This window comes from Aethalodelphis obliquidens, unplaced genomic scaffold (assembly GCF_003676395.1).
Source record: "Aethalodelphis obliquidens isolate GAN/ISIS:26980383/991018 unplaced genomic scaffold, ASM367639v1 scaffold113, whole genome shotgun sequence".
Classification (NCBI taxonomy): Eukaryota; Metazoa; Chordata; class Mammalia; order Artiodactyla; family Delphinidae; genus Aethalodelphis; species Aethalodelphis obliquidens.
The window spans coordinates 1,495,763-1,567,461 of NW_020838057.1; the positions used below are offsets into that span (position 1 = coordinate 1,495,763).

General features: G+C 43.8%; 4 protein-coding genes and 1 pseudogene across 4 annotated transcripts in view; 4 read left to right on the top strand and 1 right to left on the bottom strand.

Moving 5' to 3' along the window:
* Positions 1–11,968: 11,968 nt before the first annotated feature.
* LOC113615255 (zinc finger protein 548-like) lies at positions 11,969–21,169 on the top strand. Its single transcript, XM_027097482.1, is given in 5 exon segments — positions 11,969–12,239; positions 15,648–15,726; positions 17,302–17,428; positions 18,950–20,473; positions 20,476–21,169. Coding segments are annotated over 4 exon segments (1,773 nt in total). The 5' UTR covers positions 11,969–12,239; positions 15,648–15,714; the 3' UTR covers positions 20,586–21,169.
* An 8,860-nt stretch (positions 21,170–30,029) lies between these two features.
* Positions 30,030–33,367, bottom strand: LOC113615145 (zinc finger and SCAN domain-containing protein 5B-like; annotated as a pseudogene).
* A 4,047-nt stretch (positions 33,368–37,414) lies between these two features.
* On the top strand, positions 37,415–48,087 carry LOC113615253 (zinc finger protein 304-like). Its single transcript, XM_027097481.1, has 3 exons — positions 37,415–37,516; positions 42,516–42,642; positions 43,963–48,087. Exons 1-3 carry the CDS (start codon positions 37,502–37,504, stop codon positions 45,600–45,602), a joined length of 1,782 nt encoding a protein of 593 aa, XP_026953282.1. The 5' UTR covers positions 37,415–37,501; the 3' UTR covers positions 45,603–48,087.
* Positions 42,531–54,493, top strand: LOC113615146 (zinc finger protein 501-like). Its single transcript, XM_027097217.1, is given in 4 exon segments — positions 42,531–42,642; positions 49,495–49,599; positions 51,758–51,884; positions 53,220–54,493. Coding segments are annotated over 3 exon segments (1,410 nt in total). The 5' UTR covers positions 42,531–42,642; positions 49,495–49,590.
* Positions 54,494–68,514: 14,021 nt separating this feature from the next.
* LOC113615263 (zinc finger protein 501-like) overlaps positions 68,515–71,699 on the top strand; it is a 14,759-nt gene continuing 11,574 nt past the window's right edge. The window contains exons 1-2 of the mRNA XM_027097491.1: positions 68,515–68,750; positions 70,985–71,158. The gene's annotated coding sequence lies outside the window, so the exon portion shown is untranslated. The remainder of the gene's footprint in view (positions 68,751–70,984; positions 71,159–71,699) is intronic.

Below are 71,699 nucleotides of genomic sequence, written 5' to 3' on the forward strand. Positions count from 1 at the left end.
AAATAATTTTTTTAGTATACCAAACAATGCCAGCTTGAAGGGTGACATAGAGAGAGCAGATATCTTTGCCAGAATGCTAGAAAAAACAGGGCATCTGTGCCATCATATTTATACCCTCCTTAACAAGCACTCATTAAGTGCCTACTCCATTCCAAGCACTATTTTGGCTGCATGGGACCCATCAAGATCCAAAGAGACAAATATCCCTACCCTCATGAGTCTGACTTTCTGGTCAAAGGAGATGGACAGTAAAAATTAATGACAACATAGTCTATTGCATAATACTTTTATGTGTTATGAGTGTTAACTAAAATTTCGGAAACGAATACCTGATTGAAGTTAAGACACATTTATTTGGGGCTTGTTAGGACTGCAGCCTGGGAGACACAGTTTGAGAAGCACTAAAATTGTGGTTCCCTGGACTACAAAATGGAGGAAGGTTATAAAGGCAAAAAACAGAAGGTCACAGTTAGTTCCATAAATTTTTAATGAAGAATTATAATTGGAGCTGTCATGAGGTAAGGGTGCTTGTAAAGCAAGGATTGACTGGAGTTGGAAATGTCTGCGTAGTTACAAGGGGGACTCTTGCACCGCAAGGCTGTAGGTAGCAGATTTTTAAAATGTCTAATGTCTGCTATCAAACTGAACTTGGGTCTACTAGCCCGCTGTGCAGCAAAGCTAATCTACTAACACTGGGTTGTGGTGAAGGAAAGTACAGTGTTAATTGCAGGGTATCAAGCAAGGAGAACAAGCAGCTGTAGCTCAAAAGACCCAAACTTCCTGATAGATTTTAGGGACGGGCATTTAGAGGGTTGAGAGATGCAGCTCGTGGACCTTCTTCTGATTGGTTGGTGTTGAGGTAAGAGGGTGATGTTTCTGGAATATAACGGTTGTGGTCAGCATCCTCCACCTGGGTGGGGGTCTAAATTTCTGCAAAACAGCTCAAGTATATGTGTCAGGTTATGTGTGTGTGAAGGTACCATGTCACTCATTAGACATCAGAGAATTCATACTGGAGAAAGGTCTTATGAGTGTTTTGATGTAGGAAATTCTTTCGTTGCAGCTCCACACTCATGAGACATTGGACAAATACCACTAGAGAAAGGCCTTATTAGTGCAGCTAATGTGAGAAATTTTGTAGTAAAACGCCAGATTTGTTACACACCAGCAAGTTCATGTTGATACAAGGCCTTATAAGAACAGCGAATATGGGGGACTTCCCTGGTGGTGCAGTGGTTAAGAATTCGCCTGCCAATGCAGGGGACACGGGTTCTATCCCTGGTCCAGGAAGATCCCACATACATCGGAGCAACTGAGCCCGCGTGCCACAAGTACTGAAGCCCGTGCTCCTAGAGCTGGTGCTCCGCAACAAGAGAATCCACCTCAATGAGAAGACTGTGCACTACAAAGAAGAGTAGCCCCTGCTCGAAGCAACTAGAGAAAGCCCGCGTACAGCAACAAAGACTGAACGCAGCCAAAAAAAAAAAAAAAAAAAAAAAGAACAGCAAATATGGGAACTTCTTTACATATGATTCTGGCCTCATTAAACATTGTTGAATTTACACTGGAGAAATGCCTTCTGAGTGCAGTGAATGTTGGAAAGTCTATAGCCAAAATTCTCATTCATTTGGCTCCAAAAAATTCACACCAGAGAGAGAACTTATGAAGGAAGCAAATGGGGAAAGGACTTCAGCCAAAAGTCTGCTCTGAATGGCATTGTGAAGTACATATTATGTACTTTGGGGTTTTTTTTCCCTTCTTACTGTGTTAAAACACACATACATAAAACTTGCTATCTTATGTATTTCATTTTATTTATATTTTTTAAAGTGATTTTTTTACAATTTATTATTTTTTTATTTATTTTTGGCTGCATTGGGTCTTCTTTGCTGCACGTGGGCTTTCTCTAGTTGCAGTGAGCAGGGGCTATTCGTTGCACTGCACGGGCTTCTCACTGCGGTGACTTCTGTTGCGGAGCATGGGCTCTAGGCACACGGGCTTCAGTAGTTGTGACACACGGGCTTGATTGCTGTGTGGCATGTGGGATCTTCCCAGACCAGGGATCGAACCCGTGTCCCCTGCATTGGCAGGTGGATTCTTAACCACTGCGCCACCAGAGAAGTCCCCAGTTTGTGTCTTTTTGTGAATACCTTACTTCAGTTATAATAATCTCAAGATTAATCTATCATGTGTCATGTTTCAGAATTCCCTTCCTTTTTAAGGCTGAATAATACTCCATTGTATGCATATACCACATCCTCATGCATTCTTCCATTGATGGACACTTCCTTAGTTTCCATATTTTAGCTGTTGTAAAGAGTGCAGCTGTGAGAATGACTGCACAAATATCTCCTTGAGATTCTGCTTTCAATTCTTTTGGGTGTATAGCCAGAAGTGGAATTGCTGGATCATATGGTCATTCTATTTCTTTTAAATAAATTAATTTATTTAATCTATTTTTTGTTGCATTGGGTCTTTGTTTCTGCACACGGGCTTTGTCTAGTTGCGGCGAGCGGGGTTACTCTTTGTTGTGGTGGGCGGGTTTCTCATTGTGGTGGCTTCTCTTGTTTCAGAGCACGGGCTCTAGGCGCGTGGGCTTCAGTAGTTGCAGCACGTGGGCTCAGTAGTTGTGGCACGTGGGCTTAGTTGCTCCACGGCATGTGGGATCTTCCCGGACCAGGGCTCAAACCCATGTCCCTCACATTGGCAGGCAGATTGTTAACCACTGCACCACCAGGGAAGTTCCGGTCATTCTATTTTTAGTATTTTGAACTGTTTCCTTTATTGGCTGTACATTTTATGTTCCCATCAAAGGTCCACAGAGTTCTAGTATCTCCACATCCTCTTCAACATAATTTTATTTTCCATTTCATGTTTACTAGTAGCTATCCTAATGAATGTGTAGTGTCTCATTGTGATTTTATTTAGCATTTCCCTAATGATTAATGATCACATACTTCTTGGCCAATTGTGTATATTCTTTTTTTTAATTATTTATTTATTTATTTATTTATTTTTGGCTGTGTTTGGTCTTCGTTGTTACGTGGACTTTCTCTAGTTGCAGCGAGTGGGGGCTACTCTTCGTTGCGGTGCATGGGCTTCTTATTGCGGTGGCTTCTCTTGTTGTGGAGCACAGGCTGTAGGCACAGGCTTCAGTAGTTGTGGCACACAAGCTCAATAGTTGTGGCTCACAGGCTCTAGAACGCAGCCTCGGTAATTGTGGCTCACAGGCTTAGCTGCTCCACAGCATGTGGGATCTGCCCGGACCAGGGCTCAAACCCGTGTCCCTGCATTGGCAGGCGTGTTCTTAACAACTGAGCCGCCAGGGAAGTCCTGTATATTCTTTTTTTAAATGGCTATATTTTCCCCTTTTAAAATCAGATTATTTTCTGATTGTTGAGTTGTAGCAGTTCTTTGTGTATATCTAGATACTTATCAAATATATGATTTGCAAATGTTTTTCTTCCATTCAATAGGTTGTCGTTTCACTCTGTCGATTGTGTCCTTTGCACAGAAGTTTGTAATTTTATCGAGTTTTGCTTTTGTTTCCTATGCTTTTCCAATGCCAAGAAGTTATTTCCAAATCCAGGATCATGAAGCTTTTTCCCTTTGTCTTCACCTAAGAGTTTATGGGTTTATATCTTACTGTTAGGTCTTTGATCCATTTTGAGCTCATTTTTGGGTGTGGTGTAAGGTAAGGGTCCAATTTCATTCATTTGAATGCAGATATCCACTTTACTACAATTTGTTGATAAGACTTTTCTCCTCCCAGGACTTCCCTGGTGGTCCAGTGTCTAAGGTTCCACGCTCCCAATGCAGGGGGCCCAGGTTCAATCCCTGGTCAGGGAAATAGATCCCACATGCTGCAACCAAGAGTTCAAATGTCGCTACTAAAAGATCCCACATGCCTCAACGAAGATCCCACGTGATGCAACTGAGACCTGGCGCAGCCAAATAAATAAATAAATAATAAATATTAAAAAAAGACTTTCCTCCTCCCATTGAATTGTCTTAGCACACTTGTCGATTATTTGATCAAATATATTGGCTTCCAGTTCTGGGCACTCTGTTGTTTCATTGGTCTAAATGTTTGTCTTTATGACAGTACCACAGTGTTTTGATATATAGTTTTATGAAAATACTGTCTTGCTCCAGTTTTGAGTCCCTGGCTTGATGCTAGTCATTTCCCCTTTTGGAGCAGCTGATTAAGTCCACACCCAATCACTGTCTATATCAGGCACTCACACTCTGGACTGCTATACCCCATCCCTTATGTCCTAGAGCCAGGATACCAGGCAACTGGAGACAGCCTCTATGCCCCTGACACCATGAAATTATTCCAGCCACGTCATCCATGGGGAGCCTCAGAGACCTCGCTAGCCCCAGACCTCTTGCTATACATAGGGTGCTCCGTACAGCTCCAGGTTGCTTACTGTGTCCCTGTACAACCCGTTGTGTGCCCTGCCTGATGCTCTTGTCTCATTCTAAGCCCTAGGTAACACAGAATTCTGCCTTTTATCTACCCAAGTGTCACCAAGAACATATTTTTTCAAGGTTAGGAAGTCCAGCACCTTTTTTTTTTTTTTTTTTTTTTTTTTGGCTGAGTTGGGTCTTCTTCGTTGCTGTGCACAGGTTTTCTCTAGTTGCGGCAAGCAGGGGCCACTCCTTGCTGCAGTTCGCAGGCTTCTCGTTGTGGTGACCTCTCGTTGTGGAGCCTGGGCTCTAGGCACGTGGGCCTCAGCAGCTGTGGCACGCGGGCTCAGCAGCTGTGGCGCACAGGCCCAGTTGCTCCGCGGCGTGTGGGATCTTCCTGGACGAGGTCTCGAACCAGTGTCCCCTGCATTGGCAGGCGGACTCTTAAGCAATGCACCACCAAAGTCCCCTAGGGAGATTCTCTTAAGTACCACATATATTGGAAGCTTTCATGATACACCTTGCACTTCCAGACCTTCCTGGAGTCCTTGCCAGAAATAAGTTGTTGCCAGTATCTGTTACGTTAGCCTTCCCTCCTCTGCCACACGGCAGGGTGCCGCAGTGTGTATGAATCATCTGTACAGTGCTCAGCAGGCAGGAAGCTATGCTTTCTCCCTTCATCTGGAGGACTCACCCGTCTCTTGATTTTTGGGGTATCTCATTCCCTTCCCACTGATTGTTTTGGGTGGGATATTACCCAGTTCTGGAAAAGAGGACTCCAGCTGGCTTCTGCAGGCAGCTTGTGGATATTGCCCTTCTTAGTGAGTATATTTGATTGACTTGTAATGGTTGGGTTGATTTTTCCACCCTTAAAGTCACCCGACCCAGGACTCTCCAGCTCACACTGCTGGTGTTTGTGATGGTAAAGTTCTTATTGATTAAGGGACATAGAGTTCTATTTACTGTATGCTGTGGATTGACAACAGAATGAAACAGTGAACGGATTTTGTGGGCACCTCTAGTTTGTATTTGCTATTCAGGATGGAATAGCAAGAGGATAAAGAATAGCTGTCAGTCCATATTTGGTTCAGTTTGCATTGCTGCACGAGGCCTCCTGGGAATGTCTGAAGGACCTCACCAATTTCTTACCCTGGATATGAAGATTATTTGCCTCCCAGAATCAGCTTGAGGAGGGGCATTTGGCAGTAGCCTGAGTTGGGCCCCTTGTCCAAAGTAGATGTCCCATATTCCTCAGCATTGTTGGGGATAGCTAACAGGGCATGTGATTTCATGAGGGGGAAGTGTCAGGTTAAGGACCCTGCAGGCTGCTTGGCCAAACAAAATGGATGCCAAGGTAGCAACACGACGGAGTAGCTTAGCTAAACTCTCAACACCCTAAAAATGAGAGTCTCAGCAATCCACGGATGTCCACATGAAACCTAGTCACATGCAGGAGGTAAAGGGTGGGGATTATACTACCCTCCTAAATTAGAAAAAAATCCCAGAAAAGAATCAAGGGTTATTATTACTTTTTGTAACACAGTAACTCTTGGAGGTACACAGCCTCTCTCAGCTCTCAGAGATCATTCTTTTATTTGTTTGTTTATTTATGGCTGTGTTGGTTCTTCGTTGCTGCGTGTGGGCTTTCTCCAGTTGCGGCGAGTGGGAGCTACTCTTCGTTGCGGTGCGCGGGCTTCTAATTGTGGTGGCTTCTCCTGTTGCAGAGCATGGGATCTAGGTGCACTGGCTTCAGTAGTTGTGGCACGTGAGCTCAGGAGTTGTGGCACACGAGCTCAATAGTTGTAGCTCGTGGGTTCTAGAGCACAGGCTCAGCACCTGTGGTGCACGGGCTTAATTGCTCCATGGCATGTGGGATCTTCCTAGACCAGGGCTTGAACCCATGTCCTCTGTATTGTCAGGAGGATTCTCAACCACTGCACCACCAGGGAAGACCCAAGGGTTATCTTAAAGCAAAAGGACAGCTTATCGTTCACAAGGTTTGCAAACCAGAGATGTACAGCTTTCTGCTATAAATGAAACTACGTTTGGGAGGGGTGGTGAAGAGGGTGAGGAATTTTTAAAAGCAAAACCTACAAAAGCCACAGTTGGCAGACTTGTAAAGGGAATGGATGGTCCTTGCAGCTTGACCACAAGCCCTTGTGAAATGGAGCAGGACCCTGTATGGCCTTCCCATGAAGAGAACTCCCCACCCCTGTGTCCCCTGCCTCTTACTTGTTGGAAAGTTTTAGCCTTTTAGGCCTTCTTTCAGTTCCAAAGAACAAATTTAATCAGAGAAGTAAGAAAATGTAGAAACAAAGGAAAGCATTCAAGTGAGACAAAATGATGATAGTTTAGCCATGAAACAAAGTCAAGGACCTTTAGTTCCTTCTCAAAGCCTGTAGATAATATCTTGAGCCATATCCTTGAGTTGTTTTGCAGATACTAAAACCCCCACCAGGTGGAGGAAGTTCACTGCATGCTACCACCAGACAGGTTGGAGCCAGGTAATTGATAATTGAGATTTCTGAAACACCACCCTGTTACCTAACCATCAACCAATCAGGAATTGTTCATGAGCTGATCACACACCCTGTGACCCTCTCCTGTCATTAAAAACCCTTCCCTGAAAGCCCATCAGGGAGTTCAGATCTTCTGAGCATAAGGTACCCATTCTCCTTGCTTGGTGCCCTGCAATAAACCTGGTACTTTCCTTCACCACAACCCAGTGTCAGTAGATTGGCATTACTGTGCATGGGGCAAGTGGACCCAAGTTTGGTTCAGTAACATATGCAGCTTGACTTCAAGTTTTTGATGATTGGCTGTTATCAGAGCTTCTCCTCAGGGACTATTCTAGGTAGGACCCTTAGCAGAATCTGAAGTCCTTACAGTTTTTGGTCATGGTTTTTCTAAGAACACAGAGTACATGACTGAACACCAGGTCTGTCATGACTGCCTGACTCCATTTTATTTAATTTTTTCATAACACAAGGTACTCTTTATTGTGATATTCAATGGAAAACATCTATAAACCAGCTTACTGTAGTGATGACAGTTGCAACCATGCTAAGGCCCTTTTATTATGTTAAAAAAGGGTGGGTGTGGGAGTTCTGTTCACTCCTATGTAACAGAAAATGGGACCTGAATTCAGAGATTTTTAGGTGTATGTAGCTTTTATATATCTTCATGATTTATTGAGATTTGTTTTCATTTAAAAGAATGCCTTCTTTGCCATAAGTAAGTCTAAATGCAGCATATACAGAACAGTTAGGAATACAGGAAAATTTAGCCATAAGTGTAGACCAGTGTAGGACAAGCTACTCTCTTTTAGATGTGGTTCCAAAGGAAAGGCAGTGATGAAGACTTGGAATTTTACCATATATTCAGGAAAAGGGAGAAAAGAAAACTTTTTTTTCTTTTAAAAATATCCAGGGAGGGCTTCCCTTGTGGCACAGTGGTTAAGAATCCACCTGCCAATTCAGGGGACACGGGTTCAAGCCCTGGTCCGGGAAGATCCCACATGCCGCAGAGCAGCTAAGCCCATGCACCACAACTGCTAAGCCTGCACTCTAGAGCCCGCTAGCCACAACTACTGAGCCCGTGTACTACAACTACTGAAGTCCACGTGCCTAGAGCCTGTGCTCCAAACAAGAGAAGCCACTGCAATGAGAAGCCCGCGCACTGGAACAGTCGCCCCCGCTTACCACAACTAGAGAAAGCCTGTGTGCAGCAGTGAAGACCCAATGCAGCCAAAAATAAATAAAATAAATTTATAAAAAAAAATCCGGGGAATTCCTTGGCAGTCCAGTGGTTAGGACTCCGTGCTTCCACTGCAGGGGTCACAGGTTCGATCCCTGGTCAGGGAATTAAGATCCCGAGTGCCGCATGGTGCAGTCAATAAATAAATAAATAAAAATATCTATGCCATGGCGGAGTTCTGAACTATACTGAATCAACGGTGCAGATCAACTACCCTCGGATCCTAGTCCTGGAGTAGGTTCAAGATTGTGTGGGAGGGTTTCTGGCCCTTTCTACTGTTCTAGCTGTCAGACTTGGGACGAGTCCCTTAACCATTAAATATATTTTGTCCCCAAGAGTATTGGGAGAGGCCTCTGCTGGCCTTTCCAGATTGGCCCCTTGGCCCTCTCTGCTTGGATCAACAGCCCTTCTATGGAGGGGGCGGGCTGCCCTAGGCCAAGGAGAGAAGGGGGTCATCATTGCACTAGAAATATTTTAGAATCAAGAAGCGGACAGTGGAGCTGCCCAGCGGGGGTGGGGAGGAAGGCCCCTCCCTCCCGACTCCATTTTATTTTGGGTCCCTGTTAGACACACTGGGTCCGTTTTCTATGTCCTTTTCTTAGGGAATTTATCTTATTTTTACTTTTCCTTAGTGGAGGTTACTTAATTTCTACAATGCTTTTATGGCTAAAGAAGCACAGAATACCTAGGTGGACACATCCCTTATTTAGCAAGAAGAAAAAACACATGTTAGGGTTTGTCCTAGGGGTGTTTATAATATGTAATATTAATATTAAATATACAATATATTTGAGAGCCTGTGAAAACTGAATTGCAAGAGAGAGAAATGATTTGTTTGGCCTTGCCACAAAAGAATGCTAAATAGACAAATACAGAATTTTAGGAAATATGCAACATTCCTGCATACACAGAGCAGCCGGCAAACCTATTCCACATGTGTCACATTCACCTACAATTGTGCCTAAAACCCAGTAGGTGCTCACTGAACATTTCTTAGAACAGTAAATACACACTACAACATAGCTTCCGTATTCATTCTCACGTTTCTGGCAAGACTTTCAAAAGATTGTCTCAATCTATCACTCCAAGCAGTTAATGAGCCATGTTTTCAAGTATTAAAAAGAAGCACATTTTGGAGAGAAAAGCCACAGGCTCAGCTTCATTTTCTGGCTTTTCAGACTTCACTATCTCTTGCTTAAACTTGGCTAAGATCTTAACTTTTTTTTTTTTTACATGTCACACATATGCTTTTCTAGAACTATTTCTGCTGCTTTATTTTAATAACTACATAATCAATAATACCTTTCAGTAATTTCCATTTCACAAGTGTTTTTCTCAGATAATTTAAATTCCCTGTGAAGACACTGCTGCTGCAATTTGAGGTGAAGTGATAAATAACTTCTAGCAAGAAGAGGAGAGACTAGAATCCCACACATTTGTCTTGGGGGCAAGGTGCTCCCCTTGTACACGTGCTCTATTAAAAGATCACACAGTGTCCCGGCAGAAGATGGAATGTGATAGATCACTATTCTTTTTCAGGTAGGTTTCAGATTCTTAAAAGAATTGGAAAATATCTCAGATATGGAGTAATAAATATTGTTTGAAGAAACGTGTTGTTCACTAGGTTCAGACAGAATCACTGACTGTACAGCCAGAAAAGCTGTTTTTCTGGGAACCAGAGTCACAGTTTCACCCTTTCAAGCAATTCTGCATTTCCTGTCATTCTTCCTCCATTATCTCTACCATGGCTCTATCTGAAGTCTTTTCTTTCTTGTCCTGGACCAAATATGCTGAAGGTCATTAAACCGAATACAGAGCTTCAGTCTGTTACCGAAGCAAAATTGGGTCCACTTGCCCATAGGCAGGAAAGCCAATCTGCTGACATCGGGTTGTGGTAAAGGAAAGTGCAGTGTTCATTGCAGGGTGCCAAGCAAGGAATTCAGGGCAGCTAGTACTTAAAAGACCCGAACTCCCCAAAGGCTTCCAGGGAAAGGTTTTCAAAGATAGGATGAGGGAGGGGGTTGTAGGGTGTGTGATCAGCTCGTGGACATTCTTCTGATTGGTTGGTGGTGAGGTAATCTGGAGTCAACATCACCAACCTTCTGGTTCCAACCATTCTGGTGTTTATGTGCTTGCAGGCTGCATGTAGTTCATTTTTCCCACTTGGTGCAGGTTTCAGTATCTGTAAAAGAGCTCAAAGGTCATGGCTCAGAATATTATCTATAACCCTTGAAGAGGAACTAAAAGTCCTTGACTTTGTTTAACAAGTAAACAATTATTATTTTGTCTTGTTTGACTGTTTTACTTCCCTTCTGGATTTTCTCACTTCTGTGATTAAATTTACTCTCTGGAACTCAGGGAATGATTTTAGCTAACGAGAGGATCTCGGTCTTTGTTTTCTTTGGAGAAAGAATTCAACAAAGAGACTAAGATTGCAAGGCAGGCACAGAATTCATTAGAAGCACAGTACATGTGAGAAAGCACAAGGCGAGCTCACGGAGTGAGCTGCGTGCAATAGGGGCAGCTTAGGTTGTTAGTATGGGGTTAATCTTCCAGGGTTTGGGCCAGGGTGACTCCCCTTTTCCCTCCCCTACGATAGTGTCATCTGCAATTCCTTATTTGGGCTTCCACCAGGCTCCATTTTGAATCTTTCCCAAGAACACCTAAGCAAAACCTATTGGGGGTGGGTGTCAAAATTGCAATGCTAATGATATTATAATGATATTACAATGTAGCCAAAGTTACTAGAGGACGACTTGAGAACCCCCTCTGCGCATGTGTGGGGCTGGGAAATCTTGACCACAAGAATGTGGAGGCTGGGGTGGACCCTCTCATCTTTCATCCAATTAGGGCTCCTAGACCCAACAGTAGTTTATCAAAAGGGTCAGCATGAAACCAGTTGCAGCAGGTTACCCCGAAGCCTATCTATCTCCTACCTCAAAGCACACGCTGGCTCCATGGTTTTCACCGTCAAGAGTTCCTTGCTGAGATGTTGCAAAGTTTCTGTTTTAGATGCCATTCCAGGGAATTCCTTGGCTGTCCAGTGGTCAGGACACGGCGCTTCCACTGCCGTGGGCTGGGGTTCTGTCTCTGGTCGGGGAACTAAAATCCCACAAGAGCGCAGCACCGCCAAAAAAAAAAACCCCAGCCATTCCTCCATGCACCATGGCCGCATTAAGTGCAAAACAAGTAGGTGGTTTTGATTCTGCTTAATCCTTATGCATGAAGAGGCTGTCCTTGGGCCTGTCCCTGTCTTTCCTGCCTCCGGGAGGCCTAGGAGGCTACACTTTTTCTACAGACAACAGGCAGTCAGAGGACATGGGATGGGGGAGAGGAATCTGTTCTAGGAAAGTCTCATAGGGACCTGTTAGGTTTCAAGTTGTTGAAAAGCGACAGCATAGCTGACAGCCATGAGTGCACATAGAGTATCATTATAATATAGTGTGTCCCTTTGGATGTGTAGATTTGGGAACTTGCTCTGTTTCACAGTCTGAAATAACACGTCACTAAACTTTCTGTAAGTATTCCTGGACTGCTCTCCAGAAATCTGGGTGCGTCCCCTTTAAGATAAGGGGACGCCCCGCCCACCGTTGGAGACAGGAAACTCCGCTTCTCAGAGCCCCTGAAGGAGTCTCAAAGCCACTACCAGCCACTTAGGGAGTGAGTTCTGCTCAGATCTTAGACATAAGTGGTGGCAGAGGAAACTACATTACCCAGAAGCAGCTACGGTGCGAAGCGGCGGTGACTGAGCCAATGAAAGCTTAGGGGGGGGACGCATACGTGCGTGCTCATCGCCTGGGGGCGGGACTTCCGGCGTTGTCTCTGGTAGTGGTTGGGTGGTTGTCGGGCTGTTCACCGGTTCAGGGTGTCGGCGTCGCTTGGCGGGCACCGAGGTGACGGAGCGAAGAGCGGGAGGAGAGAAGTTGGCCCCGCTGCCCAGAGGCGGCTGTGAGGCCCCCTGCGCCCGTAGTTGACGACGGTGCCCTAGTTCCCGCCCCGCTCGCCGCCTCTCCCGGCTCCGTTCTTCCCACCTGCCGGTGACGGAGGCGGCCCTGATGAGGCCGGCTCAGGTGGGTGCTGCGTCTCCCGAGCCCCCACCCGGCCCGACCCCCGCCTCCGAGTCCCAAATCCGGAAGGAGGTGGGTCCGCTCAATTCCTTGCCGGTCAGCCCCAGAGTCCAGAACAGAGGGCGGCCTTGGGAGGGGTCCCTTTTCCACCAGTGGACTGGGGTGAGGGAGAGAGTACCCTCGGGGCCGCCGGTGCACGGATTGCAGGTGCTACGGAGTCGGAAGCATTGGGGAAACCTGGGGTCCCTTTTGTCGGGGACAGAGGGGGACGAGGTGTCTCACCTGAAACGGCAACCTGAGCACGTAGAATCCATGGAAGGTTGTGAAGGGATTGGGGATGGGAGAACCGTGTTCAGAGTTAGAAGTTAAAAATTGGGAGAATAGGATGCGAATGGAGGCAGGGAGATTGCTGAAGAGACCACCGCGATAGACCCCAGGAGAATTATGGCAGGGGCTGGGCCAGGAAGGTAGTGCGACACTGGGAGATGGGATGAGATTCTGGAGAAATCTCAAACTTGGAGTAAATGGGATTTCCTGCTGCATAAAATACGGTTGTAAGCAAAAGTAGGGAATGAAGTACCATCCAAATTTTTTTGCCTGAACATCTGAAAGTGGGGAGATGAGGAAGTCAGCGCGAGGAGCAGGTTCGGGGGGAAGATCATGAGTTGTATTTGGACATGTTGATCCTGACATGTATCAAGATGGAGATGTCACCAAATGGAGATACCATATGTGGAGGTGAACATAAAGTCTGGAAGTAGAGGAAGGGGACAGTGTTGGAAATATCAAAGGTATGGAGGGTGTGGACTGGACCAGGGCATGGCCTGGGGATCAGATTGAGGAGGGAGGCTTAAGATTGTTTTGTTTGTTTGTTTTTATTTTTGGCTGCATTGAGTCTTTGTTGCTTCACGCGGGCTTTCTCTAGTTGCGGTGAGCAGGGGCTACTCTTCCTTGTGGTGCGTGGGCTTCTAATTGCAGTGGCTTCTTTTCTTGCGGAGCATGGGCTCTAGGGTGCACGGGCTTCAGTAGTTGCATCACGTGGGCTCAGTAGTTGTGGCTTGCAGGCTCTAGAGCGCGGGCTCAGTAGTTGTGGCGTACGGGCCTAGTTGCTCCGCGGCATGTGGGATCTTCCTGGACAAGGGCTCAAAGCTGTGTCTCCTGCATTGGCAGACGGATTCTCAACCACTGCGTCACCAGGGAGGCTTAAGATTGTTACATGAGATGGGCCCTGTGGTGAGGGAGGGGCGAGAGTTTGAGGGGAGTACATGAGGGCTGGGTGCTGGCATCCCTGGTGCTCCCTTCAGAAAAGAGCAGACCTGACATAGGAGGGCTTCTGGCCTGTGTCTGTAGGAAGGGAGGCCTGGATGGGGTAAGGAACGTCCCTTCTGTGGAGCCTGCAGTGTGTGCTGGTGTGGGTTCTCCACTTGCAGGCTCTACTGATCCTCAGGGCCACTCCTGATGGAGCAAGGGGAAGGTGAGCCAGAGTGGTGCAGCCAGTGGGTCCTAGACGAGGGCACTGCCAGCTCACCTCCAACCCTCAGGGCAAGAGGGATGATCCACTGCTCCCTTTTGAGGATTATTTAATGGGTAGGCCTGGTTGCTGAATGAACTAATAGCTGACCTGCCTGCTCAGCCCCTTGCTACAACTTATTAACTTAAGAATGTATGAGGGCTTCCCTGGTGACGCAGTGGTTGAGAAGCTGCCTGCCGATGCAGGGGACACGGGTTCATGCCCCGGTCTGGGAAGATCCCACATGCCGCGGAGCGGCTAGGCCCGTGAGCCATGGCCGCTGAGCCTGCGCGTCCGCAGCGGGAGAGGCCACAACAGTGAGAGGCCCACGTACCGCAAAAAGAATGTATGAAAATTAATTTAAACACTAATTTATCAATATTCCTCTAAATACATACACGTAGGTAATTAGAAATAAGCCTGTTCACTCAGTTAAATTTATGCAAACAATTTGTAATTGGCTTGGCATTGATTTACCTCTAGGTATTTGCTTAACAATGCAAAGTTTTATATATGACATCCTCTGAGATCTTAAAAAAGCAGTAAAAATAAAGACCCCAGTTTTCAAAACTGTATCACTTCAGTTGCACTGAAAATATATACAAAACCGTTGTTCCTATGGTCAGTCATAGCTGACACATGGTATGTACTCCTTACGTTAGATAACAATATGACCCCTGTGAGGTTGGAAGCATTCTTAATCTTCATAAACTTTTTCTTTTCCCTGAGGCTCAGGGAGGTTTAACCCTTCTCCAGTGTCACTCAGCTAGTAAGAGACAATACTGTTTTGTGAGGAACTGAGCTTAGACTCTCAGGCTGAGATCTAATTACACCAGGGTAGGGCAGAAGTGGTGGTCCAGCTCTGCTGTAGGATCCTGCCACTGTTACCCATTTCACATGGCTTCCTTCCCCCAGGGTCCCATGGCAGTGGCAGAAATGCTTATGGACCCTGTACAGGTGAATGGAGGGGTCCCACCTCTCACCCATCCCAATTATCACCCTGATAGTTTTATCATCCTGATCTGTATGCCCTCAGGGAATGGTAGTGTCCCAGGACTTCTATCCCTTTTTTGTCTCTTGCCTCTGTAGACCCTGTGCTTTCACCAGGTCCAGGATCCTATATTTAGTCCCAGGTTATATAGAATAGTTCCATTTCTGACAATTGATGGGGTAAGATGTGGCAGACAGTCCTGACTACATTCAGGATTCTGAATGTTCAGACAGTTGCAGGTGATACTGAGGTGGGATGTTCAGAGAACTGCAGGTCTCTGTTATATCTGGTGGGAATGGGGAGCTGGGATAGGGGTTCACAGGTATCAGGCCTTGAATGATAGCCTGAGGTCCTGGTTCTCTCATCTCAGGTTGATGGGAGGTATGGAAGGTTTGAAGCAGAGGAGGAAGGTGCTATGACTCATGTTTTAACAGATTCCCTCTGGCTGTAGAATAAAAGACAGACAACGAGTGAAGGTAGGGAGACCTGAGGGGAATTTCTGCAGTCATCTAGGTGAATGTTGGTGGTGGCTACATCCGAGTGGTGGCTATGGAAGTAGGGAGTGGTTGTTTTCTGGATGTGTTTTGAACTAGAGCTGCCCGTGTTTTATTTATATTTTAAAATGTATCAGTATATTTTTAATTGAAGTATAGATGATTTACAGTATTGTACTGTCCATATTTTATCTAATGGAGAGTGAGGGACTCAAGAAAGTGGGCTGATAGGAAGAATTGGGGATGACTTCATGTTTCTGGACTTGTTAGGAAGGATGGATGCCTCATCAACTAAAATGGGCAAAGTCAGCTTTAGGAGGAATTTGCAGGTGGAATAAGGAGAGTCCGTTTTTGTCCACGTCACAAATGTTCCAGAGACACCCAAGGGGAGGTGTTCAGTGGGCACTTTTACACAGAGAGCTGGAGTTCAGAGGATGGATTCAGGATGGAGACAGCCACAACAGAGTGGCTGTGTGGACTACGATGAAGCCGAAGGTAAGATTTAGGCGGCATCATTTCTAGTTTATGGTGGTGATGCCACTAGAGGACAAGGAGTGAGAATGAAGGGCCTCAGGACTAAGTCTGTGGGTTGGGTACCTGGCTGGTGGTGATGCGCATCACAAAGACAGATGAGGTAGCACAGTGTTCTTGTCTGTGCATGACAGCGGGATGTAGGCGTGAGAGTCTTCTGAGGCCAGAGCGAACATGAGATGGATGTTGAGGGAGGAAATGGGATCAGCTAGGAGAGTCGCTAGACTTAGGGTGCAGTCACAGTGTGGGTGGGGAGGTCGGTGTACCTGGGCTTCACGTGAGGAGAGAAGTTGCTGACTGCTGATGGGACAGTTCGTGCAACACGGAAGAGGGAGAGGGCTAAGGGGACATGAGGTCTCACATAAAAAGGGTGGCTGGGAAGGAAGGAAAAAACAGGGCCAGGTGGTGAGGCCTTCTAAGAAGGGCTTTGGGCAAGCCCTGGCCCCAGGGGACTTTGGTGTTCAGGGACAGGACTGGGCTGAGATGAATGCTGGATGCATTTCCATTCACTGCCTGGATTCCATGTGCAGAGTGCCCTATAAGGAGGTGAAGGAAGTGCCTATGGTGTGGGCTGGGGCTGTCTGTGGAACTGTCACTGTGGAAGGGTTAGAGTCATGAGGAAGGTGCAGTCCAACGAGTGAGATGCAGGTAAGGAGGAGTGTGAATGGTTGGCCCTGGGCCCTGGCACTGGGCGCTTGAGGACAGGGACGAGTCTGAATGTGTCTGAGGGTCAACACCTGGGGAACCCCAGGGAAACTGTGTGGCAGGAGAGGGGTAGGGCCATGCATGCAGTTCCACACCTTAGGTGGTGGTTTTCTGCTCCCTCCCCCATGTGTTTTATGCTGTGTGCTGGACACAGTGATCAATGGTAATAAGGAGAGAGCAGGCACTGGTGCCACTGGGACCTGGTATATATTCCATGGTGGGACGTGTGGGAGGAGGATGAGCAGGGATGGATGTGTAGGGGGAGGGCTGAAGGTCCTGGAAAGGGAAGTGCATCAGTGATTGCACCCACAGGATTTTAACTAGTGGAGACGAGTGAGTCGTGATACAGAGAGGCCAAGGACATTAAAAGACAGTTTTATTACTTATATTTCCCAAGAGGAGGAGGTACACTATGTAACAGAACTACCTCTAGAAGCACCAGATTCGGTCAGGAGGCATGAGCACAAGCTAAGGGACACCAAAGGTCAGAGCCTTTATTAGACTTTTGAGGGAAATGCAGAGAGGATTGGATGAAAAGTTTATGGGTGACTAGTTTGTATAATTCTGTGTACCTGGGGTATGGGAACTGTCCCCAGCTGTCTGTTACCTGGCCCTGGGCTGCTTTAGGGCAGGGGAAATACTGACCTGGTTCGTGAGAGTTAGTTAAGGAGTTGGTTGAGAGTATGGGCTCTGGATTGCAAGGGAGATGTAAACAAATTTGGGCATTAGTTTAGCCCTGTAATTAATGGATGGCAAATAGATAAATACAGAATCCACAAAAATATAGTTGAAACAAGAAGTTGTCCATGAACCAAACTCTTCCAATTTTGGCAGGACCGTGTGGTCTTTGAGGACGTGGCTGTGTATTTCTCTCAGGAGGAGTGGGGCCTCCTTGATGAAGCTCAGAGACACTTGTACCATGCTGTGATGATGGAGAACTTTGCACTTGTGACCTCCCTAGGTAAGGTCCACAAGCTCAGCCAGTTCCCTGAGCTGTGCTCTGTTCTTTCCCTTTTCCCAGGGGGCAGCTCTGTACTCCCCACACTGAGACCACGGATACTGCTTCCTTTCCTGGTTTCCTGGCATACGTGTTGTTGGTGCCGGGGCTGGACTGTGTGTACAGTGTCATTTTTCTCCACAGGGAGCCCCATCTCTTCTACTCTGAGTCCTTCCAAGATAGGGCTCAGGGGTCAGAAATCTAGATTTTGTCTGAGACCCCTTCAGACTTGGCCTGTTCTTGGTTGGGTCCTCAGTCTAGATGCTTGGACTCTTGTTGTGCCAGGCCTTACCCCTCCCTCTTGCTGACTTTTCTTAGGGCCTTCTGTGCCAGGAATTTTAGCACCAACCTAATTACTAATTTGGGGAACCACTGATTGTTACTACAGTCTCCCCTGTGAAGTTCTTATAATTTTAGAATGCCAAAAGCCCTGTGTTGGATCTCTGTCTACATGTGCTGGCCCCTTCTTTTTCTGTCTTTCACGTAAGACTAACCTCTTTCAGGTGCCACATCAATGCTCACCTGCAGCAATGGGGAGGACTCTGGGTACCTGCTAGTCTAGTGTGGTCACTACTACATCAATGGCAGGAGACACTCAGAAGTACCCGGGCTTGGTGTGAGGTCCTGGGAAATGGTGTGATGTCAGAGCTCAGAATCTGTCCTGCGTTCACTATTGATTGATGCTTGGACCAGTGCCACACCTCATTTCTTCCCCACTCTTATTTCTTCTGTCACACTCCAACCACACTTTTGTGACTCTCACTTGTCACATGTTCTGTTTCATTGCTCCCTTTGCAATGTTCAACATTTGACCTATATGTAAGATATCGTGAGGTCTGCATGTATCCTTATATAGTCCTTGAACTTTAGCATTTCTTTTGCATCAAGTATTTGTAGGTCTGGGCACAACCTTCGACACAGTGCTCATCTGTCACCAGTAGCCATGGCCATGTTGACTTGGAGGCCTGCCTCTCCTCCCTGCTCTGGTGTGAATGTTTGTGTTCCTCCATGTTCCATATGTTGAAAACCCCATGCAGTGACAGTATTAGGAGATGGGGCCTTTGGGGTGATTAGATCATGAGGGAAGAGCCCTCATGAATGAGATTTGTGCCTTTATGAAAGGGACCCCACAGAGCCTCCTAGCTCCTTCCAACATGTGAGGACACTATGAGAAGTCTGCAACCCAGGAGAGTACAGGCTGATCTGTGGGTTCAAGTCTCCAGAAGTGTGAGAAATAACTTTCTGGTTTTATAAGCCAGCCAGTCTGTGGTATTTTGTCATAGCATCCGAAATGGACTGAGACAGTAACTCATCCTTCAGTCCTTGCCTATTGTCAGGGCTCTCTCATCATGGGAGCTATGCAGGCCCATCTCTGCACAGCAGACCTTCCTCTCTCTGGCTTTAGTCTTCGGTGTGTCATTTCTGATGGGGCTGCCCCTTCTACCAAAATAATCATGCACTTCATCGGCATTTCTCTGCTTACAGGTTGTTGGCATGGAGCACAGGATGAGGAGGCACCTTCTGAGCAAAGTGTTTCTGTAGGGATGTCAGAGGTTGGGACTCCAAAGCCAGATCCATCCACCAAGAAGGCCCAGCCCTATGAGATGTGTGACCCACTGTCCAAAGACCATTTGCACCTACCTGAGCATGACGGAATGTACCCTGATGAAGGGCTGTATATTTGTGGGGAAAACCTTTTCCAGCACCAGAAGGAGCAGATTAGAGACAAACTTTCCAGAAGGGATGAGGGGCAGCCTTCATTTCTTACCAACAGCAACATTCACTCGGCAGAGAGGACCTTGACATGCAGCAGAGACAGAAAGGACTTCCCAGGCAGCATAGGCCTTCTGAAGCAGCCGACCCCTCACAATGCGGGGAAGCCACACAGGGACACTGAGTGTGGGGAAGCTTTTGATAGTGGGCAGAGTGATTACAGGTGCACTCAGTGTGGGAAAGCCTTCCGTCAAAAACAGATCCTTGTTGAGCACCAGAAAATCCACACTGGTCTAAGGCCTTATGAGTGCAGCAAATGTGGTATGGCCTTCATTAGAAAGTTTCACCTTGTTCAGCACCAGAGAATCCATACTGGAGAAAGGCCTTTTCAGTGCAGTGAATGTGGGAAATGCTTTAGGTACAACTCCACACTCATTAGTCATCAGAGAGTTCACACTGGATTGAGCCCTTATGAGTGCAGCAAATGTGGGGAATTCTTCAAGTACAATGCCAACTTCATGAAACATCAGAGAAAACACAATGGAGAAAGGCCTTATGAGTGCAGAGAATGTGGAAAATTCTTTAGGTACAACTATAGACTGGTAAGGCATGGGAGAGTTCACAGTGGAGAACGACCTTATAAGTGCAGCGAATGTGGGAAATTTTTCAGGTACAGCTCCACATTCATTAGACATCAGAGAGTTCATACTTCAGAAAGGCCTTATAAGTGTAATGAATGTGGGAAATATTTTAGGTATAATTCCACACTCATTAAACACCAGAGAGTTCACACTGGAGAAAGGCCTTATGAGTGCACTGAATGTGGGAAATTCTTTAGGTACACATCCACCCTCATTAGACATCAAAGAGTTCATACTGTAGAAAGGCCTTATGAGTGCAGCTTGTGTGGGGAATACTTTAGGTCCAAGTCCAAACTCATTAAACATTGGCAAAATCACACTGGAGAAAGGCCTTATGAGTGCAGTGAATGTGGGAAGGCATTTAGGTACCACTGCAGACTCATTAGACATAAGAGAGTTCACAGTGGAGAGAGGCCTTTCGAGTGCAGCGAATGTGGGAAATTCTTTCGATACAACTCCAACCTCATTAAACATTGGAGAAATCACACAGGCGAGAGGCCTTATGAGTGCAGAGAGTGTGGGAAAGCCTTTAGCCACAAGCATATACTTGTTGAGCATCAGAAAATCCATACTGGAGAAAGGCCTTATGAGTGCAGCAGATGTCAGAAAGCCTTCATTAGGAAGTCCCACCTTGTTCATCACCAGAAAATCCACACTGAAGACAATATGAGTGCTGTGAATGTGGGGAATTCATTAGATACAACTCCAACCTCATGAAGCAGAGAATTCACAGTGGTAAAGGCCTTATGAAAGGGCCTACTGTATAGCACAGGGAATTATATTCAGTATCTTGTAATAACTTATAATGGAAAAGAATTTGGAAAAGAATTATATATATATAATATATATATATAAACTAAATCACTTTGCTGTACACCTGAAACATTGTAAATCAACTATACTTCAATTAAAAAACAAAAGACCTTACAAGTGCAGAGGTTATGGTAAATTATGTACTACTCCTAACACTGAAGAAGTACCTCATGAGTTATGTTGGAGTGAGCCTTCTCAGTACAGTGAGCATGGAAAGTTGTTTTGGTACAGCTCCCCACTCGTTAGACATCAAGTTCACACCAGACGAAAGCCTTCTAAGTACAGTGAATGGAAGTCTTCAGGTGAAACTCCAACTCCATTAAACATCTATTTCACAATGGAGAAAGGTCTAAGTGCATCAAATATGGGCATATGTTCAGCCAAAACTCCCACCTCATTCAGCACCAAAAAGTTCGCACCAGAGAGAGTATTGCAAATGTGGAAAGACTTTAGCAAAACGTCTGCTCTAATCTGTCCCTGAGAACTATTGTTTTTTCTTTGACTGTGGTAAAATATATGTAACAAAGTTTACCCTCTACCTTTTAAATTGTTGGGTGTAGTGTGTTTAAAAATTCACATCTAATCTCCAGAATTTTTTTCATCTTGCAGAAATGAAACTATGCCTCTTAAACATCTCTTTCTACTCCTTCCCTACCTCACCTGGCAACCTCTTTTTTACACTCAGTCGATTAATTTGATTACTCTGGATGCTTTATACAAGTATAATCATACAGTTTTCACCTCTTTGCAACTGGCTTATTTAGCTTAGCATAATTTCCCCATGTTGAAGCACTTGTCAGCATTTTCTTCTGTTTTGAGAAAGAATCAGAATTGACCTAAGACATGGGGAAGGATTCTGATGGTCAATACAAATTTGCCTGATATGATGCTATTTAGAGAAGGGGAGATCCAGATTTTATATGGAATATTTATTGACAGCTTTATTGAGGTACTGACATACTCAATTTCATATTAAAATTGTAAAATGTATTTTCACATCTGTGTGCACAATGGGACTATCACCAAAGTCACGAGGGCTTCCCTGGTGGTGCAGTGGTTGAGTCCGTCTGCCAATGCAGGGGACACGGGTTCGTGCCCTGGTCCGGGAAGATCCCACGTGCCGCGGAGTGGCTAGGTCCGTGAGCCATGGCTGCTGAGCCTGCGCGTCTGGAGCCTGTGCTCTGCAACGAAAGAGGCCACAACAGTGAGAGGTCCGTGTACCGCAACAACAACAACAACAAAAATAAGTCACAATAATGAACATGTACATTACTTAATGGAGTTTCCATTAGCCACTTTGTATTCTCTCTCCCAAGCCTACCCAAGTTGCCATCTCCAGGTAGACACTGTAGTTTCCATTTTCTAGAATTTCATATAAAGGGAATCCTACAGGTTTCCTTGTTATGACTGTTTTCACTGAGTGCATGAATATATTTTTAGTATTATTCATGTGTGTGCAAAGGAATGACACTAAATAAAAATAAGGAAGGCTTTGTTATGCATTAGAGCTGCATTGTTTGTAAGAAACGTGGTTTTTTTTCTGACAATGAGAAAAAGTTGTTTAAAGTGGGAAGTGAAGTTGAAACTAAGTAATTTAAACTGAAATTCAGTTTCATATGAATTCATTATAAAAGAAAGAATTTTGAACCATCTGCGTCGTACACAAGCTTCCACTGACACATCGTTCTAGATTTTTCTCTTATTTGGCTTCTTTTTTCTAGTCGTGTCTTTAAGCTATATCTTTGCGTCATAAAGGTTCTTAGGGAATTTTAAAAATCATTTGTTGTGGTAAAATTCACTTAACATACACTTTATCATCTCATTATTTTAAGTGTTCAGTTCTGTGATATATTGGGATCTCCAGTGAAATAGAACCATCTGTGTATGTGTGTGAGCGCGTGCATTTTTTGTAGAGACAGAGAAAGGAGAGAGAGATTTTTAAAGGAATTAGCTGATGTGATTGTGATAGCCAGCAAAGTCTAAAATTTGCAGGGTAGGCCAGTAGGCTGGAGACCCAGTGAAGAGTTGCCGTCAAGACAAAAGGCAGTCTGCTGGTACAATTCCTTGTCATCTTTTTATCATGTAATCCTCAAACCAGGTGGCTCTTAAGAAAATGAAAATTTACAAAGGTCAGCAGGCATTATAGACCAGGAAATCAAAAGAGAATAGTTTTAGAGTGATAGCTAGGAAACAATCACAGAGGCCACTGTCTGGTTGTATTTTTAAAGTCCCAATGTGCACAATGTACTTAATGAAAAATTTAAGATAATTGTATCTGAATTTAAGTCTTTCTGTTTCATGAAGTTCAGGACAGTCAAAATTTAGAGATTTGAGGCATTAAGAGAAGATACTTAAAATATCTAAATGTGCCTATTTTTGTGTAATTTTAGACATACGAGTTTTAGATTCGTATTAAGAAATAAGTCAAAGACCCTAGAAATGATGAAAATAAGAGCAGATAGAGGGAATTCCGTTTTCTGTCCTGGCGTGTAAGAAGCTGGAAGTTATCACTCCATCCTAACAGCAAGTAAAAAGCTGAAAATACTGAAAATCAACAACTCTTATTAGGTTCCTGAGAGCAGTCTTGAGTTCTATTTTATATTTGCTGTACCCGTTGCCAATTTGTATAGTCAATCTCTCCTACCTAAAAAAAGTAGTGAGATTTCTTGTTTTCTTAACTGGTCACATGTTGAACTTTATTTTAGTTTTCACTCATTGTCCATCACCCACCCTACACCTTTGTCTTTGCCAGACCTTCAGCTAGGCAGAGGTTTCTTTGTTTTGGTTTGCTTTTTAATTTGGTGGATGAACCAAAAATTCAAAACCAGAATGGTCTGACTCTCCAAGGGATCCTGCCTTCATTGTATTGTTGTAGGTTTATTTTTGGACATGGATTTACCGTCACATTCCCTGGAGAATCCCCCAGATTCCGGACATAGTGCTCCAGGATTCCATTGAGAGCAGCAACTCAGTTTCCTCTAGTAAAAAATAGTAATCATCATCACCTGGGCAGTAGAGCATTTCACTTTTTTTCTAAGTGGCATGAGGAGCCCAAAATGGCCAATTGGCTGTCTCATATCCCAATTCAGGTTTATAATATTATTCTGCTGGTGGAATTTTTCTCCCTTAAAGAAAAAGTCCTCCCAACATGCAGAATTTACCATTGAGGGGATGAGTAGCAGAAATTACTTGAGAGGGTTATTAGGTAATATAACGTGGAAAAGTAGGCTTGCTAGATTTAGTAAACAATATCTGGCTCAGTAAATTTTGAAAATTTCTAACTCCCTATGCACATATACACTGAAATAAGAAGGAAATGTTGCATAGGACATACTTACATAAAAATCATTTGTTGTGTTTCTGAAGGAAATTATAACTAAGTTTCATACCTCTTTAAGTATACTTACCTGGTAATTTGCTTCTTCTTAACTTTTCCTTGTTTTGTAGTATTTGTTTATAAAATTCCTTGTAATTATCCTCTATATTCCATTTAGTTTGTTTCATAGTTTCCAGGGTAGTCTCATCCAATTTATTTGATTCCTTTGTCCACTGAACATTCCTCATGGAGACACAGGCTGTAAGTAGCATTGTGAGCTGGAGGACAGATGATACTGTCCAGTGTGGAAGACCACTACAACTTCTCCTTTGATTTTTAAAAATCTTTTTCACCCACATTCTTCTTAATAACAATCTTATTTTATCGTCTTCTTTGCTAGTAGTGGAAAATTTATATCTCTCATGCTTAACTGTTATTACATGCTGTTTTATAGTTGACTGCCCATCATTTCCAATATTGATCAAACAATTGCACTGTGTCAACTTTTTGCAAACCATTACAAAAAGTGGACTACAAGAGACTTAAGGCATCCTAACAAATCAGTATAGGAACCGGAACGAAAATCATTAAATATAGGAAATACCCTGTATAGACAGAACTGGCCACCCTATTGCAGATATGTCTCATGAACCTACCACTGTTCCTGAAACTGAGTAGAGGTTTATTGAACACGTGTTAGAGCAGTAAATACACATGACATTATGGTTCTCCTATTTATTTTTTACATTTCCAGTAAGTTCTTCAAAATGTCATCTCGACCCTATCTCTCCAAGTTGTTAGAGTCCAACGTTTTCAAATGTGAAAAGGAAGCACTGTTTGGAGATAAAAACCTGAGTGTGGTGAAGGTTCTAGCACAGCCACAGGTGCAATTTCATTCTATGACTTTTTCAGACGTCTCTGTCTCTCACTCCAACTTCACTGAGATCTTAACTTTCTTTTGGCTGTAACATACGTTTCTCTACAATTTTTGTCAATTTTGTTGCATAGCTACATAATTATTATTATTAACTTTTTGTAATATCCATTTCGTAAGTAATTTTCAGAGATAATTTCAACTCCCTGTGCATTCACTGTTGCTGCAATTTCAGGTGAATTGCTAAATCAGTTTCCATAAAGGAGATGAGACCATGGAATGCCAAACCTTTTTTTCCATGATAAGATGCCCCCTTTGCACAAAGGTTTCGACAGTTAGAAGGTCACCTGCTATCTTGGCAGAAAATGGCATGTGATTATTTGTTCTCCTTTACAGACAGGTTTCAGATTTTAAAAGAAATGGAAAATATCTCAGAGAATAATAAATATCTCAATAAATTTTACTTGCTAGGTCAGAAAGCAATCAATGATTATCAAGGCCAGAAAGATATCCCTCTCCAACTCTCCCTTATGCCCTGTCTTTTCTTGAATATTGAAGGTCATGAAACATCTTCCAAAACTTCAGTCAACACGTCTTTGACAAGCAAGAAGATAGCTGATAGCATAGAGGGAACATACCTCAACTTAAAAAAGGCCATAAAAACCTACAGCTAACATCGTACTCAATGGTGAAAAGCTAAAAGCATTTCCTCTAAGATTGGAAACAAAATAAGACAAGTGACTTGCTACTTTTATTCAACGTAGTTTTGGAAGTCCTAGCTATGGCAATCAGAGAAGAAAAAGAAATAAAAGGAATCCAAATGGGAAAAGAAGTTAAACTCTCACTGTTTCCAGATGACATGATACTATACATAGAAAATCCTAAAGACACTACCAGAAAACTACTCAAGCTCATCAATGAATTTGGTAAAGTTGCAGGTTACAAAATTAATACACAGAAATCTGTTGCATTTTTATACACTAACAATGAAAGATCAGAAAGAGAAATTCAAGAAATAATTCCATTTACCATTGCATCAAAAAGAATAAAATAACTAGGAATAAACCTACCTAAGGAGATAAAAGACCTGTACTCTGAAAACTATAAGATGCTGATGAAAGAAATTGATGATGACACAAACAAATGGAAAGATATACCATGTTTTGGATTGGAAGAATCAACATTGTCAAAATGACTATACTACCCAAGGCAATATACAGATTCCATACAATACCTATCAAATTTTAAAATGGCATTTTTTACAGAACTAGAACAAAAAAATCTTAAAATTTGTGTGGAGACACAAAAGACCCTGAATAGCCAAAGCAACCTTGAGAAAGAAAAACAAAGTTGGAGGAATCATTCTTCCTGACTTTGGACTATACTACAAAGCTATAGTCATTAAAACAGTATGGTACTGGCACCAAAAACAGTAATATAGATCAATAGAGCAGGATAGAAAGCCCAGAGACAAACCCACACACCTATGGTCAATTAATCTGTGGCAAACGAGGCAAGACTATACAATGGAGGAAAGACAGTCTCTTCAATAAATAGTGTTAGGGGACTTCCCTGGTGGTGCAGTGGTTAAGAATCCGCTTACCAATGCAGGGGACACAGGTTCAATCCCTGGTCCTGGAAGATCCCACATGCTGCAGAGCAACCAAGCCTGTGCGCCACAACTACTGAGCCTGTGCTCTAGAGACCACAAGCCACAACTACTGAGCCCATGTGCCACAACTACTAAGGCCCACTTGCTCTAGGACCTGTGCTCCACAACAAGAGAAGCCACTGCAATGAGAAGCCCATGCACCACAACGAAGAGTAACCCCCGCTTGCCACAACTAGAGAAAGCCCACACAGCAATGAAGACCCAATGCAGCCAAAAATAAATAAAATTAAAAAAAAATAGTGCTGGAGAAACTGGACAGCTAAATGTAAAAAAATTAAAGTAGAACATTCTTTAAGACCATACACGAAAATAAACTCAAAATGGATTAAAGACCTAATTCTGAGACCAGACACTATAAAACTCTTAGAGGAAAACATAGGCAGAACATTCTCTGATATAAATTGCAGCAAGAGCTTTTTTGATCCATCTCCCAGAGTAATGGAAATAAAAACAAAAATAAACAAATGGGACCTAATTAAACTCAAAAACTTTTGCACAGCAAAGGAAACCATAAACAAAATGAAAAGACAACCCACAGATGGGAGAAAATATTTTCAAATGATGTGACCGACAAGGGATTAGTCTCCAAAATTTACAAACAGCTCATGCAGCTTAATATCATCAAAATAGACAACCCGATTAAAACATGGGCAGAAGACCTAAATAGACATTTCTCCAAAGTAGACATACAGATGGCCAAGAGACACATGAAAAGATGTTCAACATCACTAATTCTTAGAGAAGTGCAAATCAAAACTACAATGAGATATCACCTCACACCAGTTAGAATGGCTATCATCAAAAAATCCACAAACGGGCTTCCCTGGTGGCGCAGTGGTTGAGAGTCCGCCTGCCAATGCAGGGGACACAGGTTCGTGCCCCGGTCCGGGAGGATCCCACATGCCGCGGAGCGGCTGGGCCCGTGAGCCATGGCTGCTGAGCCTGTGCATCCAGAGCCTGTGCTTCACAACAGGAGAGGTCACAACAGTGAGAGACCCGCGTACCACAAAAAAAAAAATTTAAAAATCCACAAACAATAAATGCAGGAGAGGATGTGGAGAGAGGAAACCCTCCTACACTGTTGGTGGGAATGTAAATTGGTGCAGCCACTATGAAGAACAGTATGGAGGTTCCTTAAGAAACTAAAAATAGAGCTACCATGTGATCCTGTAATCCCACTCCTGGATATATATCTGGAGAAAATCATGGTCCAAAGGGATACATGCACCAAAATGTTCATTGCAGTGTTCTTTACAATAGCCAAGACATGGAAGCAGCCTAAATGTCCATTGACAGAAGAATGGATAAAGAAGGTGTGGATGTGTTACATATATACAATGGAATATTACTTAGCCATTAAAAAGAATGAAATAGGGCTTCCCTGGTGGCGCAGTGGTTGAGAGTATGCCTGCCAATGCAGGGGACGCGGGTTCGTGCCCCGGTCTGGGAAGATCCCACATGCCGCGGAGCAGCTGGGCCCGTGAGCCATGGCCGCTGAGCCTGCACGTCTGGAGCCTGTGCTCTGCAACGGGAGAGGCCACAACAGTGAGAGGCCCACGTACCGCAAAAAAAAAAAAAAAAAAAAAATGAATGAAATAATGCCATTTGCAGCAACATGGATGGACTTAGAAATTGTCATACTGAGTGAAGTAAGTCAGACAAAGACAAATATCGTATGATATCACTTATATGCAAAATATAAGAAATGATACAAATGAACTTATTCACAAACAGAAACAGACTTACAGACTTAGAGAACGAACTTATGGTTACCAGAGGGAAGGGCAGGCAGGGGGGACAGATAGTTAGGGAGTTTGGGACTGACATGTACACATTGGTATACATAAAATGGATAACCAACAAGGACTTACTGAATAGCACAGGGAACTCTGCTCAAAATTCTGTAACAGCTAATTGGGAAACGAATTTGAAAAAGAGTAGATACACGTATATGTATACTGAATCACTTTGCTGTACACTTGAAACTAACACAATATTGTTAATGAACTGTACCCCAATATAAAATAAGTTAAAAATAAAACGTGGAGGATTGGCTCTCAAAGTGTGTCTGAGGCTGAAATGTCTCTATTTACAGAGCTAGGGAAAACTCTAGGGGTCACTTCCTGTTACCCAATCAGCACAGTGATTGGATAAATGTCACGGAAGGAACCATTTTAGAGAATCCGAATAGATTCAATTTCCCATGGAAACTCCAATAGGAGAAACCATGATTTATTAAAGAGGCCTCCACATTGGTTTGGTGGTAGATTTTCTTTATTGTATTTTATCTATTTTAGACTTTATGGGTTGCATTTTGGGGGGAAACAGATTGGTTTTCCTGATCTAGGGAATTTTTTCTCATTGCCTGGAGAGTTTGAGGGAGTCAGAGAATTGAGATCTGGTAGTTGTAATCGAATTGGGTTACCTAATCTATTTTTCTTTTTTTCATGAAATAATTCTTAAAAGACTTTTTGTCTAAAATCAGCTGATGAGCTAAAGTGTGCGAAGAACCTATTTCGGAGTAGGCATTTAGAAAACCAGAGGTTGTACACCAGTAGGGAAAAATAATGACACCTATCAATTTAGGGAACCTTCCTTCTTCTAAATAACTAAGGAAGCAATACGCGAACAAGTATAGAGGGTACAAATCTCAACGAAATAAAGGCCACATGGACAAAAACACAGCTATTATCTACTCCATGTAGAAAATCTTGGAGAAGGAAATACGCAAACACTCTTTGACAGAAATGTATTTGTTTATTTGAAATTTAAATTTCATTGATTATCCTATGTTTAATCTGGCCGCCCTACCTGGAACATCCTATTTTACAAATCATGCCTAACATGAAGACAATCAGCAGTAGCCTCAGTTTCATGCTGAAGTACTAAAAGCCAATGAGACATGCATTCATTGGAAGAAAAAGAACAACACAAAGCAAAAATTTATAAGAAAATAGGCTATATAAAGAAGAAAACAAAAGCCAAAGGGAAAATAAGTCATCACTCAAAGATCCTCCTAATTCATGTGGATGGAACCCAACTGGGTTCCAGTATCCTCCTAAGTTCTTCACATGTCATCCATCCTTTGTATCTCAGAGGTGACAAGTCATCCTGAATTTCCTTCTTGGAGCAGAAGGGACTTGGATCTGAGAGCAGAGTCCTGGGTGAGTCATTTTTTTTTAAATTTATTTTATTTATTTATTTTTGGCTGTGTTGGGTCTTCGTTGCTGCGCTTGGGCTTTCTCTAGTTGTGGCGAGTGGGGGTTACTCTTCGTTGCAGTGTGTGGGCTTCTTATTGTAGTGGCTTCTCTTGTTGTGGAGCACGGGCTCTAGACGTGCAGGCTTCAGTAGTTGTGATGTGGGGGCTCAGTACTTGTGGCTTGCGGGCTCTAGAGCGCAGGCTCAGTACTTGTGGCGCACGGGCTTAGTTGCTCCGCGGCATGTGGGATCTTCCCGGGCCAGGGCTCGAACACGTGTCCTCTGCATTGGCAGGCGGATTCTTAACCACTGAGCCACCAGGGAAGCCCCTGGGTGAGTCATTTTGAATGTGTTTTCTTGTGGCATTTGAAACTTCCCAGCTGACGGAGGGCGCTGTGACACTCGGGGCACACGTACGGTTTGAGCCCAGAGTGGGTGCATCGGTGAACGCTAAGGTTCCCTCTGTGGCTGAAGGCTTTGTCACAGTGCTCATATCGGAAAGGCTTCTCCTTGGTGTGGGTCCTCTTGTGAGCACGCAACGTGGAGTTGTGGGTTAACTTCTTGGGGCAGAGATCACAGCAGTATGGCTTCTCGCCTGTGTGGATCCACTCGTGAGTTTACAGGTCGGAAGACTGCATGGACCCTTCGGCACAGATATTGCATTGAAAGGGTCTCTCTCCTGTGTGTGTCATCTGGTGAAGGGTAACCTGATATTGATAAGGAAATCTCTTCTTGCATACCCTACATTAATAGGGTGCCTATCCCTGGGCTCCTTTTCCCTCAGGAAGACTTGTTGGTCCCACTGTGCTAGGTGAAACAACAGAATGGGACTCAAATTGTCCTGAGAACTGTCCTTTGTACAAAGATGTGGCTCCTTTTTTTTTTTTAATAAATCTATTTATTTATTTATTTTTGGCTGCGTTGGGTCTTCGTTGCTGTGCACGGGCTTTCTCTAGTTGTGGCACGCGGGGGTTACTCTTCGTTGCGGTGCGTGGGCTTCTCATTGTGGTGGCTTCTCTTGTTGAGGAGCACGGGCTCTAGGCGCACGGGCTTCAGTAGTTGCGGCACATGGGCTCTGTAGTTGTGGCTCACAGGCTCTAGAGCTCAGGCTCAGTAGGTGTGGTGCACGGGCTTTGTTGTTCTGCAGCATGTGGGATCTTCCCGGACCAGGGCTCGAACCCGTGTCCGCTGCACAGGCAGGCAGATTCTTAACCACTGCGCCACCAGGGAAGTCCTTGTGGCTCCTTCTTGATGCACTTCATGGGAACTGGGAATGTTGGCCAGTTTCCTTTTGAAACGTCTGAGACCCCTTGGAGAGCCTCTTCTGTATCCACTCTTAGTCGAAACTTCTCCTTCTGGAACACAAGAGGAAAACATTCAGCATTCACATTTGAAATATCAATTCCTTCTTGGGGATTCTTGCCGCCCTCTACCCTCCCAGAATGTGCTGAAAGAAGAGATTCAGCACACAACATTTAACAAGGAGCATTTTCCGTGGTGCCAACCTCACTGGAACCCAGCACTGATGTTGGCTGAGGACTTCCCATCAACCAAAATACCTAAGAGTCTAGATTATTAAACACCCTGGAAAGGTAATGATGGAGAAGTTTGGCATTAGAGAACCAGCTACCCCCTGCCCCCCACAAGGAATGTTAATGCTGGGTACCCAGCTCCGTGCCACCATTGGAAGCAAGTCACTAACTCCTCTGGATTCCAAGTTTTTATACTCACCACGACGCTTTGGAAGTTCAAGCTCTTGAGACTGACGGGTTCTTGTCTCTTCCGTGTCTTCCATCAGGTCCTTCTCCAAGTTTTCCTTGGGTGTCACACCCTCTAATTCACCTGTTTCAGGAATGATCTCTGGCAGGAGACCTTTCTGGTCCTGTCAATGGATAACCAAGCAGAGTCAATAACCCATCCATCTTAGCCCATAGAAAGCTCTGTCTCCTCTTCCCTCATCCCCCTCATATCCTAGTCTAAGACTCCAACTTTCTAAATATAATTTTGGGGGATATACCCTGACTTCTTCTGGGCCACCCTAACACCCAGATTGATAATTGTCTCCTAATTCCCAAGTCTGTCCTTAATCTATACTGACCCCATCTTGCAATCCAGTCCGGACATCACAGTTGGCACTGTGAATTCGCTACGCATACGTCTCTCCAAGTCATCGCAAATTCTCTCTGCCCCTGACTCTGAAGCAAAGGACTCTAGGTCCAGGTCTCCCAACTTCAGCACATTTTGATACATTGCCTAGATTTGTCTTTATGATGACAGTTGTCCTGTGAATGGTATGATGATGAGCAGCAAATCCCTAGTCTCTACTCACTAGAAAACAATAGCATCCCCCACCCCCATCCCCATTTGGACAAATCAACTGTCTCCAGACATTCTCTAATATCTTCTGAGAGGCAAAACCACTCCAATTGGGAACTCCTCATTCAACTCAAGGGATTAACAATATTCCAAAATAAGAAGTGCCTCTGAGGAAAACGACCATGGGGAAACAGCTGTCAAAGAATTCACCCGTGGCAAATTGACCCAGCACCATCCCATTGAGACAGGATTTCTTCCTCCTCACGCTTATGGCCACAAGCTTTCATGGCGGAGGGACAAAGATGGATGAGTCTTCATTCTCACACTGTCTTGAAAATGTCTAGGAACCGAATGCATCCATGGGAATTCATGGAGTCAATGGGTCCATTTCTGTCCTTTGCCAAATCTACCAATTACTCTAGCAGCCACGCCCGTCTGAACCTCTTTTACCTTCTCCCAGACTCTCTCTAGATATCAGCACATCACACACTCACCCGCCCTCTTGACAGTTCTTTGGCTCTTGCTGGATTCTGCAGCTCTTGGCTTACCTGCTGGTCATTCTTTGGAGGTATCTCACTAACAAGGGATTGGGGATCCCTGGGTAGGTCTTTCTCATCGTTTGTGTCACTGAGCTCAATTTCAAACGTCTCAATATCCAAGCTTTGCACAAGATATTCATCTCCTTGTATGCGAACTGTAGTCTGTGAGGGAAAAACTAAATTGAGATTGGTCTCCTATAAGACCTGGAAAGTAGCTCTCAAGGCATCCGATGACATCATACCACACAAGCATACGTTTTTTTTGTTGTTGTTGTTTAAAAGATCAATATCTCTCAACGATGCCCAACGCAAACTCTCACCCATTTGGGAATCACTGATTTAGAGTCAATCACTCAGGTCCTATCTGTTCAATCCCCAGCTTGCAGATCCCATCCCACCTCTCCCTTTCCCATACCAATCATAAGGGTCCAACTCACCCATTTCCTGGGTTTCTGGTTATTTCTTAGTATGTCCTCCATGTCTTTGCAACTCTGCACTCCACTTTCCTTGACTAAGACCTGGCACTCCAGCAGCATGCAGATCATAAACTGATCCAGCACTAGCTTGTCCATCGTCTGCTCCTTTGTGTGAAGATCTGGCATCAGTTACTAATGGCAGAGCTCACAGAGTCTCCTCAGATCCTGGACGGGGTCGGATTCCTCTGAGCTTCTAAATGTTCTGAAGCGAACGTGCCACATCTCCCAGTCACAGTCTGGCTTTTCCATAAGTGTATGTTGGCATGGCAGAGACACTGGTGACTCTGAACTAGGGCCTCTGGGGAGTTTTCCACGACCCTGGAAAAATGTCTGGTCCTCAGCCATATTGAGGGAGGAATTTTCCAATAGGACTCTGAGCAAACGCTTCTAGAAGCTGGTGGCCAGTTGACCCCTATGGAAAGGGATTTCCTCTGCTTTTCCTCTGCAATAGAGTCACTGTTCAGAAGGCTGGGGACAAAAACAAACAAACAAACAAAAAGAATGAACCTGATGTCTTTCACTTTATTCTACCTTTCCATCTCTCCTACATCCCTCATCCCAGTATTGGACACCACTCCCCCACTGTTTCAATATTTGATACCAGGAACTATAATCCATTCTGTTATTCTTCTGACATCCACCTTTATAGCAAAGCAAAAAAGTATCTGGTCAAAAATGTCTATAGGGCCGCGGTTCAGAAACTTGTTGAAAAAATGAACCACAACACACCACACCACACCAACGTGTGTGGAAACATTCTTCTCATCTCACAGAAGAGTTCAACAATCAACCATAGTTAATGTGGGGTTTGAGGGAGATCCATTGCTTTCACAAGGTCTCTGAGCTAATGCAAGGTGAATAGGAAGCCAAAGCTTTCTGAAGCCCACCTCCATCTGTCCTGATTTCTAAGGACTCTCTTTAGACATTCCCTCTTGTCACTTACCCCTTCGAACCCTCTTGCCTTCAGTCTCCTCAAGTCAGGGACTGGCTCTCAAAATGTGTCTGAGCTGAAATGTCTCTATATAGAGCTGGGGGAAATTCCAGGGGTGCATTCCCATAACCTCATCATCCCAGTGACTTGATAAAGGTCACGGAAGGAACCATTTTAGATAATCCGGGTAGATTCAATTTCCCATGAAAACTCCAACAGGAGAAACCTTGATTTATTCAAGAGGCCTCCATATGATTTGGAGGGTGCTGGAGGAAAAGGAACCCTCCTACACTGTTGGTAGGAATATAATATGGCTCACAGCCACTATGGAGAAGAGTGTGGAGGTTCCACAAAAAACTAAAACTAGAGCTACCATATGATCCAGCAATCCCATTCCTGGACATAAATCTGGAGAAAATAATCATTGGAAATTATACACGCACCACAATATTCATTGCAGCACTATTTACAATAGTCAAGACATGGAAGCAACCTAAATGTCTATCAACAGATTAATGGGTAAAGGAGATGTGGTATATATACACAATGAAATATTATTCAGATAGAAAAAAAAGAATGAAGTAATGCTACTTGCAGCAACATGGATGGACCTAGAGATTATCATCCTAAATGAAGTAAGTCAGAGAAAGACAAATATAATATGATTTGTGGAATCTAAAAAAATGATTCAAATCAGCTTATTTACAAAACAGAAACAGACTCACAGACATGGAAAACAAACTTATGGTTACCAAAGGATAAATATGGTGGGGAGAGATAAATTAGGAGTTTGGGATTAACACATACACACTACTATATATAAAACAGACAACCAACAAGGATCTACTGTATATAACAGGGAACTGTACTCAATATTTTGCAATAACCTGTATTTGAAAAAAGTCTGAAAAAGAATTGATATATGTATACGTATAACTGAATCACTTTGCTGTACACCTGAAACCAATATAACTTTGTAAATAACTATACTTCAATATAAAATAAAAATTAAAAAGAAGAAAGTAGGTGATTAGACCCAAGTTCAGTTTGATAACAGATACTAGACGTTTTTAAAACATCTGCTAGCTACAACCTTGTGGTTTCAATATTTCCCCTTGCAATTCTAAAGCCATTTCCAATTCCAACCAATGCTTGTTTACAAACACCCTTACATCTTGACTGCTCCAATTGTAATTCTTGACAAACGATTTATGGAACTAACTGTGGCCTTCCGTTTTTTGCCTTTATAACCTTCCTCCATTTTGTAGTCCAGGGGAGCTCAATGCACGTGCTTCTCGAATCTGTGTCTCCCAGCTGCAGTTGTATCAAGCCCCAAATACATGCTTCTTTCTTTCATTCAGGCCTTTGTTTCTGAAATTTTGGTTAACACTCATAACACATAAAAGTATGTAATTGACTATGTTGTCATTAGTTTTTACTGTCTGTCTCCTTTGACTGGAAGTTCAGACTCACGAGGGCAGGCATCTTTGACATTTTGAATATTGATGTGTCCCATGCAGCCAAAATAGTACTTGGAATGGGATAGGCACTTAATGAGTGTTGGTTAAGGAGGGAATAAATATGGTGGGACAGATACCTGTTTGTTTTTAGGCAAAGCTATCTGCTGTCTTTTCATGTCCCCTAAGGCTGTACTAAAAAATAAGATTTAAATATATAATGAATCGCAATTTAGAAAGCCATTTCCACAGGCTAGCCAAGTTTCCTGTGTAATTACGTGCTCTGCTTCATTCCCTCACTTCTCAGACTTCAATGTTCCTTCAGTCTTCACTGAGACCCTAACCTTGTTCACATGGCCAAGAGCTATTTCAGCAACCACTTTTTAAAAATTTTTTATTTCTTTATTTTTTTGAGGCACGCGGGCCTCTCACTGCCGTGGCCTCTCCCGTCGTGGAGCACAGGATCCGGACGCGCAGACCCAGTGGCCATGGCTCACGGGCCCAGCCGTTCCACGGCACGTGGGATCCTCCTGGACCAGGGCACGAACCTGTGTCCCCTGCATCAGCAGGCGGACTCCCAACCACTGTGCCATTAGGGAAGACCTAAGCAACCACTTTTGAGTAACTAAAATTATGGTCGATATCAGCACTTTCAACATTTCACAAATATTTTTCTGAGATAATCTCAAGTCTCCATGCATTGTCACTGCAATTGCAGGTGAAATTATATTGACTACCCAGCAAGGAAAGTAGATCATGTAGTCCAGTCCTTTATCTCTGGGTTCAGAGGCCCCCTTTCCAAATAAAGTATGACTGTGACCATAGAGTCACACTCCAGGCAGAAAGCAGCAAGTGGTAAGTCACTCTTCTTTTCAGTCAGGTAGAACTTGGCTTCTCAAAAAGAACTGGGGCTTCCCTGGTGGCACAGTGGTTAAGAATCCGCCTGCCAATGCAAGGGACACGGGTTCAAGCCCTGGTCCGGGAAGATCCCACATGCTGCAGAGCAACCAAGCCTGTGTGCCACAACTACTAAGCCTGCGCTCTAGAGCCCATGAACCACAACTACTGAGCCCGCGTGCCACAGCTACTGAAGCCTGCACACCTAGAGCTGGTGCTCTGAAACAAGAGAAGCCACTACAATGAGAAGCCCACACACCGCAGTGAAGACCCAACACAGCCATAAATAAATAAATAAATTTATACAATAAATAAATAAATAAATTAGAACTGAATATATATCAAAATGTGGAGTAAGAAGTATGTGTCGGTCACTGGATGGGACACCGTCACTGGCTCTACGTTTTTTGTGAGGGAACCAGAGACACAGCACGTGGTCCACCTGCTTTTGGCCACCCCACATTCCTTCTCTGTCTTGCCAGTCATGGCCGTGTCTGGAGCCTTTGCTCGCTTGACCCTGACCGAACACAGTGAAACTCTTAAGTTGAGTGTAAAGCTTCAGCCTGTATGTATTGGAAGTGCAATAAGACACTGTTTATTAGACCTTAAGTATGGCTGGATGCACTTTGTGTCTGAGCAACACCCAGGTATCATGTGCCCACTTGGTTTTGTAGGTTCGGGGAACATCTGAAATATTATGTCTCTGTACCTCTCTGTGATCAGCACAGACTACATTCCACGCAAATCTGGGTGCGTCCCCTTTAAGAAGTGTGAAACCCCGCCCTGGTACTGAGAGATTCTGGACACTCCTTCCCAGCAACTCTCTGGGTGAGGCGGAACTTTTCCGGAGGCGGGGAGTACCGCCCCTTGCTAGGGCCTGGAGCGCTGTGAACTACATTACCCGAAAGGCACTGCTCCTGAGCGTCGACCTAGAGGACCGCGTCTGAGCGGGTTTTCTGGCGTGGACGGCGGGCGACATTTTGTAAGCTCGGGTCTGTTCACCGGTGGTGAGCTTCGCAACACTGGGCCGGCGCGAGGTCAGGGAGGCTGGAGGGCGTTGTGCTGGCTGCTCTGAGGCGGGTCTGAGGCTCGGTGTGGGCGCCATCCGCATTGACTCTGTCTCGGGGCCGGGATAGGGACCGCAGGGCCTGGGCCCCTGCTTCGCCCACAAACTGTGCTGGAGGGGCCGCGCTGATGGATCCGATTCAGGTAAATGCTGCGCCCCCCGGGCCCTCAGCCAACTCTTCTTATTCTGCAGAATTTTTGTTCTTAGTAATATTCTCTTACAAGTGTCCTATATTTATATTTATTTGTCCCGCCAAACCTTGGCTTTCTGAATATTGAAATATTACCCGTGTAGAAAAAAATTGCAGAGAACTTCCCAGTGTAGTTGAATAAGCAGCTCTAAAATTGATATTCGGCCACTGCTCAAGTCAAGAAATGCGATATAAATAGGACCTCAGAAGCCGCCAGTGGGGTCCTTCAAAACGATTATCCCCATCCCCCAAAAGTTAAGGTACTGTCTGATGTTTTAAGTAAACTTTTCTTTTTTAAAAATTTATTTATTTATTCATTTTTGGCTGCATTGGGTCTTTGTTGCTGCGCGCGGGCTTTCTCTAGTTGCAGAGATGGGGGCTGCTCTTCGTTGCGGTGCGCGGGCCTCATTGCGGTGGCTTCTCTTGTTGTGGAGCACGGGCTCTAGGCACGTGGGCTTCAGTAGTTGTGACATGCGGTCTCAGTAGTTGTAGCGCACAGGCTTAGTTGCTCCGTGGCACGTGGGATCTTCTCGGACCAAGGCTCGAACCTGTGTCCCCTGCGTTGGCAGGCGGATTCTTAACCACTGCAATGCCAGGGAAGCCGCCTTCTTGCTATTCTTTTTTTTAAAAAATAAATTTATTTATTTATTTTTGGCTGTGTTGTGTCTTCGTTGTTACACGCAGACTTTCTCTAGTTGCGGCGAGCGGGGCCTACTTTTTGTTGCGGTGCGCAGGCTTCTCATTGGGTGGCTTCTCTTGTTGCGGAGCACGGACTCTAGGTGCGCGGGCTTCAGTAGTTATGGTGTATGGGCTTAGTTGCTCCGCAGCATGTGGGATCTTTCTGGACCAGGGCTCGAATCCGTATCCCATGCATTGGCAGGCAGATTCTTAACCACTGCGCCACCAGGGAAGCCCTTGCTATTCTTGATACTTTTGCCAACTACGTGGAAATTATTCCACGACTGTAGTTTACCTTCGCTCAATTGTTTTAAAACTTTTTATGAATGGAATCAAGTAAATATTATGATGTGTTTTCCTTCATTTGCAAAACATGGCGTGACTTTACTCATGTTTTTCATAGCTGTCCGTTAATTTTTATGTGTGTGTGCAGTATTCTTTACTATGGATATATGAGTAAAATGTCCTTTGAAATTCTGCTGTTGAAGGCTTTTTTTGTTTTGTTTTGTTTTGCTTTGTTTTTTGGTCTGCTTTCTGTATTTTTTTTAACATCTTTATTGGAGTATAATTGCTTTACAGTGGTGTGTGCTTTCTGTATTGATAAACATTGCTACTGTAGTCATATCTGCCATGTCTTCTGGGGTATATCAAGCATACATTTGTCTAGGGTATATGTTAAAATTATTATTGTATTTAAATGAACATTTCCACTTTTTGATCTTGTTTTCCTCCATGTTACTAATTTTAGCTTAGGTCTTTGAATGAGATGATTCTACTTAATCTATTCCATAGTTACATTTTTTAAAGGAATAGTTTATTTATTTATTTTGTCTGCACTGGGTCTTAGTCGCGGCACACAGGATCTTCATTGCGGCACGTGGACTCTTCCTTGTGGCATGTGGACTGTTATTTGTGGCATGTGGACTCCTTAGTTGTGACATGCAGAATTCTATGTTGTGGCATGTGAACTCTTAGTTGCGGCACACATGTGGGATCTAGTTCCTTGACCAGGGATCAAACCTGGGCCCCTGCATTGGGAGCGCTTTACCCACTGGACCACCAGGGAAGTCCCCCTTAGTTACATTTTGATACACACTTATTATGTATTACGTAAACTTACAGTCTTACATTGTACGTCCACTTAGAGAGTTTGTGCTTTTTCAGTGATTGTACTCATAATAATATATATTTTACTGTTAAGTTTTCTTACTCTGGTGGTATTGGAAGAGAAAATGATTAAGAAATATCTTGTTAAAATACTTGTTTGAAGGGGGACGAAGTGAATCATTGTGAGGGTAATAAGTTATAAGGCTTCAAATCCCTTTCAAGACGTTTAGAAAGCAAGAAGATATTTCCATAGAGGATGGAATAGAGGTCAGGTCCTATAGCTTGTTTCCTTTCTCTTAAGATTATTTTATTTTACTTTACTTTTACTTTACTTTTTTCCCCACCATGCTGCTTGTGGGATCTTACTTCCCAGACCAGGGATCAAACCTGTATCCTCGTCAGTGAAAGCACGGAGTCCTAATCACTGGTTTGCCAGGGAATTCCCCTCTCTTAAGTTTAAGTTATCAGAAATGACAACCGGTTATCCCAAACTGCTGAAGGGCAAGCACTTTTACTCTGATTCTAGCAACAAACCCTTTATCACAGATTCACTTTGGATGTGAAGCCAGTAAGTGGTAGTTCCATTCTCTATCACATGCGAAAAAAGCATTTAGGAAATTACAAATAATCTCTGAACATTTGTGGGGAAAAAAATGGATATATCAAAGAATAGGAATAAATGAAAAAAGTACATGTTCTTGAATCTTATTATGTAATGTTATAATAATTTCAAATCAGAACTTAATCTATGGATTATGTAAGTTGGAATTTTATATAAAACAATTTTTAACATAACCAAAGTAAAATTTGAAAAGGAAATATAAAAACTCCTTGTCAACTGTTATGGCCAACGACAAGCCACAAGAAGAGAAAAATGCGTTATTGGCAAGGGAGAGACAGAATAAGGGAATCAAATGCAAGTGTCAGAAATAGCTGTACATGAAATGAGTCTTAATTTTGATATTTGTGGCTTAGGGCTATAATAGTGTTATATATCCTGGCACAACCATTTCTTTGCCATGATCCTGTATTCTTTTTTCTCATTGGGCTCCAGTCACACTGTCCTCATAGATGGTAGTCAAACATGCCAGAGGTGACTCTGACAAAGAGTCTTTGCACTTGTGTTTTCCACTTCTGGAAAGTCTTTTCTCAAGATATCCTCATGACTTTATGGCACAACTCCAAAATACTTTCTGCCCTCTTTTACATGCTTTGTTTTTCCCTTAAGTATTTGCCTTTGCCTGAAATATTAAATGTTCACTCACTAATCTTCTTTTTTGTCTATTTTGCTGATGAGAATTAATATTACATGGCCCTAGTCTTCCCACAGATTCCACATTCAACAGAACCACTTATGAACACTGCACCAGTGAGTGTAGGTGTCCTGAAAGTATTTTGCTGTCACTCTTCCTGGACTTGGTGGCTGTAGACCCTAGAGAAACCCTCAGCCCAGGTTTCCAAGTCCAGGCCAGAGGTTATATGGACAGATTCCCACTTTTAGCAGCCGGTGGACTAGGATGTGAAAGGTTGTCTTAGGTACGGGGGTAGTACGTACAAATGTTTGAGGATGAGATTGAGATGGGAGTGTTTTAGGACTTGTAGGTCTCTGTTAATGTCTGGTGAGAACAGAGAACAAGGGGGCCAGAGTCAGGCCTAGGATGGTAGCCTGAGAAGTTGGGTTTTTGTTCTGAGAATGATGGCAGATATGGAATTTTTGGAACAGGGGGGAGAAGTGATGTGACTTAGGTTTTAAGAGGTTACCTCTGGCTGCAGTGTGCACAGCAGATTCGGGGGAAGGAAGACAAGGAGATAATCAAGGAGGCTCTTGTAATCATCTAGAAGCACATTTGTTGTGCCTGGACGAGAGTGACAGATGTAGAGGTAAGAAATACTTGGCTTCTGGATTTGTTTCTTAAGTAGAGGTGGACCAGATTTTCTAATGTGGAGGGCTCACAGATGACTCCAAAAGTTCTTTTCCCTTTGCATCTGGAAGGGGGTATGTGCCATGAACTGGGATGGGGAAGTCAGTGGTAGGAGTCATTTTCAGTGAGAATATTAGGAATTGGCTTTTGGTTGTGTTGAGTCTCAAAAGTTCCATTGACTCCCAGGTATAGGAGACAACTGGCTGAACATGCAGCACTAGAGTGCTGGGGGAGGCTTCAGGATGCCCTTATGGTACAAAGGAAGAGACTTGGGTTGTCAGAAAGAACTACAAGAGCAGTGAACATCAACGGTAAGGTGGGGGTAGGGAAAGTCCAGCGGGTGGCCCAGGTTTTTATGGGGGAGTGGCCATGAAATTAATGCAGAGGGAAAGCTGTAATGGAGGTGAAGTGATAGCAAAGTCAGGCTGGTGCTTATTTCTCCTCCTATGCACTGACCAGACTTTTGTGGTGGAACTTGGGAAGTTTCTGTCACAATGTCAGATGAGTTTTACCTAAGGTGTGTCAAGTGGGTGTGGATTTTGAATGGGTGTTATACGGACAAAGATTGTAACTGTTGAAGAGACATAACTTGCAATATAAAAGTGGAACCTGACCAGGCGTATTTAGATCTGCATGTTTTGACTGAGGTTAAAGTTAGGAACAAGGCCTGGTGGGGAAGCATTCAGAACAGGGCTGGGGAACCGCCAGTGGAGAGTTGGGGTATGGTGGGATCCTGTTGCATTGGCAGGAACTTTCTGATGCTGCGTGCATAAGGGTATGTGAGGAGGCAGGAGACATGCCAATTTTGTGGACCAGGTGGTGGTGATGGGTATCAGATGTATGAGGAGTTAGCCAGTGAGTAATACGCATGTGGAGAAGGTGTGTGACCAAATTGCCCCAGAGCCCTCATACCAGGAGTTTAACAGAGAATGATGAGCCCAAGTTTGTTTGTGTCTGGGAGACATGATCCTGGGGACTCTCAGGCTGTTGTCTTGCAGGAGAGGGAGGGAGACATGCATACCAGGCTCACAGCTTAGATGGCATCTGTCTGCCCACCTACCTACCTGTTGTTGCTGAGAGTTGTACCTAGTGCTCAAGGAAGTATGAAGAGTTATTAGGTACCAGTGCCCTCTAAGTTAGGGAGCTGGGGAGGATGATGAACCCAGAGTGAGTATGGGTTAGGGGTACTTATGGGGTCCTGGGGAGAGAGGCTGCTTATGTACACATCTGTCCCCATCATCACAGGGCTCTGTGACCTTTGAGGACGTGGCTGTGTACTTTTCCCAGGAGGAATGGAGGCTTCTTGATGAGGCCCAGAGACTCCTGTACCGTGATGTGATCCTGGAGACCTTTGCACTTGTTGCATCATTGGGTAAGGCCCTCACACCTATCCCAGCATCCTGGGCAGGTCTCTGCCTTTCCCCTTTTTTCCAAGGACAACTGTTCTTTTCACAGCTAGACAGTGACCACATCTCTATTACTGCTTCCTTGTCAGCTGTGCTGTGGGTGCCAAGGCTGAGTGAGTGTATATACAATCTCCTTTCAGAAGTATCCCCAATACCAGATGCTCTGAAGGTTTTTCAGCGAAGGTTTTCTGGGTCAAATGACTTGGAATTAGTTCAATGGGTTCCATTAGTCTCAGCCACTCCCTGTTAAGTTGACTCTGTAGACCCATACACCACCATGCTCCAGGCTGTGCCCTCTAGCTAACATTTCCTGGGGTCTCACTATTTCAGGAATTGTTGGGACTCAATGTGGTAACTGTTTGTGGGGTCCACTTGGCTGTTGCTGTGAGACCTTCCTCAAAGATTTTTTTTGTGATATTATTTTTCTTTCCTGAGGTTGTTTTGGGATTGGTTCCCTCTGGGCCAGTACTGAGCTGTCGTGTCTTTCACTTAGGACTTGCATTTTCTAGATCCCATGTTGTTTTCCAGTTCGAGCTGGGAGATGAACCCTGGGTACATGACAGAGTGGACATGACTCCAGGCACAGCTAGAGAGACCCAAAGTGGGACCCACATTGGTGATTGGCATCAGGAGGAGGAAGTGATATCATGGCTGGGTTCAGATCATATCAGGAACACGTCCTGTGCCCCACAATGTTTTAGGACCAAGGCCAGTGACTGTGTACCTCATTTCTATCTTTCCTACCTATTCTTGATACTTTGCTCCTTCTGTCATTTCAACTCTGAATCTGAACCCAGGATTATCCCTCACCTCTCTGTCTTCCACTCTTTATTGGTCTTCTCCATCATCACTCTGATGTGCTCTCCAATATTGGCCTACATTAACATGTCATGAGTTCCCCCCGTATCCTTAAAATAGTCCTTGAACACTACCTACTCAGTGACAGTCAGATTTTCCTGAGCCTGGACAAACATTTCCACACAGCACATGTGGCACCAGCAGCCAAGGCCCTGGTGAAAACCACTCCCAGAGGAGTGAGTTGTGGACCCCAGCTCCTTTGTGTGTTCCACTCCATCCTGTGTCTTTCACCTGGTGTGTCATCCATGTTCTGTGACATGTAGAGGCCCAATACTGCACAGCAGTCCTTTCATAACCTGCCCCAGCTCTCTTGTCCTGAAAATAGTCCCATGGATTTATTCGTTTCTATGTCAGCCGCATATTTGTAATGGGGCTGCATCCTTCTACCAAAATCTACATGAAGTTCACCCACATTTCTCTGCTTTCAGGGTATTGGCATAGAGCAGAGGATGAGGAGACACCTTCTGAGCAGAAAGTTTCTGTAGAAGTGCCACAAATAAATACTTCAAAGACAGACCTGTCCACCCTGAAGTCCTATCCCTGGCAGAGGTTCTGCCTGTACTTAGAAGGAGGTTTGCATCTAGCTGAGGACCTTGGCACAAACCATGGTCAGAAACTGTGTGGGGCAGGTGTGAACTTTCACCAGCACAGTGGAGAGGAACTCTTTAGAAGACATGTGGGTAAGACCTTTATGAAGAGCCACACAGTCCATGCATACAAGAAGTCTTTCACATGCCAGGAGCCTGGGAAGGATTTCCCTGGTACCTCTGGCCTTCTCCAGCAGCAGGTCACTTCACCAAAAGACACCAAGTGTGTAGAGGCCTCTCACAATGGACAAAGGCAGTATAAATGCCACGAATGTGGGAAAGCCTTCTGCCGGAAGTCTAGGCTTGCTCAGCACCAGAGAGTCCACACTGGAGAGAGACCTTATGAATGTGATGAATGTGGGAAAGCCTTTGGCTGTAAATACATACTTGTTCAGCACTGGAGTGTCCACACTAGAGAAAAGCCTTATGGGTGCAGCGAATGTGGGAAAGCTTTTAGCGACAAACACACACTTGTTCGGCACCAGCAAATTCACACTGGAGAAAGGCCTTACAAATGCAGTGAATGTGAGAAAGCCTTCTGTCGCAAATACAGACTTGCTCAGCACCAGAGAGTCCACACTGGAGAGAGGCCTTATGAGTGCTGCGAATGTGGGAAAACCTTCACCCGTAAACCCATACTATTTAAGCACCAGAGAATCCACACTGGAGAAAGGCCTTATAAGTGCAGTGAATGTGGTAAAGTCTTTAGATGCAACTCCAGCCTCATTACTCATAGAAGAATTCACACAGGGGAAAGGCCTTATGAGTGTAGAGAATGTGGGAAGTTCTTTAGCCAAAGCTCTCAACTTATTGTGCACCAGAGAATTCACACTGGAGCCAAGCCTTATGAGTGCAGTGAATGTGGGAAAACCTTCACCACTAAAAGCAAACTTGTTCAGCACCAGAGAGTCCACACAGGAGAAAGGCCTTATGAATGTGGAGAATGCAAGAGAGCCTTCAGCTGTAAACGCATGCTTGTTCAGCACCAGAGAATCCACACTGGAGAGAGGCCTTATGAGTGCAGTGAATGTGGGAAAGTCTTTAGGTACATCTCCAGCCTCATTAAACATAGAAGAATTCACACTGGGGAAAGGCCTTATGAGTGTAGTGAATGTGGAAAGTTCTTTAGGCAAAGCTCCCACCTTAAAGTCCACCAGAGAATTCACACTATAGCAAACACTTATGAGTGTAGTGAATGTGGGAAACATTTTAGCCAAAACTCTACTCTCATTTTGCACCAGAGAGTTCACACTGGAGCAAAGGCTTATAAGTGCAGTGAATGTGGGAAACGTTTTAGCCAAAGCTCTACTCTTATTAAGCACCAGAGTTCACATTGGAGAAAAACCACGAGTGCACTAAATGTGGTGATTTCTTCAGCCAAAACTCCCAGCTTACTCAACACCAAAAAGTTCATGCTACAGAAAGGCATCGCCAGTACAGGAAATGTGGAAAATTTTTCTGTCAAAGTCTACTCTGACTGAGCACCAGAAACTTAACAGCCAAGATGGACCCTATGAGTGCAGTGAATGTAAGAAAGCTTTCAGCTGAAGGTCTAACCTCATTCGTCACCAGAAAGTTCCTACTGGAGAAAGGCCTTCAAATGAGATGAGGAGAGCAGCGAATAAGCTGTCTTCTTAGTTAATACATCATACTGAATAGGCTCTGTGAGGGAGTCATCAACTGGAAGTTGAATGCCATACATATAAACAGCTCTAGTGTGCAGATTGCCTATGAGTACAGGGAGCTTTTAAGTAGCTATGCTGTACTTTCTGACTTAATGTCACTGTGAGTTTCTTACATCACCCAAGTGGTAGATCCCCATTCTTGGCACCAGCCACCTCAGTGTGATCAGGGTACGTAGATCTTTGTGCTCTCTTATCCCCTTAGAAATGCATGAATAGCCTGAGCACTTGGGTGTTATTCTCTTTGGTCCTGCCAGGACCAAAGCAGCTTTGACCAATGGAATCCAGTCTCAGTTCTGCTGGTGGCTCACAACTTATTTGGTGGCATTGTCTCATATCATGCTCAGGATAGGTTTTTCAAGGTCTAAGTCACTCTGTTTGGGAACTGTTTGCCTCAGTTTGCTCCACTCTATACCATAATGAAGACTATTTAAGCCACCTTTCATCTTGGGGTTTGTTCACTTTCAGACTGGTGTTGAGAACCAAATTGGACTCTCAGGATGATGAGGAACTGGTTTTGTGAGTGTTCCAAACTTCTTATACCTCAATGAGGATAGTATCATGGCAGAGAATAGTTTTCACTCCAGTTTTGGTCCAATCTGTTGTCCAAGGCCTCCTACGGTAGACTGCAGGGTTCTGTGGGACTAATGTTGAATTCTGGATGTCAGAATTTTTGGCGGGTCCTGAGGTCACCTGAGATGAGGACAGTTGTGAGAACCACCAGTGATTTTTGGAGCAACATGAATGGTTCTCTTTTTCACATGGGATATCATGTCATGCCCCCAGTACTGTTCAAGAGAAGAAATTCTCTAGGTCCAGCTGGAAAAGAGCCATGTGCCATAATGTGCCCAAAGTGGTAGGCTGGTGTTCCTGAGTGTTATATTACAGGCATCAGGTGGGAACCATATTTCATACAGAAACACTCATGGAATTAATAGGGACTGAGAGACAAGCAAACAAGAAGGGATGAGCCTTTTCTAAAGTTTCATCCACAAATATTCCAGTGACTCTGTCGCTTTAGGATAAAGTGTTTGAAGACATTCTCAGGAGTTCCAGAGCTGTTCCTCTCCTCCTGAGCCCCTAGTCAGTGTCAGATTGAATAATGTAAAGGTTTTAGGAATCAGCATCTGCAAACAATTTATCTCAAGGCCATTGCTGCACAGTGAAAACAGTGAGGAATGAGAGTGGAAATTGTGTAGTCCAGGCATGTGAATTTTAGTACCCAGGCAGAGTTCCTGGATAACTTAAGTGGAAAGAACTTTCACTGCTCACAAGTCTTCTTTGCTACTGCTACAGATTCCCTCCCATGGGCAAGGGGATGTGATGGGGTTAATGTGAGGTTGCCAGAGTTCTACTGAAAAGGAGATTCAGCAAAGAGATTAAGATTTTTATTTGAAGCCAATTTCTATTGAAATTTAATTAGCTGTATAGTTGGTATGCACTGAACAGAACATACCTAAAATGCACAGCTTGGTAAGTTTTAGTACTTGTAAAGCCACGGAACCATCATAATAACAAACATCTGTCACTGCCATATCTACTTTCTGACATCTCTCTCAGGGCTTTCAGGCAACTACTATTGACTGACTTTTCTCTCATTTCAATTAGTCAGTGTTTTCTAGACTTTTAATATTATTGGAGCCTTAATGTTTACTTTTGTGTTTGTCTTTTTTTATCTCCATGCATAGTTACTTTGAGAATCATCTAAGTTGCCGATGTGAATAATTCACTTTTTTCATGATAATATACTGTTTGGATATACCATTACTTCACTGGTATTGATCTGTTAAAGGATGGCGTTTTGTGGTTTCCAGTTTGTCTCACAGATAAGCTTACTATTAGCGTACATAAAATCCTTTATATGAGCACATGGTTTCATTCTAAAATGAATGACTGTACCCAAATGCATTCCCATTGACAGTATGGGAACATTCCAGTTCCCCTGTGTTCCTCACCAGTACTTGGTTGGTATGGTCAGTAGTTTGAATATTTCCTGTTTTAAAAGCATGGAGACATATCTCACTGTGGTGTGATTGCATTTCCCTAATGATTCATGATGTTGAACATTTTTGTGTTCATTTGCTAAGTGTATATCTTCTTTGACAAAATGTCTGCTTTCTTATTAGTAACTGAGAAGTTAATAAATGTGTTGGAATTTGACTTTTCTTCGGTGACTTTGCTGGGTGGAATAGGTATTTGTACTCAACATTATTACTATGTATACTCATTATTAAGATACTTCTATTACTTTAAGCCTAGACACTTAATAAAAAAGCCAACCGACCCTTCATTGTTGTGTGTGCCAATTTCCCTGGTATGAATACTCCAAATGTGGGCAATTTCAAACTGTGTGTATGAGGTTATTACTGAACCGGAGGCACAGCAAGCCAAACTCTGAGATGCCAAGGTTTGCTGGGGAGTATTTCATTCACAAGGCAGACAAGTGAGAACACAGAAGAACAATTCTCAGATCCACCCTCCCGGTGGCAAGGTGCCTGTGATATTTAGGGGATAAAGAGGCAGGGTGGTCTTAAGTGTGGGGAAAGGCCAATCAGAGTTAGAGAAAAGCGAGGTAATTGGTGTGTACAGGTGTGTTTCATTACATGCTTCTTCACGATGCATGTTTAGAAGTGGTGTCCATAAGTGGACAACGTCACTGGCTCTACTCTTTTCTGAGGGAGCCAGAGAAGCAACAAATTGTCCCCCTGCTTCTGGCCGCCCCACATTCCTCCTTTGTGTTGTCCACCATGGCCCTGTCTGGATCCTGACCTAACACAGTGAAACTCATAAATTGAGTCTACAGCTTTAGCCTACATCCATTGGAAGAGCAATAATACAGCGTTAATTAGACCCCAGCTATGGATGGATGCACTTTGTGTCTGAGTGACAACCTGGTATCATCTGCCCATTTGGTTTTGTAGGTTTGGGGAACAACTCATATATTATGTCCGTGTACCTCTCTGTGATCATCAAAGACTACATGAAAATCTGGTGTGTCCCTTTTAAGAAGCGTGAAACCTCGCCCCCTTCCTCAGAGCCTCACTCCCAGCAACCCTGGCGGAGAGGCGGCACCTTTCCTGGAGGAGGGGAGCACCGCCCCTTGCCAGGTCCTGGAGGCCTGTGAACTACATTACCCTGAAGGCTCTGCGCCCGTTCTTCGGCGCCCCTGGACCAATAAAGGCTCAGTAAAGAGGCACTTCCGAGCTAGTGGACTGCGTCTGGGCGGCTTTTCCGGCGTCTGCCGTGGTCGTCATTTTGTAAACTCGGATGTGTTCAAAGGTTAGCAACGCAGGGCCGGCCCGAGGTCAGGGAGTCAGGAAGGAACTGTGCCCGCTGCTCTGAGCTTAGTCTGAGGCTCGGCGTGGTTGCTCTTTGGCCTGACTCTCTCCCGGGTCCGGAAGGGGCGTCCGTGCTCGGGCCCCACCTTCGCCCACAAACTCTAGCGACGGCGACAGCCCAGCTGTGTCGGATTCAGGTAAATGCTGCGTCATCCGGGCCTCACCCAACTCTTCTCATTCAGCAGTGTTTTATTTTATCTGTGTTCTCTTACCAGTGTTCTATAGTTATTTTTATTCCCCAAAACCTTGGTTTTCCGGATTTTCAAATATGACCTGCGTGGAAAAAGAAAATTGCAGAGAACTTCAATGTGCAGTTCAGTAAGCTCTAAAACTAATATCCGTTCACCACTCAGGTCAAAAAATGCGATATAAATAGGACCCCCAGAAGCCGCTTGCGGGGTTCTTCCAAAACAATTATCCGCATCCCCCCAAAATGAACGTACTGGCTGATGTTTCAAGTAAGCATTTTCTTTCTTTTCTTGATAGTTTTGCCAACCATGTGGGAAATATTTGATGATTCTAGTTTTGCACGCTTGTTTTAAAATTTTTTATGAATTGAATCATGTAAGAATTCTGTGTTTTTCTTCATTTGCACAATATGGTGTTATTTTACCCATGTTTTTCGTGAGTATCCATTCATTTTTCTTTCTATGAAGTATTTTATAGATATTACTATATGATTAAAATGTTTTTATAGATCCTCTTCTTAAAGGCTTTTCTTTGTTTATGGTTTTTGGTTTGCTTTTTTGTTTGGTCTACTTTCGTATTTATAAACTTCGTACTGCAGTCATATCTGCTATGTGTTCTGGGATATATAAAGAATGCACTTGTCTAGCGTGTATATTAAAGTTACTATTATATTTAAATGAACATTTCCACTTTTTGATCTTTTTTAGCTTCAAGTTACTAATTTTAACTTAGTTCTTTGAATGAGATGATTATACTTAGTCTTAATCTATCCCATAGTTGTATTTTCATACACACTCATTGTGCATTAGGTAAACTTAACAGTTTTACAGTATACAGGCACTTAGAGGGTTTTTGCTTTTTCAGTGATTTTACTCTTCTAATAGTATTTATTCTACTGGTACATCATTGTTCTCTGGTGGTATTGGAAGAGAAAATGATTAAGACATCTTGTTAAAATCCTTTTTTGGAGGGGGATATAATGAATCATGGTAAGGTTAAAAAGTTATAATGCTGGGAATCCCTATCAGGATGTTTAGAACTCAAGAACCCATGTTTATATAATGAGGGTGCAGTAAAGGTCAGGTCCTGTAGATTGTTTCCTTTGTCTTAAGTTTAAAGAGTTATCAATGATGTCCAGTTATCTCAAACTACTCTGATTCTAGCCACAACCTCTTTATCACAAATTAATTTTCTGGTGTCATTTCCTTCTTGTTGCTCCCTCTCTCTCCCTCTTTTTTTGGCTGTACCATGCGGCTTGCAGGGATCTTAGTTCCGTGACCAGTAATCATACCCTTGCCCATGGCAGTGAAAACACCAGGTGAACTGGGTTTCAGCCATGTTGAGTCTCAGATGTTCCAGTGACTCCCAAATATAGGAGAAAAGTGAACAGCTGAACATGCAGTGCTAGAGTGCTGGGGAAGGCTTCAGGATGCCATTAGGCAACAAGGGAAGAGAGGCAGGCTGTCACAAAGACAGACAAGAGGAGTGATCATCAGCGGGAAGGTAGGGGGTAGGGAAAGTGCAGCAGGTGGCCCAGGTTTTTATGGGAGATTGGCCATGAAATTGATGCAGAGGTAAGGCAGAAATGGAGGTGAAGTAATAGCAAAGTCAGGCTTGTTCTTATTTCTTTTCCTATGCACTCACCAGGATTTTGTGGTAGAACTTGGGGAGTTTGTCACAACGTCAGATGAGTTTACCTAAGGTGTGTCAAGTGGGTGTGGATTTTGAATGGGTGTTATATGGGCAAAGATTGTAACTGGTGAAGAGACATAATGTGCTATATGGAAATGAACATGACCAGGCGTATTTAGATCTGCATTTTGTGACTGAGGTAGAAGTCATGAATGAGGCCTAGTGGAAAAGCCTTCAGAAGAGGGCTGGGGAACCGGCAGTGGATAGTTGGGGTACAGTGGGATCCTGTTGCTTTGGCAGGCACTTTCTGATGCCATGTGCAGAAGGGTATGTGAGGAGGCAGGAGACATGCCAATTTTGTGGGCCGGGTGGTGGTGATGGGTATCAGATGTATGAGGAGGTCCACTGAGTAATATGCATGTGGGGAAGGTGTATGAAGTAATTGCCCCAGGCCCTAGTACTAGGAGTATAAGAGAGAAGGATGGGGCTAAGTTTGCTTGTGTCTGGGAGACATGATAGTGGGTACACTCAGGCTGTTGTCTTGGAGGAAAGGGAAAGGGCCCTGCATACCAGGCTCACAGATTGCATGGTATCTCTCTGTCCACCTGCCTGTTGTTGCTCAGGGTTGTACATACTGATCAAGGAAGCATGAAGAGTTACTGGGCCCCACTGCCCTCTAAGTCACAGAGCTGGGGTGGATGGTGAACCCAGAGTGAGTACAGGCTGGGGTTAAAAGTACTTATGGGGTCCTGGGGAGAGAGGCTGCTTATGTACAAATCTGTCCCATCATCACAGGGCCCTGTGACCTTTGAGGACGTGGCTGTGTACTTTTCCCAGGAGGAATGGAAGCTTCTTGATGAGGCCCAGAGACTCCTGTACCATGATGTGTTGCTGGAGACCTTTGTACTTGTTGCGTCATTGGGTAAGACCCTCACACCTATCCCAGAATCCTGAGCTGCTCCCTGCCTTTCTTTCTTTTTCCAAGGGGAAGTCTGCTCTTTTCACAGCTAGACAGTGGGCACATCTCTATTAATGCTTCCTTGTCATCTGTGCTGTAAGTGCCAAGGCTGGGTGAGTGTGTAGATTGCCTCCTTTCACAAGGAGCCCCAATACCACCTGCTCTGAGGTTTGTTCAGTGAAGATTTTCTGCTTCAAAAACTTGGAATTTATTCAGTGGGTTCCATAATTCTCAGCCACTTCCAGGTACGTTGACTCTATAGGCTCATGCCATCTCTGTGCTCCAGCTTCTGTCCTCTTTTAGGTGACATTTCCTGGGTGCTGAGTGTACCAGGCATTGTTGTGAGCCAACATGGTCACTATTTGTGGGGTCCACTAGGCTGTTTCTATGATACCCTCCTCAACGAGTATTTTTGTGACATTATTTTTCTTTCCTTAGGTTTTTTTTGGGGGATTGGTTGTTCCCCTGGCCAGTACTGACCACTCACCTGTGCTATCTTTCCCTCAGAAGTTGCATCTTCTAGGTTCCATGTTGTTCTCCAACTGGAGCTGGGAGGAGAACCCTGGGTACGTGACAGAGTGGACATGACTCCAACCCCAGCTAGGGGGGTTCAAAGTGGGCCTGGCCCTGGTGATTGGCATCAGGGGGAGGAAGTAATACCATGGCTGGGTTCAGATCATATCAGGCACATGTCCTGTGCTGAACACTGTTTTGGTGCCAAGGACAGTGACTGTTTTTCTCATATCTATCTTTCCTACCCATTCATGATACTTTGCTCCTTCTTTCATTTCTACCCTTTCAACCCAGGATTACCCCTCACCTCTCTGTCTTCCACTCCTTATTGGACCTCTCCATCCTCACTCTGCTGTGCTCTCCAATATTGGCCTACACTTAATGTGTCATGAGGTCTGCACCTATTTATAAAATACTCCTTTTATACCAGCTACTCAGTGACAGTCGGATTTTCCTGGTCCAGGATACAGCTTTCCACACAGCACACAAATGTCACCAGCAACCAAGGCCTGTCAAAACTGTTTCCGGAAGAGTGAGTTGTGGACCCGGGCTCCTCCGTGAGCTCCCACCACCCTTGTGTCTTTTGCCTGGTTAGTCCTCCCTGTTCTGTGACATGGAGAGGCACAGTGCTGCACAGAGGCCCTTTCCTTAATATGCTGCCAGCTCCCTTGTCCAGAAAATAGTCCCATGGATTTATTTCTTGGTACATCACACACATATTTGTGATGGGGCCGCCTCCTTCTTCCAAAATCTACATGAAGTTCATCCATATGTCTGTGCTTTCAGGTTGTTGGCATGGAGCAGAGCACAAGGAGATAACTTCTGAGCAGAATGTTTCTATAGAAGTGCCACAAATAAATACTTCAAAGACAGACCTGTCCATCCGGAAGTCCTATCCCTGGGAGAGGTGCTGCCTGGCCTTAGACAGTAGTTTGTGTGTAGCTGAAGACCTGGGAACAATTCCTGGCCAGAAACTGTGTGTGTCAGATGTGAAATTTCACCAGCACAGTGGAGGGAAACTCTTTAGAAGAGACATGGGTAAGACCTTTATGAGGAGCCACATAGTCCATGCATCCAAGAACTCTTTCACATGCCAGGAGGCTGGGAAGGATTTCCCTGGTAGCTCTAGCCTTCTCCAGCCACAGGTCACTCCACAAAAGGAAGCCAAGTGTGCAGAGGCCTTTCACAATGGACATAGCCTCTATAAATACTATCTATGTGAGAAAGCCTTCAGCTGCAAACACAAACTGGCTCATCACCCGAGTGTTCACACTGGAAAGAGGCCTTACGAATGCAGTGAATGTGGGAAAACCTTCAGCTTTAAAGGGATACTTGTTAAGCACCAGAGAATCCACACTAGAGAAAGGCCTTATGAGTGCTGTGAGTGTGGGAAAGCCTTCAGCTGGAAAAGCTCACTTGTTCAGCACCAGAGAGTCCACACCAGAGAATGGCCTTATAAGTGCAGCGAATGTGGGAAAGCTTACAAACACAAAAATTCACTTGTTAAGCACCAGAGAGTCCACACTGGAGAATGGCCTTATAAGTGCAGTGAATGTGGAAAAGCCTTCAGACACAAAAAGTCACTTGTTCACCAGAGAGTCCACACTGGAGAATGGTCTTATAAGTGCAGTGAATGTGGGAAAGCCTTCAGACACAAAAAGTCATTTGTTGAGCACCAGAGACTCCATGTTGGAGAACTGCTTTATAAGTGCTGTGAATGTGGGAAAGCCTTTATTTCTAAAGTAAACCTTTGTCGTCACCAGAGAGTCCACACTGGAGAAAGGCCTTATGAATGCAGTGAATGTGGAAAAACCTTCATTTATAAAGACAGTCTTGTTCGGCACTGGAGAGTCCACACTGGAGAAAGGCCTTATGAGTGCAGTGAATGTGGAAAAGCCTTTAGCCGCAAAGACTCACTTGTTAAGCACCAGAGAGTCCACAGTGGAAAATAGCCTTATAAGTGTAGTGAATGTGGGAAAACTTTTTTTAAAAAAATATTTATTGTTTGGTTGATTGATTTAGCTGTGCTGGGTCTTAGTTGCAGCACCCTGGATCTTTGATCTTTTTTGCGGCATGCAGGATCTTTAGTTGAGGCGTCTTTAGTTGAAGCCCCTGGGAAAACTTTTAAATAGTGACCCACTCACACTTGTTTGGCACCAGTGAATTCATATTGGAGAAAGGCCTCATGAGTGCAGTGAAAGGGGAAGTTCTTTAGCCAAATCTCCAACCTTATTGTACACCAGAGAATTCACACTGGCACAAAGACTTCTGAGGGCAGTGAGTGTGGGAAGTGATTTAGCCAAACTGCTCTCGTTTTACACAAGAGAGTTTACACTGGGGAAAGGCCTTATAAGTGCATTGAATATGGGAAACATTTTAGTCAATACTCCACTGTCATTAAGCACCAGAGTTCACACTGGAGAAAAACCATATGAGTGCACTGTATGTGGAGGATTCTTCAGCCAAAACTCCCAGCTTACTCAACACTGAAAAGCTCATGCTACAGAAAGGTATCGCCGGTACAGCAAATGTGGAAAATTTTTCTGTCAGAGTCTGCTCTGACTGAGCACCAGAAACTTAACAGTCCAGATGGATCCTGTGAGCACAGTGAATGTAAGAAAGCTTTCAACTGAAGGTCTAACCTCATTCATCACCAGAAAGTTCCTACTGGAGAAAGACCTTCAAATGAGGTGAGGAGAGCAGTGAATGAGCTGTCTCCTTAGTTAATACATCATACTAAGTAGGCTCTGTGAGGGACTCATCATCTGGAAGTTGAATGCCATACATCTGAACAGCCCTAGCGTGCAGATTGCCTGTAAGTTCCAGGTTCATAGGAAGCTTTTAAGGAGCTATGCTCTACTTCTGACCTGTGCAGGGCCCTTGCCATATTTAATGTCACTGTGAGTTTCTTATCTCTACTAAGTGGCAGATCCCAATACTGGAATCAGTCACCTCAGTGATCAGGGTAGGTTGGCTTTTGTGCTCTCCTATCCCTTGTAGAAAAGCATGGATACCCTGAGCACTTGGGTTTTGTCATTCTCTTAGTTCCTGTCAACTGCCTATGACAGGACCAAAGCAGCTTTGATCATGGGGATCCAGTCCATTTTCTCCTGGTGGCTCACAGTGGTTTGCCTTCTTTGGTGGCATTGTCTAATACCATGTTAATGGTGGATTTTATTTAGGTCCAAGTCACCCTGTTTGGGAATTATCTGCCTCAGTTTTTCTGCTCTATGCCATAATAAAAACTATTATTTAAGCCACCTTTCATCTTGGGCTTTGTCCACTGTTAGACTGATGTTGAGAAGCAAATTGGACTCTCAGGATGAAGAGGAGCAGGTTTTGTGGGTGTTCCAAAGTTTGTATACCTCACTGGGGATAGTATCATGGTGGAGAATAGTTTTCACTAATTTTAATTGTTGTTGAAGCTTTCCTGGGGTAGACTGCAGGGCTCTGTGGGACTAATGTTGTGACCTGGATGTTAGAATCTTTGGTGGGTCCCGAGGTCACCCTGAGATGAGGACAGTTGTATGAACCACCAGTGTTTTTTGGAGCTGCATAAGTTCTCTTTTTTCACATGGAATGTCACATCATGACCTCAGTACTGTTCAAGAGAAGAATTTCTCTAGGTCCAGCTGGAGAAGAGCCGTGTGCCATAATGTCCACGTGTGCTATGATGTCCGCAATGTGGTAAGCTGGTGTTCATGACTGTTAGATTACAGATATCAGGAGGGAACCATATTTGGTACAGAAACACTGGGAATTAATAGGATGTGAGAGACTAGCAACAAGAAGGGATGAGCCTTTTCTAAAGCTGCATCCACGAATGTTCCCATGACTGGCTGTTTAGGATAAGGTTTTTGCAGAAATTCTCAGGAGCTACAGAGCTATTTCTCTCCCCCTGAGCCCCCAGTCTGTGTCAGACTGAATAACGTAAAGGTTTTAGGATTCCTATAGCATCTGCAAATTTTTTCTCTGAAGTCCACTGCTGCACAGTGAAGACAATGGGGAATGAGAGTGGAAATCATGTAGTTCAGGCATGTGAATTTTAGGACCCAGGCAGAGTTCCTGGATAACTTAAGTGGAAACATGTTTTATTGCTTGCAAGTCTTCATTGCTGTTGTGACAGAATCCCCTCATGAGAGTAGGAGAGGTGATGGAATTGAGCTGTGGTTGCCACAGTTTTACTGAAAAGAGATTCAGAAAAGAAGTTCAGATTTTTATGTGAAACCAATTCCTATTACAATTTAATTGAGCTGTATAGTTTGTATGCATTGAAATGAACATACCTAAAATGTACAGCTTGGTAAATTTTAATACTTCTAAAGCCATGGAATCATCATCATAATAACAAACATCCATCATTCCCATATCAGCTTCTGACATCTCTCCCAGGACTCTCAGGTAGCTAGTATTGATTTACTTTTTTTTTTTTTCCCCCAGCTATGCTGCACAGCTTGTGTGATCTTAGTTCCCCAACCAGGGATTATACCTTGGCTGTGGCAGTGAAAGCACAGATTTCCAATCCCTGGACTGCCAGGGAAGTCCTTTGATTTACTTTTTTCCCATTCAATTAGGTAGTGTTTTCTAGACTTTTAATATCACTGTGATCTTTTTTTTTTTTTTTTTTTGCAGTACGCGGGCCTCTCACTGTTGTGGCCTCTCCCGTTGCGGAGCACAGGCTCCGGACGCACAGGCTCAGCAGCCATGGCTCATGGGCCCAGCCGCTTCACGGCATGTGGGATCTTCCCGGACCGGGGCATGAACCCGTGTCCCCTGCATCAGCAGGCGGACTCTCAACCACTGCGCCACCAGGGAAGCCCCCATCACTGTGATCTTAATGTTTACTTTTGTATTTGTTTTCTTCTTTAACGATGCATAATTATATTGAGAATCATCTAATTTGTCTACATGAAGAGATCATTTTTTAAATATCTGAAAAATGTACTGTTTAAATATGCCAACATTTGACTGTTTATCCATTTCTCTGTTAAAGGATGAGGTTTTGTGGTTTGTTTCCAGTTTGGCTATCACAGATAAGCTTACTATGAATGTGTACATAAAATTCTTTATATGAACATAGGGATTCTTAGTCTAAAGTGAGTGGCTGTACCCATTTGCATTCCCATCGGCAGTATGGGAGCATTCCAGTTACCCTGTATTCCTTACCAGAACTAGGTTGGTATGGTCTGTATTTTTAATATTATCTGTTTTAAAAGTGTGGAGATGTATCTCACTGTGGTCTGATTGCATTTCCCTAGTGATTCATGATGTTGAACATTTTTGTGTTCATTTATCAGATGTATGTCTTCTTTTTAGTACGTAAGAAGACAATAAATGTGTTGGAACTTGATTTTTCTTCAGTGACTTTGCTGGGTGGAATAAATGTTTCTGCTATTCACAACATTACTCACCATGTGTAGTCCTCATTATTAGCATAGTTTCCATTACTTTAAGTCTAGACAGTTAGTAAAAAGAAAAAAAACTCGGCCAACCCTTGATTATTGCGTTTGCCAATTTCCCTGGTATAAATGCTCCAACCCTGGTCAGTTTCAAGCTGTTAATATGAGGTTGTTACCAAACCAGAGTCAGATCAAGCCAAGTGAAACCTCTGAGCTTCCCACAGTGAGACCATGGGCACTGCTTCCTTTCCTGGTTTCCTGGCATGTGTGTCATTGGTGCCAGCACTGGGCTCTGTGCACTGTATTCCTTCTCTCCCAGCAGTCCCATCCTTGCTGCTCTGAGGTCTTATAAGACAGGGCTCAGAAATCTTGATGTTTGTGTGAAAGATCCCACCAGCCTTCCCTGTCCCTGGTTGGGTGACTCTGTCCAGAGGCATGGAACCTTGGTGTCCCAGGCCTTCCACTGTCCTTTGCTGACAGACTCTGGGACCTGCTTATGCCAGGATGTTCACATACTGACCTGGTCACTACTTGAGGGGACCACTGGCGTGTTTCCTTTAAGACCTTCCTTTAATGTCCTTATAATTTTAGAATGTGTGATCTCATGGGACGGGGCCCACTCCCTTTCCCTGTCTTTCCTCTTTGACTGGCCTCCTCAGGCCCAGGTGGTTTCTCACCTTGAGCAATAGGAGGGCCCTGGGTGCCTGACAGGGTGGATGTTTTTCCTGCAGCATCAAGGGAGGCTGAAATGAACGTGGCCCACGTGCGTGGGGGTGAGGAAATGGTGAGGTATCAGAGCTGGGTTCCCATCACACCAGGCCTGTGTCCTATATCCACCAGTGTGTGGTACCAGTGACAGATTTCAAGAGTTTCTACCTTTACTTTCTTGTTGATGTTTTTTGTTTTGTTTTGTTTTATAAGTTTATTTTAGTTTATTTATTTATTTTTGGCTGTGTTGGGTCTTCGCCACTGCCTGCGGGCTTTCTCTAGTTGGCGGCGAGTGGGGGCTACTCTTCATTGCAGTGCGCTGGCTTCTCATTGTGGTGGCTTCTCATTGCAGAGCATGGACTCTAGGCGTGCAGGCTTCAAGCAACAAGAAGCAGGCTTCAGTAGTTGTGGCATGCGGGCTCAGAGCACAGGCTTAGTAGTTATGGCACATGGGCTTAGTTGCTCTGCGGCATGTGGGATCTTCCTGAACCAGGGATCAAACCCAGGTCCCCTGCATTGACAGGCGGGTTCTCAACCACTGTACCATCAGGGAAGCCCGCTGTTGATGCTGTGACTCTTCACTTCTGGCCCTGGTTCTCACCCATTCCTTTCCACTGCTCCCTTTGCAGTGCTGTCAACATTGACCTGCACTTAAAGTGTTGGGATATGTGCATGTGTCCTTAAATACTCCTTGTAGCCCAGCTGCTGTGATGCATTCAGACATTCTGGGTCTGGACACAGCCTTCTACTCATTGCTCACCAGTCACCAGTAGCCAGGCTTTGTTGAAAGGTAAGTTGAAGACCCTTCCTCGTGTTCTTACCCATCATCTGTGCTCTGCCATCAGATGAGCTTCCCAGGCTCAGCTCTGCACAGCAGGCCTTCCTCACACAGGCTCTGGCCCCATGCATCTCAACAATCTTAAGGACTTACTGCTGGGTGTGTCTGAGACACATTTCTGCTGGGGCCACGTTTATTGGCATGTCTCTCCTTTCAGGTTTTCAACATGGAGCCCAGGATGAGGAGGCGCTTTCAGAGCAAGGTGATGCAGTTATAGAGTCACAGGTCAAGACTCCAAAGCCAGGTCCATCTATCCAGAAGTCTCATTCTTTTCTTTTCTTTTTTTAAATTAATTTATTTATCTTTTTATTTTTGGCTGCATTGGGTATTCATTGCTGCACAGCCTGTCTCTAGTTGCAGCACTCAGGGGCTACTCTTCATTGTGGTGGCTTCTCTTGTTGTGGAGCACTGTCTCTAGGCACATGGGCTTCATTAGTTGTGGCATCAGGGCTCAGTAGTTGTGGCTCACGGGCTCTAGACTGCCTGCTCAGCAGTCGTGGCATGGGCTTCGTGGCTCCGCTGCATGTGGGATCTTCCCGGACCAGGGCTCAAACCCATGTCCTCTGCATTGGCAGGAGGGTTCTTAACCACTGTGCCCCCAGGGAAGTCCCAGAAGTCTCATTCTTAATGTGATGTGTGGCCCACTCTTGAAAGACAATTTTGCGCCTGGTTGAGTATGATGGGACACAGCGCGAGCAAGAGGTGTACCCGTGTGGTGAGTCTTTCCCAGCACCAAAAGGAGCCGAGTAGGAAGAAACTCCCCAGATGGGATGAAGGGAGGACTTCATTGGTGAAGAACTGCAGCTTTCACGTGGCAGAAAGGACCTTGACGTGCTGAACGGGAGGGAAGGACTTTCCGGCCAGTTCAGGCCTTCTCCAGAACCAGGCCCCTCACACGAGGGAAGACACACAGTGACATGGAGGCAGGGAGACCTTTGAAAGTGGATAGAATGATTACAAGTGCAGTGAATGTGGGAAAACCTTTAGCCATGAACACATACTTGTTGAGCACCAGAAAAACCATTGCAGCGAAAGTGGGAAGACTTTAATCAGACCGTCCCATGTGGTTCAGCACCAGAAAATCCACACTGAAACCAGGCTATATGAGCACCTTGGATGTGGAGGGTTCTTTACACGAAGATCTGGCCTCATTGAACACCAGAGAGCTCACACTAGGCCAATGTCTTATGAGTGCAGCCAGTGTGGGAAGCACATTAAAAGACCACTTTATGCTCATTTTTCATCAGAGCGTTCACATGGGAGAAAAGCCATATAAATGCAGTGAATGTGGGAAAAGTCTGGTCTGATTTAGCACTGGGAAGTACTGCTATGCAGGTGTTTAAAATTTTTTTTAATTGTGATACAATGCTTGTAACATAGCATTTACAGTCTTAACCATATTTAACTGTAAGTTTATCGGTAATAATACATTCACCTTTTGTGCAGACAAATATTCAGAAGTATTTTCATCTCATAAAACTGAAAGTAAACCCATTAGACAACAACTCCTCATCCCCACTCTCTTATCCCCTGACAACAACTATTCTACTTTCTATCTATGAATTTGTCCACTCTGGGTACCTTATATAAGAGTCATAAAGGTTTTCTCCTCTTGTGGCTGGCTTATTTCACTGAAGACAATGTCCTCAAGTTTCATCTGCGTCCTAGCATGTGTCAGAATTTCCGTCTTTTTTGAGTGAGTAGTACTCCATTTTATGTATAAGCTACTTTTTCTGTATCCCTTCATCAGTGAGCTCTTGGGTTGCTTTCACTATTTGGCTATTGCGTATAATGCTGTTGTAAGCACGATTGCACAAATATTTCTTTGAGGCCCTGGTTTCTGTCCTTTTTAGGTATGTTTCCAGATGGAAAATTGTTGGATCATTATTTCAATATGTAAATTTCTTGAGGAACTAAGGGGCTGTTTTCCATAGTAGCTGTACCATTTTACACCGATACAGCTATATCATGTAAGGTGCATGTGCAACTTCATTCTTTTATGTATGGTTATCTAGTTTTTTCAACACCATCTGCTGAAAAAACTCATTTCTCTTTGAATGATCTCTGCACCCTTTAAAAACATCTGAGTATGTATGTGAAGGTTTGTTTCTGTGCTCTTTTATTCCATTCTCCTATATGTTTGTGTATGTCAATAACACAGCATTTTGATATATACTTTTTAAGTTTTTGAAAGTGGTTTGACTCAGTTTTGAAGCCCTGGCAGGAGAAGAACTGTCCGTTCCCCTTCTAGAACAGCTGATGAAGCCCACAACCCCAACCACTTTCCTTATCAGGCTCTCATTCTCTGGACTACCAGACACCAAGGTGTCAGACATTTAGTGATAGCTCCTATGTTCTGGAACCCATACAATTATTCAAAATAGCCAATCCACAGACAGCTCATGAAACCTAGCTAATCCCATCACTCTTGCCAAATATAAACTGCCCACTACAGCTCCCTTTCTGTTAATCCTGTCCCTGGGCTCAGCTCTCTTTGTTGGCCTGTCTAACGTCTTTCATTCTGAGCTGTAAGTAACAAAGTGTTCTGTCTTTCATGTATCCCAGTATCATTGTGCTGTGTATTCCACCATCAAGAAACTTTTGGTCTTACAGAACTATTCCACACCCAGCAGGGTATTAGGAGTACGGCAGATGTTGGACAGTCTTCAGCCACTAGTCTGTCTCCATTCAGCACCAGGAAGCTCACACTGGAGAAAGACGTTACACGTGCAGCCACTGTGCTCTTGGCTTTTTAACATAATAACAGATGTAAGCTCTGGAGATTAGCCCCTGTGAGGGAGATATCCCCCAGAAACTGCATCTTGTACATCCAGACATCCTCACTGGGAGATTCACGGTAAGGGCCAGGTTTGTGGGAAACTGGTGAATTCTCTTGCACTTTCAGACCTGCCTGGGGCCGTCACTGGAGTTCTGTCACTGCCCATGTGTGTTATAGAAGCCACTCTCCTGGTATTAGCTGGCAGGGAGTATGGTCACTATAGTTAGTAATACTGTATTGGGTGTTTAAAACTTGCTAAGAGTAAATCATAGAAGTTCTCAACACAAAAAAACTTATGTAACTATGAGGAAAACGTGAAGCAGACCTATTGTGGTGATCATTTTGCAATATAAACCAATACTGAATCATTATGTTATACATCTGAAACTAATAAATGTTATATGTTAATTATATCTCAATTTTTTTTAGAAAGCAGAGAGAACAGATTGCTGTAGTCTCTTGCTTTTCCTGGAGTATTCGCCAGCCATTTGAGCCCTTTGGTGAGATCTCATGCCCACCCCTTTGATTTGTTCAGGTGTGGACATCACCCACTTTGGACAGAGGACTCCATCAGCTGTTGGCTGGCAGCTTACAGAGGTTTCGCTTGTTTCAGGGTCATTATTGATTGTCTTATGACATTCTTGACAGATTTTTTCGAGCCTCAATTTTACCCACCCTAGGAACTGCTCACCTTGCTGGTTTTTGCGATAAAGTTATTATTGGGTGTTTTTCTTTGTTTCTTTCTTTTTTATTGAAGTACAGTTGATTTGCAGTGTTGTGTTTATTACTGGTATACAGCAAAGGGATTCAGATATATGTACATTTTTTTCCATATGGTTTATCACAGGATTTAAAATAAACAAATAAATAAATTTAATTATTTTTGTCTGTGTTGGGTCTTCATTGCTGCGCGCGGGCTTTCTCTAGTTGTGGCAAGCGGGGACTACTCTTCATTGTGGTGCACGGGCTTCTCACTGTGGTGGCTTCTCTTGTTGCGGAGCACAGGCTCTAGGCGTGCGGGCTTCAGTATTTGTGGCACATGGGCTCAGTAGTTGTGGCTTGCGAGCTCTAGAGCACAGGTTCGGTAGTTGTGGCACACAGGCTTAGTTGCTCCGCAGCCTGTGGGATCTTCCTGGACCAGGGCTCGGACACGGGTCCCCTGCATTGGTAGGCAGATTCTTAACCACTGTACTACCAGGGAAGCCCTATCATAGGATATTGAATATGGTTCCCTGTGCTATACAGTAGGACTTTGTTGTTTATCTATTCTGTATAAAAGTTTACATCTGCTACCCCAAAACTCCCACTCCATCCCTCCCCTAGGTCTTATTGTTTAAGCCACCTTTACTCTTGGGTTTCTGTTTACTGTATGCTGTGGGTTGAGAACAGAATTGGACTCTGCCAGAATAAAAAGTACAGACTTCTGGGGCTCTCAACTTTGTGTACTCCAAAGGAAACAGCAGGAGGACAAAGCACAACTCTAAGTGTAGATTTGGCCTAGTTGCATTGCTGCTTGAGGCCTCCTAGGAAAGTCTGAATGACCCTTGCACCAAGATCTCCTGCCTGGTTTTGAAGATTATTTGTGGCTCCGCAGTCACTTGGGGCAGTTGGTTTGCAAACAATAGCGTATTTGACAGTACCATGAACTTCGTGGATGTTCCATGGTATTATTGAGAGATAGCTTTCTCCTGATACCCACCTAGGAGCTCTGTGTCCTGAGGAAGAAAAATCATGTAGGTTTATGTCCATGGACATAAAACTTTTAACAAGGCCCAGGCTGGGAACCATATTGTGTATAGAAATTGTGACTGGATTAATAGGGACTGGACTGGTGGAGACTGCCCCAAAGTAGAGTGGATAAACCACTTCCAAAGGGGCCTCTGTGAATATCTGAGTAACTGGCCAGGTGGAAAGAGAGTGTACAGAACTCGGGACCTGCAGACCAGTCCCCGTAGCCAGTTTATTGGCAGAGCAGCAGAGCCAGAGGTTTTATGGATCCCTGTAGCCTCTCTGGGCTGTTTCCCTCAAACAATAATGGCAAAGCAGGAACCTCATGAGGGAGTGAAGGGAGATTCTCTTCTTCAGGGATGGGTCTTTTGTGTCCTAGCCATCATTCTTGGTGACACGAGTGGACATGTTTCCATTATTCCCCCATTTTGTAGACAAAGAATCAGAGTTGACTCATGTAAGATGTGGGGAGAGGGTCCTGATGATCAGTACAGCTTTGTCAGTTGTTTGATATTCTAGAAGGAATAGCATTTTAACGCTTTATGGGAAAAAGTTTTCCCCAAACAGCTTCATTGAGGGATTACTGATGTAGATTAACGGCATTTATATAAAGTGTCCAACATGACATATTTTCACATATGTATAGACATTGAACCCATCATCAGAGTTGTCAATGAATATTCCCGTTGCCTCAGTAAGGTTTCAGTGCCCTTCTCTTTTCTTTTCCTTACATCCCCATCCAAATTGCCATCTATACATAGCTATTAACTCTAAACTCATAAGAAACCATAAACAAATGTTGAACCATTGAAAAGTTTACAAACTTCTGAGCTAACAATCAATTGAACTTAATATTTATACAAAAAATGTGGACCTTATGCATGCATACGAGGGAGAGCTGTAGTTGTCAGGCAGTGTCCTAGAACAAAGCTTGAGCTGCATTTATCTTTTATGGAGCCAGTCATTAAGGAATGGAGGAATTTCAGAAGTGTGTGTTGAAGGATTTCTGGACTTTCCGCAGTGTTAGTGTGGTCACTCCTGTTGACCAGCTGACTTTAAGAAGCTGGGGCATGGAACTGAGGTAGTTGCTGATTGACTGTTGCTTAGGAGCCTGGAGCTGTCACTGATAGGCTGTCTTTCAGGACTCGGGTTGGGGAGCAGTAGTCTTATCACCGATTGGTTAAATTTCAAAAGCTTGTCCCTATCAATGATTTGCTAACTTCCAGAAGCTTAGTTTCTCTCTTGAGGCTGTCGTTGACCCTGCTGATTTTGAGGACACATGTATTCATCGAAAGTTATCTCTTAGAAACGATGATTATTTGTTCATGACTTTGGACTGTGGCCAAGGAACACATTTTCCCTCTCCTGACTATGTAAAGTAAGCACTTTATTTGTTAATATCTGTTTTTAGTCTTCCCTCAGCCAAACCTGAGAGAAACCATAAAGCATTTTCCAAATTAACTGACGGCGTTTTGGAAATCATTGCAAAAAGCAGGATGTACGATGTTTATGTCGTGCTGACGAAGTCAAAGGACTGTGGACAAAATTGTGAAATACAGGACTTGTGCTGTATACATGAAACAGCTGACAACCCTATTCCCAATATGTCCCATGCACCTACTATTGTGGTTGAAACTCCTTAGATGCTTGTGGTACATTTGTTAGGCCAGTGAATACATACCACAGTACAGCTTCTTTATTCATTTTTACCTTTCTGGCAAGTCTAAACATTGTCTTCACCTTTCCTGCTAAGTAGTTAAGTACCCGTGTTTTCAAGTATGAAAAAAATCACATTTTGGAGATCTACATGCTTCATTTGGGAACTGTATTACCCAGAAGTCACTTCAGTCTGCAGGTACAGTGACTGAGCCAGTGAAGGCTTAGCAAAGTGCTCTTAAGATGCAGTGCACAACAGGTGAGTGGAACTTCCTGCATCCTTTAGGGATGGCATTGTTATGGACTCTGGATTTTTCCCACCTGTATGGGCTTCTAGAGCTCTGGGTCCACGCAGAGGTGACCAAGAGGAAAAGCACAAGAAGAGACGTTACAGAGGTGCCTCTGAGGCCTAGCTGAACCAGGCTCTGCAAGCCATGGCACCCTTGTTTCTGAAACTGAACAGGACCCTGCAGGGCCCTCCTGGGTACAAAAGTCTGTCCCCCTTGTTTCTTTCTTTTTTTTTTTTTAATATTTATTTATTTGGTTGTGTCAGGTCTTAGTTGTGGTGGGTGAACTCCTTAGTTGTGGCATGTGAACTCTTAATTGAGGCATGCATGTGGGATCTAGTTCCCTGTCCAGGGATCGAACTCAGGCCTACCTGCGTTGGGAGCACAGAGTCTTAACCCACTGTGCTACCAGGGAAGTCTCCCTTGTTTCCTGTACATAGAGAAAGACTTTAGTTTCCTAGGCCTTCCCTGAGTTCCAAAGAGCAGATTCAAGTAGTTACTAATTAGAGAGGTGAGAGTGTAGAAAGAAAGGAAAAGCAGTCAAAACCAGTAATGACAGTTGGAACAATAGTTCAGTGATAAAACACTCACAGGAATTCTAGTTCCTTCTGAAAAGTTATAGATAACAATCTGATGCATATCCTTGAGTTGTTTTGCAGAAACAAGACCTCCAGCCAGGTGGAGGATGGTGACTACATGATGACAACAAGCACATAAGCCTGAGACTGGTTGGAAACAGAAAGTTGATGATGAATATTCCTGAAAATCACCCTGTGACCTTACCAGCAACCAATCAGAAGAAAGTAGGTGAGCAGACCCAGGTTCAGTTTGATAACAGACACGAGACATTTTTAAAACTTCTGCTAACTACAACCTTGCAGTTTCAACATTCCCCCCTTTGTAACTATATAGCCATTTCTGACCCTAACCAATCCTTGCTTTATAAGCACCCTTACTTCTTGACAGCTCCAATTATAATTCTTGACAAACAACTTATGGAACTAACTGTGGCCTTCCATTTTTTGCCTTTATAGGTTTCCTCCATTTGTAGTTCAGGTAACAATTCAAGTGCTTCTCTCACCTACGTTTCCTGGGTGTCCTAACAAGCCCTAAATAAATGCCTGATCAATCACGTCTTCATTTCTGAAATTTTGGCTAACACTCAAAACACATAAATGTATTCTGTAATTGACTGTGTTGTCATTAATTCTTACTGTTCATCTCCTTTGACCGGAAGGTCAGACTCATGAGGGCAGGCATCTTTTTCTCTTTTGATCTTGATGCAACCAAAGTAGTGCCTGGAATGGGGTAGGCACTTAATGAATGTTTCTTAAGAGGGAAACTTAAAGAATGTTTCTTAAGGAGGGAATAAATATGATGCTACAGATACCCTGTTTGTTTTTAGCTGTCTGCTCTCTTTACATAGCCCTTCCAGCTGTACTTAAATAAAAAAATTTTAAATAAATAAATAATAGATCACATGTTACAAAGCTATAACCACAAGCTAGCCAAGTTTCCTGTGTAACTACGTGCTCTGCTTTATTCCCTTACTTCTCAGACTTCAGTGTCTCTAGAAACTGCACTGAGAGCCTAACCTTGTTCACATGGTCAAGGGCTATTTTGGCCACTAACTTTGAATAATTAAATAATGATGGATTTCAGCAATTTCCAAATTTCACAAATATTTTTCTGAGATGATATCAACTCTCCATGCATTGTTACTGCAATTGTGGGTAAAATTATATTGTACCCAGCAAGGAACGAGGATCATGTAAACCAATCCTTTATCTCAGGATTCAAATGCCCCCTTTGTAAATAAACTATGACTGGGACCGTAGAGTCACTGTCCAGGGAGAAAATGGCATGCGGTAAGTCACTCTTTTGAGATAGGTAGATCTTAGATTCTAGAAAAGAACTGAATACATATCTAAATGTGGAGTAAGAATTATGTGTCCACCCCTGAATGGGACACTCGTCACTGGCTCTACGTTTCTTCTGAGGGAAGCAGAGACACAACACATTGTCCACCTGCTTCTGGCCATCCTACATCCCTCCTCTGTCTTCCCCATCATGGCCCTGTCTGGAAACTTTGCTTTCTTGACCCTGACCTAACACACTGAGACTCATAAATTGAGTCTAAAGCATCAGCCTACATACTTTGGAAGAGCAGTAAGACCGTGTTTATTAGACCCCAACTATGGATGGATGCACTTTGTGGCTGAGTGACAATTTGGTATCATGTGCGCATTTGTTTTTTTTAGGTTTGGGGAACATCTGAACTATAACTTTATTATAGTTTATATATATATATATATATATGAATATAACTCTATTATATCTGAGTACCTCTCTCTGAACAGCACAGACTACATTCCACGGAAATCTGGGTGCGTCCCCTTTAAGAAGCGTGGTTCTGCGGATATCTGGGTGCGTCCCCTTTAAGAAGCGTGAACCCCGCCAGTACTCAGAGCCTTGGGACACTCCTTCCCAGCTACCCTCAGGGTGAGGAGGAACTTTCCCAGAGGTGGGGAGCACCGCCACTTGACAGGTCGTAGAGCGCTGTGAACCACATTACCCTGAAGGCAAAGCGCGGCGCGTAAGGGCCCCTGAACCAATGACGGCTCAGGAGAGAGCCACTTCCGTACTAGGGGGGCGGTGTCTGGGCGGGCCTTCCGGCGTCGACCGCGGGCGACATTTTTAAACTCGGACCTGTTCGCTGGTGCCCGCTCCGGTACCTTGGGTCGGCACCAGGTGAAGGGAGCCAGGAAGGCGCTGTGTCCGCTGCTCTGAGGAAAGGCTGAGGCTCCGCGTGGGCGCCATCCGGCCTGACTCTGTCTCGGGGCCGGGACGGGCCTCCGTGCCCGGGCCCCACCATTGCCCACAGACTCCGCTGGGACGGCCAAGCGGATGGGTGCGATTCAGGTAAATGCTGCTCCCTCCGGACCCTCAGACAACTCTTCTCATTCTGCAGTATTTTCGTTCTTATCAATGTTCTATAACGAGCATCCTATGTTTGTGTTTTTTTGTTTCCCAAAACCTTGGTTTTCCGAATATTGAAATAAGACGTGCGTGGGGAAAAAAAAATTGCAGGGAACTTCCATGTTCAGTTGAATAAGCAGCTCTTACTAATACCCGTTCTTTGCTCAAGTCAAGATATGAGATATAAGTAGGACCCCAGAAGCCGCCTGTGGGTTCCTTTCATAACAGTTATCCCCATCCCCCAAAAGTTAAGGTATTGTCTGATGTTTCAAGTAAGCATTTCGTTGCTTTTCCTGATAGTTTCAGCTGTGTGGAAAATATTCGACGACTATAGTTTACCTTCGCTCAGTTATCTTAAAACTCTCTTATGACTGGAATCATACAAGTATTATGATGTGTCACACCCAATATGGTGGGACTTTACCCATTTTTTCATGGCTATCCGTTAATTTTCCTTCTTTTGCAGTGTTCTAATAGTGTGAATACAGTATATGAGTAAAATATCTTTATAAATCCTGCTGTTGAAGGCTTTCTTTGCTTTTTTCTTTTGGCTTGTTTGTTTTTGGTCTCCTTTCTGTAATTATAAACATTGCTATGCTGGCCATACCTTCCTTGCTTTCTGGGGTATATAAAGCACACATTTGTTTAGCGTATATGTTAAAATTATTATTGTATTTAAATGGACATTTCCACTTTTTGATCTTGTTTTGCTCCATGTTACTAATTTTAATTTAGTGCTTTGAATGAGATTGTTATACTTAGTCTTAATCTATCCCGTAGTTAGTTGTATTTTTTTTAACATCTTTATTGGAGTATAATTGCTTTACAATGGTGTGTTACTTTCTGCTTTATAACAAAGTGAATCAGCTATATGTACATATATCCCCATATCCTCTCCCTCTTGCGTCTCCCTCCCACCCTCCCTATCCCATCCCTCTAGGTGGTCACAAAGCACTGAGCTGATCGAGCTGATCTCCCTGTGCTATGCGGCTGCTTCCCACTAGCTATCTGTTTTACATTTGGTAGTGTATATCTGTCAGTGCCACTCTCTCACTTCGTCCCAGCTTACCCTTCCCCCTCCCCGTGTCCTCAAGTCCATTTTCTACATCTGCGTCTTTATTCCTGTCCTGCCCCTACGTTCTTCATAACCTATTTTTTAAAGATTCCATACATATGTGTTAGCATACGGTATTTGTTTTTCTCTTTCTGACTTCACTCTGTATGACAGACTCTAGGTCCATCCACCTCACTACAAATAACTCAGTTTCGTTTCTTTTTATGGCTGAGTAATATTCCATTGTATATATGTGCCACATCTTCTTATCCAGTCATCTGTTGATGGACACTTAGGTTGCTTCCATGTCCTGGCTATTGTCAATAGCGCTGCAGTGAACATTGTGGTATATGACACTTTTTGAATTATGGTTTTCTCAGGGTATATGCCCAGTAGTGGGATTGCTGGGTCGTATGGTAGTTCTATTTTTAGTTTTTTAAAGAACCTCCATACTGTTCTCCATAGTGGCTGTATCAATTTACATCCCCACCAACAGTGCAAGAGGCTTCCCTTTTCTTCACACTCTCTCTACAATTTATTGTTCGTAGATTTTTTGATGATGGCCATTCTGACTGGTGTGAGGTGATACCTTATTGTAGTTTTGATTTGCATTTCTCTAATGATTAGTGATGCCGTAGTTGTATTTTTATACACATCATGCATTAGGTAAACTTACAGTTTTACAGTATGCAGCCACTTAGAGGGTTTCTGCTTTTGCAGTGATTGTACTCTGTTAATAGTATTTATTTTACTGTTACGTCATCATCCTCTGCTGGTATTGGAAGAGAAAATGATTAAGACATCTGGTTAAAATACTTGTTTTAAGGGGGACAAAATGAATCCTTGTAAGGATAAAAAGTTATAATGCTGGGAATCCTTATCAAGATGTTTAGAACCAAAGAAATTTCCATGTTTTTATAATGAGGTTGGAATAGAGGTCAGGTCTCATATGTTGTTTCCTTTGTCTTAAGTTTAAGGAGTCATCTTTGACAGCCACTTATCTCAAACTGCTGGAGGCCAAGCACTTTTACTCTGATGCCAGCAACAACCCCTTTATCACAGATTAATTTTCTGGTGTCATTTTCTTCTTGTAACTCTCTCTCTCTCTCTCTTTTTTTTTTAGGCCACACTGTGCAGCTAGCAGGATCTTAGTTCCCAGACCAGGGATTGAAATCGAACCCATGGCAGTGAAAGCACCAAGTTTTAGCCACTGAACCACCAGGGAATTCTGAGATTCATTTTCACTGTGAAGTCAACAAATGGTGGTTCCCTTCTCTACTGCAGGAGAAAAAAGCAGGTAGGAAATTACAGAAAATCTGTCTGAATATTTATGAAAGAAAAAGGATATATAAATAACATGGATAAAAATTTAAAATTTGTATTCTTGAATTCTATTATATAATGTTATAATAATTTTCTTGAGTTTTATTATTTCTTTTATATACAGCAGGTTCTTATTAGTTATTTATTTTATACATACTAGTGTGTATATGTCAATCCCAATCTCCCAATTCATTCCCCCCACCCCAACATCCCCCCCTTGGTGTCCATACATTTGTTCTCTACATCTGTGTGTCTATTTCTGCCCTGCAGACCAGTTCATCTGTACTATTTTTCTAGGTTCCACATATATGTGTTAACATACAATATTTGTTTTTCTCTTTCTGACTTACTTCACTCTGTATAACAGTCTCTAGATCCATCCACATCTCTACAAATGACCCAATTTTGTTCCTTTTTATGGCTGAGTAATATTCCATTGTATATATGTACCACATCTTTATCCAGTCGTCTGTCGATGGGCATTTAGGTTGTTTCCATGACCTGGCTCTTGTAAA

What these genes read in the sequence shown, in the direction of transcription:
- LOC113615253 (XM_027097481.1), top strand. An exon ending in TGCACTTGTTGCATCATTGG is followed by an intron (nt 42,643 to 43,962) that starts GTAAGGCCCTCA and finishes CTCTGCTTTCAG; the next exon opens with GGTATTGGCATAGAGCAGAG.